Raw genomic sequence first — 70,873 nt, 5'->3', positions numbered from 1 at the left:
TCCTCAGGTTCCGGCCCCGACTCCACACAAGGTCTTAGGCCCCGGCATCGACGGGAGAGGAATCCCCAGAGGCCCCCGAGGAACTCGCATGGGGACTGGCCTTTCCTGAGGCCACCAGAGCGGGTCCCTGAGGTCCCCGTCATAAGTCGAGAGCACCTGCCGCAACTCGAGAAAATCCAGGAGGTTTTGCCCTCCAGGCGAGATGAGGCCCATTTCCGCTTAGGCTTCTCGAGGCTAATCACGTCTAACCACTGGAACTTCCAAAGGGTCCTTCACACCCTTGCTGCAACTCAAAAGTTCCCCGACATACCCGTCTCCACTCGAGAGGAAGCACGTGGGGTCCCGCACACATCCAGGGGAGCCCTGTTTCAGCCTCCTAGCTCGAGATGAGGGATCCTTTCCCTGTTTCGTAGGGAAAGAATTCCCGGCGTTCCCGTCGCATCTCAAGAGGAGGCGCTCTCCACAGGAAAGGCGAGAGGAACTCCAGGGTCGTGCCACCATTCCAAGAGTCCCCCAGATGTGTCAGTCCATTCCAGAGGAACCTGTTTTCCCTGCACTGCCTTGACGTTCAAGCCGAGGATCGACTCCCACCACGTGTGCACGTGGGACAGCCCTGTGGGAAAGCCTCGTGGGAAAGCCTCGTGGGAAAGACTCGAGGGAAAACCATAGATCCTTTGATCCACGCGGAGGACTGCGTGACACTGCTGCTACCGCTCTGGAGGAAAGCGCAAGTGCATGCCCGCATTCGAGACGAGGACTGACTCCCCTGGGGAGACTCCAGAAGTACCCCAAGATCCATGTCAGCACTGGAGAGGAATCCTCAGGTTCCGGCCCCGACTCCACACAAGGTCTTAGGCCCCTACATCGACGGGAGAGGAATCTCGAGAGGCCCCCGAGGAACTCGCATGGGGACTGGCCTTTCCTGAGGCCACCAGAGCGGGTCCCTGAGGTCCCCGTCGTAAGTCGAGAGCACCTGCCGCAACTCGAGAAAATCCAGGAGGTTTTGCCCTCCAGGCGAGATGAGGCCCATTTCCGCTGAGGCTTCTCGAGGCTAATCTCGTCTAAACACTGGAACTTCCAAAGGGTCCTTCACACCATTGCTGCAACTCAAGAAGTTCCCCGACATACCCGTCTCCACTCGAGAGGAAGCACGTGGGTCCCGCACACATCCAGGGGAGCCCCGTTTCCGCCTCCTAGCTCGAGATGAGGGATCCTTTCCCTGTTTCGTAGGGAAAGAATTCCCGGCGTTCCCGTCGCATCTCAAGAGGTGGCGCTCTCCACAGGAAAGGCGAGAGGTACTCCAGGGTCGTGACACCATTCCAAGAATCCCCCAGATGTGTCAGTCCATTCCAGAGGAACCTGTTTTCCCTGCACTGCCTTGACGTTCAAGCCGAGGATCGACTCCCACCACGTGTGCACGTGGGACAGCCCTGTGGGAAAGCCTCGTGGGAAAGCCTCGTGGGAAAGACTCGAGGGAAAACCATAGATCCTTTGATCCACGCGGCGGACTGCGTGACACTGCTGCTACCGCTCTGGAGGAAAGCGCAAGTGCATGCCCGCATTCGAGACGAGGTCTGACTCCCCTGGGGAGACTCCAGAAGTACCCCAAGATCCATGTCAGCACTGGAGAGGAATCCTCAGGTTCCGGCCCCGACTCCACACAAGGTCTTAGGCCCCGGCATCGACGGGAGAGGAATCCCGAGAGGCCCCCGAGGAACTCGCATGGGGACTGGCCTTTCCTGAGGCCACCAGAGCGGTTCCCTGAGGTCCCCGTCGTAAGTCGAGAGCACCTGCCGCAACTCGAGAAAATCCAGGAGGTTTTGCCCTCCAGGCGAGATGAGGCCCATTTCCGCTGAGGCTTCTCGAGGCTAATCTCGTCTAACCACTGGAACTTCCAAAGGGTCCTTCACACCATTGCTGCAACTCAAGAAGTTCCCCGACATACCCGTCTCCACTCGAGAGGAAGCACGTGGGTCCCGCACACATCCAGGGTAGCCCCGTTTCCGCCTCCTAGCTCGAGATGAGGGATCCTTTCCCTGTTTCGTAGGGAAAGAATTCCCGGCGTTCCCGTCGCATCTCAAGAGGAGGCGCTCTCCACAGGAAAGGCGAGAGGTACTCCAGGGTCGTGACACCATTCCAAGAGTCCCCCAGATGTGTCAGTCCATTCCAGAGGAACCTGTTTTCCCTGCACTGCCTTGACGTTCAAGCCGAGGATCGACTCCCACCACGTGTGCACGTGGGACAGCCCTGTGGGAAAGCCTCGTGGGAAAGACTCTAGGGAAAACCATAGATCCTTTGATCCAGGCGGAGGACTGCGTGACACTGCTGCTACCGCTCTGGAGGAAAGCGCAAGTTCATGCCCGCATTCGAGACGAGGACTGACTCCCCTGGGGAGACTCCAGAAGTACCCCAAGATCCATGTCAGCACTGGAGAGGAATCCTCAGGTTCCGGCCCCGACTCCACACAAGGTCTTAGGCCCCGGCATCGACGGGAGAGGAATCCCGAGAGGCCCCCGAGGAACTCGCATGGGGACTGGCCTTTCCTGAGGCCACCAGAGCGGGTCCCTGAGGTCCCCGTCGTAAGTCGAGAGCACCTGCCGCAACTCGCGAAAATCCAGGAGGTTTTGCCCTCCAGGCGAGATGAGGCCCATTTCCGCTGAGGCTTCTCGAGGCTAATCACGTCTAACCACTGGAACTTCCAAAGGGTCATTCACACCCTTGCTGCAACTCAAGAAGTTCCCCGACATACCTGTCTCCACTCGAGAGGAAGCACGTGGGTCCCGCACACATCCAGGGGAGCCCCGTTTCCGCCTCCTAGCTCGAGATGAGGGATCCTTTCCCTGTTTCGTAGGGAAAGAATTCCCGGCGTTCCCGTCGCATCTCAAGAGGAGGCGCTCTCCACAGGAATGGCGAGAGGAACTCCATAGTCGTGCCACCATTCCAAGAGTCCCCCAGATGTGTCAATCCATTCCAGAGGAACCTGTTTTCCCTGCACTGCCTTGACGTTGAAGCCGAGGATCGACTCCCACCACGTGTGCACGTGGGACAGCCCTGTGGGAAAGCCTCGTGGAAAGCCTCGTGGGAAAGAATCGAGGGAAAACCATAGATCCTTTGATCCACGCGGCAGACTGCGTGACACTGCTGCTACCGCTCTGGAGGAAAGCGCAAGTGCATGCCCGCATTCGAGACGAGGACTGACTCCCCTGGGGAGACTCCAGAAGTACCCCAAGATCCATGTCAACACAGGAGAGGAATCCTCAGGTTCCGGCCCCGACTCCACACAAGGTCTTAGGCTCCGGCATCGACGGGAGAGGAATCCCGAGATGCCCCCGAGGAACTCGCATGGGGACTGGCCTTTCCTGAGGCCACCAGAGCGGGTCCCTGAGGTCCCCGTCGTAAGTCGATATCACCTGCCGCAACTCGAGAAAATCCAGGAGGTATTGCCCTCCAGGCGAGATAGGGCCCATTTCCGCTGAGGCTTCTCGAGGCCAATCACATCTAACCACTGGAACTTCCAAAGGGTCCTTCACACCCTTGCTGCAACTCAAGAAGTTCCGCGACATACCCGTCTGCACTCGAGAGGAAGCACGTGGTGTCCCGCACACATCCAGGGGAGCCCCGTTTCCGCCTCCTAGCTCGAGATGAGGGATCCTTTCCCTGTTTCGTAGGGAAAGAATTCCCGGCGTTCCCGTCGCATCTCAAGAGGAGGCGCTCTCCACAGGAAAGGCGAGAGGAACTGCAGGGTCATGCCACCATTCCAAGAGTCCCCCAGATGTGTCAGTCCATTCCAGAGGAACCTGTTTTCCCTGCACTGCCTTGACGTTCAAGCCGAGGATCGACTCCCACCACGTGTGCACGTGGGACAGCCCTGTGGGAAAGCCTCGTGGGAAAGCCTCGTGGGAAAGACTCGAGGGAAAACCATAGATCCTTTGATCCACGCGGCGGACTGCGTGACACTGCTGCTACTGCTCTGGAGGAAAGCGCAAGTGCATGCCCGCATTCGAGACGAGGACTGACTCCCCTGCGGAGACTCCAGAAGTACCCCAAGATCCATGTCAGCACTGGAGAGGAATCCTCAGGTTCCGGCCCCGACTCCACACTAGGTCTTAGGCCCCGGCATCGACGGGAGAGGAATCCCGATAGGCCCCCGAGGAACTCGCATGGGGACTGGCCTTTCCTGAGGCCACCAGAGCGGGTCCCTGAGGTCCCCGTCGTAAGTCGAGAGCACCTGCCACAACTCGAGAAAATCCAGGAGGTTTTGCCCTCCAGGCGAGATGAGGCCCATTTCCGCTGAGGCTTCTCGAGGCCAATCACATCTAACCACTGGAACTTCCAAAAGGTCCTTCACAACCTTGCTGCAACTCAAGAAGTTCCCCGACATACCCGTCTCCAGTCGAGAGGAAGCACGTGGGGTCCCGCACACATCCAGGGGAGCCCCGTTTCCGCCTCCTAGCTCGAGATGAGGGATCCTTTCCCTGTTTCGTAGGGAAAGAATTCCCGGCGTTCCCGTCGCATCTCAAGAGGAGACGCTCTCCACAGGAAAGGCGAGACGAACTCCAGGGTCGTGACACCATTCCAAGAGTCCCCCAGATGTGTCAGTCCATTCCAGAGGAACCTGTTTTCCCTGCACTGCCTTGACGTTCAAGCCGAGGATCGACTCCCACCACGTGTGCACGTGGGACAGCCCTGTGGGAAAGCCTCGTGGGAAAGCCTCGTGGGAAAGACTCGAGGGAAAACCATAGATCTTTTAATCCACGCGGCGGAATGCGTGCCACTGCTGCTACCGCTCTGGAGGAAAGCGCAAGTGCATGCCCGCATTCGAGACGAGGACTGACTCCCCCGGGGAGACTCCAGAAGTACCCCAAGATCCATGTCAGCACTGGAGAGGAATCCTCAGTTTCCGGCCCCGACTCCACACAAGGTTTTAGGCCCCGGCATCGACGGGAGAGGAATCCCGAGAGGCCCCCGAGGAACTCACATGGGGACTGGCCTTTCCTGAGGCCACCAGAGCGGGTCCCTGAGGTCCCCGTCGTAAGTCGAGAGCACCTGCCGCAACTCGAGAAAATCCAGGAGGTTTTGCCATCCAGGCGAGATGAGGCCCATTTCCGCTGAGGCTTCTCGAGGCTAATCACGTCTAACCACTGGAACTTCCAAAGGGTCCTTCACACCCTTGCTGCAACTCAAGAAGTTCCCCGACATACCCGTCTCCACTCGAGAGGAAGCACGTGGGTCACGCACACATCCAGGGGAGCCCCCTTTCCGCCTCCTAGCTCGAGATGAGGGATCCTTTCCCTGTTTCGTAGGGAAAGAATTCCCGGCGTTCCCGTCGCATCTCAAGAGGAGGCGCTCTCCACAGGAAAGGGGAGAGGAACTCCATGGTCGTGCCACCATTCCAAGAGTCCCCCAGATGTGTCAGTCCATTCCAGAGGAACCTGTTTTTCCTGCACTGCCTTGACGTTCAAGCCGAGGATCGACTCCCACCACGTGTGCACGTGGGTCAGCCCTGTGGGAAAGCCTCGTGGAAAGCCTCGTGGGAAAGCCTCGAGGGAAAACCATAGATCCTTTGATCCACGCGGCGGACTGCGTGACACTGCTGCTACCGCTCTGGAGGAAAGCGCAAGTGCATGCCCGCATTCGAAACGAGGACTGACTCCCCTCGGGAGACTCCAGAAGTACCCCAAGATCCATGTCAGCACTGGAGAGGAATCCTCAGGTTCCGGCCCCGACTCCACACAAGGTCTTAGGCCCCGGCATCGACGGGAGAGGAATCCCGAGAGGCCCCCGAGGAACTCGCTTGGGGACTGGCCTTTCCTGAGGCCACCAGAGCGGTTCCCTGAGGTCCCCGTCGTAAGTCGAGAGCACCTGCCGCAACTCGAGAAAATCCAGGAGGTTTTGCCCTCCAGGCGAGATGAGGCCCATTTCCGTTGAGGCTTCTCGAGGCCAATCACATCTAACCACTGGAACTGCCAAAGGGACTTCACACCATTGCTGCAACTCAAGAAGTTCCCCGACATACCCGTCTGCACTCAAGAGGAAGCACGTGGTGTCCCGCACACATCCAGGGGAGCCCCGTTTCCGCCTCCTAGCTCGAGATGAGGGATCCTTTCCCTGTTTCGTAGGGAAAGAATTCCCGGTGTTCCCGTCGCATCTCAAGAGGAGGCGCTCTCCACAGGAAAGGCGAGAGGAACTCCAGGGTCGTGCCACCATTCCAAGAGTCCCCCAGATGTGTCAGTCCATTCCAGAGGAACCTGTTTTCCCTGCACTGCCTTGACGTTCAAGCCGAGGATCGACTCCCACTACGTGTGCACGTGGGAAAGCCCTGGGCGAAATCCTCGTGGGAAAGACTCGAGGGAAAACCATAGATCCTTTGATCCACGCGGCGGACTGCGTGACACTGCTGCTACAGCTCTGGAGGAAAGCGCAATGCATGCCCGCATTCGAGACGAGGACTGACTCCCCTGGGGAGACTCCAGACGTACCCCAAGATCCATGTCAGCACTGGAGAGGAATCCTCAGGTTCCGGCCCCGACTCCACACAAGGTCTTAGTCCCCGGCATCGACGGGAGAGGAATCCCGAGAGGCCCCCGAGGAACTCGCATGGGGACTGGCCTTTCCTGAGGCCACCAGAGCGGGTCCCTGAGGTTCCCGTCGTAAGTCGAGAGCACCTGCCGCAACTCGAGAAAATCCAGGAGGTTTTGCCCTCCAGGCGAGATGAGGCCCATTTCCGCTGAGGCTTCTCGAGGCCAATCACATCTATCCACTGGAACTTCCAAAGGGTCCTTCACATCATTGCTGCAACTCAAGAAGTTCCCCGACATACCCGTCTCCACTCGAGAGGAAGCACGTGGGGTCCCGCACACATCAAGGGGAGCCCCGTTTCCGCCTCCTAGCTCGAGATGAGGGATCCTTTCCCTGTTTCGTAGGGAAAGAATTCCCGGCGTTCCCGTCGCATCTCAAGAGGAGGCGCTCTCCACAGGAAAGGCGAGAGGAACTCCAGGGTCGTGCCACCATTCCAAGAGTCCCCCAGATGTGTCAGTCCATTCCAGAGGAACCAGTTTTCTCTGCACTGCCTTGACGTTCAAGCTGAGGATCGACTCCCACCACGTGTGCACGTGGGACAGCCTCGTGGGAAAGCCTCGTGGGAAAGACTCGAGGGAAAACCAAACATCCTTTGATCCACGCGGCGGACTGCGTGACACTGCTGCTACCGCTCTGGAGGAAAGCGCAAGTGCATGCCCGCATTCGAGACGAGGACTGACTCCCCTGGGGAGACTCCAGAAGTACCCCAAGATCAATGTCAGCACTGGAGAGGAATCCTCAGGTTCCGGCCCCGACTACACACAAGGTCTTAGGCCCCGGCATCGACGGGAGAGGAATCCCGAAGGGCCCCCGAGGAATTCGCATGGGGACTGGCCTTTCCTGAGGCCATCAGAGCGGGTCCCTGAGGTCCCCGTCGTAAGTCGAGAGCACCTGCCGCAACTCGAGAATATCCAGGAGGTTTTGCCCTCCAGGCGAGATGAGGCCCATTTCCGCTGAGGCTTCTCGAGGCCAATCACGTCTAACCACTGGAACTTCCAAAGGGTCCTTCACACCCTTGCTGCAACTCAAGAAGTTCCCCGACATACCCGTCTCCACTCGAGAGGAAGCACGTGGGTCCCGCACACATCCAGGGGAGCCCCGTTTCCGCCTCCTAGCTCGAGATGAGGGATCCTTTCCCTGTTTCGTAGGGAAAGAATTCCCGGCGTTCCCGTCGCATCTCAAGAGGAGGCGCTCTCCACAGGAAAGGCGAGAGGAACTCCAGGGTCGTGCCACCATTCCAAGAGTCCCCCTGATGTGCCAGTCCATTCCAGAGGAACCTGTTTTCCCTGCACTGCCTTGACGTTCAAGCCGAGGATCGACTCCCACCACGTGTGCACGTGGGACAGCCCTGTGGGAAAGCCTCGTGGGAAAGCCTCGTGGGAAAGAATCGAGGGAAAACCATAGATCCTTTGATCCACGCGGCGGACTGCGTGACACTGCTGCTTCCGCTCTGGAGGAAAGCGCAAGTGCATGCCCGCATTCGAGACGAGGACTGACTCCCCTGGGGAGACTCCAGAAGTACCCCAAGATCCATGTCAGCACTGGAGAGGAATCCTCAGGTTCCGGCCCCGACTCCACACAAGGTCTTAGGCCCCGGCATCGACGGGAGAGGAATCCCGAGAGGCCCCCGAGGAACTCGCATGGGGACTGGCCTTTCCTGAGGCCACCAGAGCGGGTCCCTGAGGTCCCCGTCGTAAGTCGAGAGCACCTGCCGCAACTCGAGAAAATCCAGGAGGTTTTGCCCTCCAGGCGAGATGAGGACCATTTCCGCTGAGGCTTCTCGAGGCCAATCACATGTAACCACTGGAACTTCCAAAGGGTCCTTCACACCCTTGCTGCAACTCAAGAAGTTCCCCGACATACCCGTCTCCACTCGAGAGGAAGCACGTGGTGTCCCACACACATCCAGGGGAGCCCCGTTTCCGCCTCCTAGCTCGAGATGAGGGATCCTTTCCCTGTTTCGTAGGGAAAGAATTCCCGGCGTTCCCGTCGCATCTCAAGAGGAGGCGCTCTCCACAGGAAAGGCGATAGGAACTCCAGGGTCGAGATACCATTCCAAGAGACCCCCAGATGTGTCAGTCCATTCCAGAGGAACCTGTTTTCCCTGCACTGCCTTGACGTTCAAGCCGAGGATCGACTCCCACCACGTGTGCACGTGGGACAGCCCTGTGGGAAAGCCTCGTGGTAAAGCCTCGTGGGAAAGACTCGAGGGAAAACCATAGATCCTTTGATCCACGCGGCGGACTGCGTGACACTGCTGCTACCGCTCTGGAGGAAAGTGCAAGTGCATGCCCGCATTCGAGACGAGGACTGACTCCCCTGGGGAGACTCCAGAAGTACCCCAAGATCCATGTCAGCACTGGAGAGGAATCCTCAGGTTCCGGCCCCGACTCCACACAAGGTCTTAGGCCCCGGCATCGACGGGAGAGGAATCCCGAGAGGCCCCCGAGGAATTCGCATGGGGACTGGCCTTTCCTGAGGCCACCAGAGCGGGTCCCTGAGGTCCCCGTCGTAAGTCGAGAGCACCTGCCGCAACTCGAGAATATCCAGGAGGTTTTGCCCTCCAGGCGAGATGAGGCCCATTTCCGCTGAGGCTTCTCGAGGCCCATCACGTCTAACCACTGGAACTTCCAAAGGGTCCTTCACACCCTTGCTGCAACTCAAGAAGTTCCCCGACATACCCGTCTCCACTCGAGAGGAAGCACGTGGGTCCCGCACACATTCAGGGGAGCCCCGTTTCCGCCTCCTAGCTCGAGATGAGGGATCCTTTCCCTGTTTCGAAGGGAAAGAATTCCCGGCGTTCCCGTCGCATCTCAAGAGGAGGCGCTCTCCACAGGAAAGGCGAGAGGAACTCCAGGGTCGTGCCACCATTCCAAGAGTCCCCCAGATGTGTCAGTCCATTCCAGAGGAACCTGTTTTCCCTGCACTGCCTTGACGTTCAAGCCGAGGATCGACTCCCACCACGTGTGCACGTGGTACAGCCCTGTGGGAAAGCCTCGTGGGAAAGCCTCGTGGGAAAGACTCGAGGGAAAACCATAGATCCTTTGATCCACGCGGCGGAGTGCGTGACACTGCTGCTACCGCTCTGGAGGAAAGCGCAAGTGTATGCCCGCATTCCAGACGAGGACTGACTTCCCTGGGGAGACTCCAGAAGTACCCCAAGATCCATGTCAGCACTGGAGAGGAATCCCAGGTTCCGGCCCCGACTACACACAAGGTCTGAGGCCCCGGCATCGACGGGAGAGGAACCCCGAGAGGCCCCCGAGGAATTCGCATGGGGACTGGCCTTTCCTGAGGACACCAGAGCGGGTCCCTGAGGTCCCCGTCGTCAGTCGAGAGCACCTGCCGCAACTCGAGAATATCCAGGAGGTTTTGCCCTCCATGCGAGATGAGACCCATTTCCGCTGAGGCTTCTCGAGGCCAATCACGTCTAACCACTGGAACTTCCAAAGGGTCCTTCACACCCTTGCTGCAACTCAAGAAGTTCCCCGACATACCCGTCTCCACTCGAGAGGAAGCACGTGGGTCCCGCACACATCCAGGGGAGCCCCGTTTCCGCCTCCTAGCTCGAGATGAGGGATCCTTTCCCTGTTTCGTAGGGAAAGAATTCCCGGCGTTCCCGTCGCATCTCAAGAGGAGGCGCTCTCCACAGGAAAGGCGAGAGGAACTCCAGGGTCGTGCCACCATTCCAAGAGTCCCCCAGATGTGCCAGTCCATTCCAGAGGACCCTGTTTTCCCTGCACTGCCTTGACGTTCAAGCCGAGGATCGACTCCCACCACGTGTGCACGTGGGACAGCCCTGTGGGAAAGCCTCGTGGGAAAGCCTCGTGGGAAAGACTCGAGGGAAAACCATAGATCCTTTGATCCACGCGGCGGACTGCGTGACACTGCTGCTACCGCTCTGGAGGAAAGCGCAAGTGCATGCCCGCATTCGAGACGAGGACTGACTCCCCTGGGGAGACTCCAGAAGTACCCCAAGATCCATGTCAGCACTGGAGAGGAATCCTCAGGTTCCGGCCCCGACTCCACACAAGGTCTTAGGCCCCGGCATCGACGGGAGAGGAATCCCGAGAGGCCCCCGAGGAAATCGCATGGGGACTGGCCTTTCCTGAGGCCACCAGAGCGGGTCCCTGAGGTCCCCGTCGTAAGTCGAGAGCACCTGCCGCAATTCGAGAGAATCCAGGAGGTTTTGCCCTCCAGGCGAGATGAGGCCCATTTCCGCTGAGGTTTCTCGAGGCTAATCACGTCTAACCACTGTAACTTCCAAAGGGTCCTTCACACCCTTGCTGCAACTCAAGAAGTTCCCCGACATACCCGTCTCCACTCGAGAGGAAGCACGTGGGTCACGCACACATCCAGGGGAGCCCCCTTTCCGCCTCCTAGCTCGAGATGAGGGATCCTTTCCCTGTTTCGTAGGGAAAGAATTCCCGGCGTTCCCGTCGCATCTCAAGAGGAGGCGCTCTCCACAGGAAAGGCGAGAGGAACTCCAGGGTCGTGCCACCATTCCAAGAGTCCTCCAGATGTGTCAGTCCATTCCAGAGGAACCTGTTTTCCCTGCACTGCCTTGACGTTCAAGCCGAGGATCCACTCCCACCACGTGTGCACGTGGGACAGCCCTGTGGGAAAGCCTCGTGGGAAAGCCTCGTGGGAAAGACTCGAGGGAAAACCAAACATCCTTTGATCCACGCGGCGGACTGCGTGACACTGCTGCTACCGCTCTGGAGGGAAGCGCAAGTGCATGCCCGCATTCGAGACGAGGACTGACTCCCCTGGGGAGACTCCAGAAGTACCCCAAGATCCATGTCAGCACTGGAGAGGAATCCTCAGGTTCCGGCCCCGACTCCACACAAGGTCTTAGGCCCCGGCATCGACGGGAGAGGAATCCCGAGAGGCCCCCGAGGAACTCGCATGGGGACTGGCCTTTCCTGAGGCCACCAGAGCGGGTCCCTGAGGTCCCCGTCGTAAGTCGAGAGCACCTGCCGCAACTCGAGAAAATCCAGGAGGTTTTGCCCTCCAGGACAGAGGAGGCCCATTTCCGCTGAGGCTCCTCGAGGCCAATCACATCTAACCACTGGAACTTCCAAAGGGTCCTTCACACCATTGCTGCAACTCAAGAAGTTCCCCGACATACCTGTCTGCACTCGAGAGGAAGCACGTGGGGTCCCGCACACATCCAGGGGAGCCCCGTTTCCGCCTCCTAGCTCGAGATGAGGGATCCTTTCCCTGTTTCGTAGGGAAAGAATTCCCGGCGTTCCCGTCGCATCTCAAGAGGAGGCGCTCTCCACAGGAAAGGCGAGAGGAACTCCAGGGTCGTGCCACCATTCCAAGAGTCCCCCAGATGAGTCAGTCCATTCCAGAGGAACCTGTTTTCCCTGCACTGCCTTGACGTTCAAGCCGAGGATCGACTCCCACCACGTGTGCACGTGGGACAGCCCTGTGGGAAAGCCTCGTGGGAAAGCCTCGTGGGAAAGTCTCGAGAGAAAACCATAGATCCTTTGATCCACGCAGCGGACTGCGTGACACTGCTGCTACCGCTCTGGAAGAAAGCGCAATGCATGCCCGCATTCGAGACGAGGACTGACTCCCCTGGGGAGACTCCAGAAGTACCCCAAGATCCATGTCAGCACTGGAGAGGAATCCTCAGGTTCCGGCCCCGACTCCACACAAGGTCTTAGGCCCCGGCATCGACGGGAGAAGAATCCCGAGAGGCCCCCGAGGAACTCGCATGGGGAATGGCCTTTCCTGAGGCCACCAGAGCGGTTCCCTGAGGTCCCCGTCGTAAGTCGAGAGCACCTGCCGCAACTCGAGAAAATCCAGGAGGTTTTGCCCTCCAGGCGAGGTGAGGCCCATTTCCGCTGAGGCTTCTCGAGGCCAATCACGTCTAACCACTGGAACTTCCAAAGGGTCCTTCACACCATTGCTGCAACTCAAGAAGTTCCCCGACATACCCGTCTCCACTCGAGAGGAAGCACGTGGGTTCCCGCACACATACAGGGGAGCCCCGTTTCCGCCTCCTAGCTCGAGATGAGGGATCCTTTCCCTGTTTCGTAGGGAAAGAATTCCCGGCGTTCCCGTCGCATCTCAAGAGGAGGCGCTCTCCACAGGAAAGGCGAGAGGAACTCCAGGGTCGTGCCACCATTCCAAGAGTCCCCCAGATGTGTCAGTCCATTCCAGAGGAACCTGTTTTCCCTGCACTGCCTTGACGTTCAAGCCGAGGATCGACTCCCACCACGTGTGCACGTGGGACAGCCCTGTGGGAAAGCCTCGTGGGAAAGCCTCGTGGGAAAGACTCGAGGGAAAACCATAGATCCTTTGATCCACGCGGCGGACTGCGTGACACTGCTGCTACCGCTCTGGAGGAAAGCGCAAGTGCATGCCCGCATTCGAGACGAGGACTGACTCCCCTGGGGAGACTCCAGAAGTACCCCAAGATCCATGTCAGCACTGGAGAGGAATCCTCAGGTTCCGGTCCCGACTCCACACAAGGTCTTAAGCCCCGGCATCGACGGGAGAGGAATGCCGAGAGGCCCCCGAGGAACTCGCATGGGGACTGGCCTTTCCTGAGGCCACCAGATCGGGTCCCTGAGGTCCCCGTCGTAAGTCGAGAGCACCTGCCGCAACTCGAGAAAATCCAGGAGGTTTTGCCCTCCAGGCGAGATGAGGCCCATTTCCGCTGAGGCTTCTCGAGGCCAATCACATCTAACCACTGGAACTTCCAAAGGGTCCTTCACACCATTGCTGCAACTCAAGAAGTTCCCCGACATACCCGTTTCCACTCGAGAGGAAGCACGTGGGGTCCCGCACACATCCAGTGGAGCCCCGTTTCCGGCTCCTAGATCGAGATGAGGGATCCTTTCCCTGTTTCGTAGGGAAAGAATTCCCGGCGTTCCCATCGCATCTCAAGAGGAGGCGCTCTCGACAGGAAAGGTGAGAGGAACTCCAGGGTCGTGCCACCATTCCAAGAGTCCCCCAGATGTGTCAGTCCATTCCAGAGGAACCTGTTTTCCCTGCACTGCGTTGACGTTCAAGCCGAGGATCGACTCCCACCACGTGTGCACGTGGGACAGCCCTGTGGGAAAGCCTCGTGGGAAAGCCTCGTGGGAAAGACACGAGGGAAAACCATAGATCCTTTGATCCACGCGGCGGACTGCGTGACACTGCTGCTACCGCTCTGGAGGAAAGCGCAAGTGCATGCCCGCATTCGAGACGAGGACTGACTCCCCTGGGGAGACTCCAGAAGTACCCCAAGATCCATGTCAGCACTGGAGAGGAATCCTCAGGTTCCGGCCCCGACTTCACACAAGGTCTTAGGCCCCGGCATCGACGGGAGAGGAATCCCGAGAGGCCCCTGAGGAACTTGCATGGGGACTGGCCTGTTCTGAGGCCACCAGAGCGGGTCCCTGAGGTCCCCGTCGTAAGTCGAGAGCACCTGCCGCAACTCGAGAAAATCCAGGAGGTTTTGCCCTCCAGGCGAGATGAGGCCCATTTCCGCTGAGGCTTCTCGAGGCCAATCACATCTAACCACTGGAACTTCCAAAGGGTCCTTCACACCATTGCTGCAACTCAAGAAGTTCCCCGACATACCCGTCTCCACTCGAGGGGAAGCACGAGGGTCCCCCACACACCCAGGGGAGCCCCGTTTCCACCTCCTAGCTCGAGATGAGGGATCCTTTCCCTGTTTCGTAGGGAAAGAATTCCCGGCGATCCCGTCGCATCTCAAGAGGAGGCGCTCTCCACAGGAAAGGCGAGAGGAACTCCAGGGTCATGCCACCATTCCAAGAGTCCCCCAGATGTGTCAGTTCATTCCAGAGGAAACTGTTTTCCCTGCACTGCCTTGACGTTCAAGCCGAGGATCGACTCCCACCACGTGTGCACGTGGGACAGCCCTGTGGGAAAGCCTCGTGGGAAAGCCTCGTGGGAAAGACTCGAGGGAAAACCATAGATCCTTTGATCCACGCGGCGGACTGCGTGACACTGCTGCTACCGCTCTGGAGGAAAGCGCAAGTGCATGCCCGCATTCGAGACGAGGACTGACGCCCCTGGGGAGACTCCAGAAGTACCCCAAGATCCATGTCAGCACTGGAGAGGAATCCTCAGATTCCGGCCCCGACTCCACACAAGGTCTTGGCCCCGGCATCGACGGGAGAGGAATCCCGAGACGCCCCCGAGGAACTCGCATGGGGACTGGCCTTTCCTGAGGCCACCAGAGCGGTTCCCTGAGGTCCCCGTCGTAAGTCGAGAGCACCTGCCGCAACTCGAGAAAATCCAGGAGGTTTTGCCCTCCAGGCGAGATGAGGCCCATTTCCGCTGAGGCTTCTCGAGGCCAATCACATCTAACCACTGGAACTTCCAAAGGGTCCTTCACACCCTTTCTGCAACTCAAGAAGTTCCCCGACATACCAGTCTGCACTCGAGAGGAAGCACGTGGGGTCCCGCACACATCCAGGGGAGCCCCGTTTCCGCCTCCTAGCTCGAGATGAGGGATCCTTTCCCTGTTTGGTAGGGAAAGAATTCCCGGCGTTCCCGTCGCAACTCAAGAGGAGGCGCTTTCCTCAGGAAAGGCGAGAGGAACTCCAGGGTCGTGCCACCATTCCAAGAGTCCCCCAGATGTGTCAGTCCATTCCAGAGGAACCTGTTTTCCCTGCACTGCCTTGACGTTCAAGCCGAGGATCGACTCCCACCACGTGTGCACGTGGGACAGCCCTGTGGGAAAGCCTCGTGGGAAAGCCTCGTGGGAAAGACTCGAAGGAAAACCATAGATCCTTTGATCCACGCGGCGGACTGCGTGACACTGCTGCTACCGCTCTGGAGGAAAGCGCAAGTGCATGCCCGCATTCGAGACGAGGACTGACTCCCCTGGGGAGACTCCAGAAGTACCCCAAGATCCATGTCAGCACTGGAGAGGAATCCTCAGGTTCCGGCCCCGACTTCACACAAGGTCTTAGGCCCCGGCATCGACGGGAGAGGAATCCCCAGAGGAACTCGCATGGGGCCTGGCCTTTCCTGAGGCCACCAGAGCGGGTCCCTGAGGTCCACGTCATAAGTCGAGAGCACCTGCCGCAACTCGAGAAAATCCAGGCGGTTTTGCCCTCCAGGCGAGATGAGGCCCATTTCCGCTGAGGCTTCTCGTGGCTAATCACATCTAACCACTGGAACTTCCAAAGGGTCCTTCACACCCTTGCTGCAACTCAAGAAGTTCCCCGACATACCCGTCTCCACTCGAGAGGAAGCACGTGGGGTCCCGCACACATCCAGGGGAGCCCCGTTTCCGCCTCCTAGCTCGAGATGAGGGATCCTTTCCCTGTTTCGTAGGGAAAGAATTCCCGGCGTTCCCGTCGCATCTCAAGAGGAGGCGCTCTCCACAGGAAAGGCGAGAGGAACTCCAGGGTCGTGCCACCATTCCAAGAGTCCCCCAGATGTGTCAGTCCATTCCAGAGGAACCTGTTTTCCCTGCACTGCCTTGACATTCAAGCCGAGGATCGAGTCCCACCACGTGTGCACGTGGGACAGCCTTGTGGGAAAGCCTCGTGGGAAAGCCTCGTGGGAAAGACTCGAGGGAAAACCATAGATCCTTTGATCCACGCGGCGGACTGCGTGACACTGTGGCTACCGCTCTGGAGGAAAGTGCAAGTGCATGCCCGCATTCGAGACGAGGACTGATTCCCCTGGGGAGACTCCCAAAGTACCCCAAGATCCATGTCAGCACTGGAGAGGAATCCTCAGGTTCCGGCCCCGACTCCACACAAGGTCTTAGGCCCCGGGATCCACGGGAGAGGAATGCCGAGAGGCCCCCGAGGAACTCGCATGGGGACTGGCCTTTCCTGAGGCCACCAGAGCGGGTCCCTGAGGTCCTCGTCGTAAGTCGAGAGCACCTGCCGCAACTCGAGAAAATCCAGGAGGTTTTGCCCTCCAGGCGAGATGAGGCCCATTTCCGCTGAGGCTTCTCGAGGCTAATCACGTCTAAATACTGGAACGTCCAACGGGTCCTTCACACCCTTGCTGCAACTCAAGAAGTTCCCCGACATACCCGTCTCCACTCGAGAGGAAGCACGTGGGGCCCCGCACACATCCAGGGGAGCCCCGTTTCCGCCTCCTAGCTCGAGATGAGGGATCCTTTCCTGTTTCGTAGGGAAAGAATTCCCGGCGTTCCCGTCGCATCTCAAGAGGAGGCGCTCTCCACAGGAAAGTTGAGAGGAACTCCAGGGTCGTGCCACCATTCCAAGAGTCCCCCAGATGTGTCAGTCCATTCCAGAGGAACCTGTTTTCCCTGCACTGCCTTGACGTTCAAGCCAAGGATCGACTCCCACCACGTGTGCACGTGGGACAGCCCTGTGGGAAAGCCTCGTGGGAAAGACTCGAGGGAAAACCATAGATCCTTTGATCCACGCGGCGGACTGCGTGACACTGCTGCTACCGCTATGGAGGAAAGCGCAAGTGCATGCCCGCATTCGAGACGAGGACTGACTCCCCTGGGGAGACTCCAGAAGTACCCCAAGTTCCATGTCAGCACTGGAGAGGAATCCTCAGTTTCCGGCCCCGACTACACACAAGGTCTTAGGCCCCGGCATCCACGGGAGAGGAATCCCGAGAGGCCCCCGAGGAACTCGCATGGGGACTGGCCTTTCCTGAGGCCACCAGAGCGGGTCCCTGTGGTCCTCGTCGTAAGTCGAGAGCACCTGCCGCAACTCGAGAAAATCCAGGAGGTTTTGCCCTCCAGGCGAGATGAGGCCCATTTCCGCTGAGTCTTCTCGAGGCTAATCACATCTAACCACTGGAACGTCCAAAGGGTCCTTCACACCCTTGCTGCAACTCAAGAAGTTCCCCGACATACCCGTCTCCACTCGAGAGGAAGCACGTGGGGTCCCGCACACATCCAGGGGAGCACCGTTTCCGCCTCCTAGCTCGAGATGAGGGATCCTTTCCCTGTTTCTTAGGGAAAGAATTCCCGGCGTTCCCGTCGCATCTCAAGAGGAGGCGCTCTCCACAGGAAAGGCGAGAGGAACTCCAGGGTCGTGCCACCATTCCAAGAGTCCCCCAGATGTGTCAGTCCATTCCAGAGGAACCTGTTTTCCCTGCACTGCCTTGACGTTCAAGCCGAGGATCGACTCCCACCACGTGTGCACGTGGGACAGCCCTGAGGGAAAGCCTCGTGGGAAAGCCTCGTGGGAAAGACTCGAAGGAAAACCATAGATCCTTTGATCCACGCGGCGGACTGCGTGACACTGCTGCTACCGCTCTGGAGGAAAGCGCAAGTGCATGCCCGCATTCGAAACGAGGACTGACTCCCCTGGGGAGACTCCAGAAGTACCCCAAGATCCATGTCAGCACTGGAGAGGAATCCTCAGGTTCCGGCCCCGACTCCACACAAGGTCTTAGGCCCCGGCATCGACGGGAGAGGAATCCCGAGAGGCCCCCGAGGAACTCGCATGGGGACTGGCCTTTCCTGAGGCCACCAGAGCGGGTCCCGGAGGTCCCCGTCGTAAGTCGAGAGCACCTGCCGCAACTCGAGAAAATCCAGGAGGTTTTGCCCTCCAGGCGAGATGAGGCCCATTTCCGCTGAGGCTTCTCGAGGCTAATCACGTCTAACCACTGGAATTTCCAAAGGGTCCTTCACACCCTTGCTGCAACTCAAGAAGTTCCCCGACATACCCGTCTCCACTCGAGAGGAAGCACGTGGGGTCCCGCACACATCCAGGGCAGCCCCGTTTCCGCCTCCTAGCTCGAGATGAGGGATCCTTTCCCTGTTTTGTAGGGAAAGAATTCCAGGCGTTCCCGTCGCATCTCAAGAGGAGGCGCTCTCCACAGGAAAGGCGAGAGGAACTCCAGGGTCGTGGCACCATTCCAAGAGACGCCCAGATGTGTCAGTCCATTCCAGAGGAACCTGTTTTCCCTGCACTGCCTTGACCTTCAAGCCGAGGATCCACTCCCACCACGTGTGCACGTGGGACAGCCCTGTGGGAAAGCCTCGTGGGAAAGCCTCGTGGGAAAGACTCGAGGGAAAACCATAGATCCTTTGATCCACGCGGTGGACTGCGTGACACTGCTGCTACCGCTCTGGAGGAAAGCGCAAGTGCATGCCCGCATACGAGACGAGGACTGACTCCCCTGGGGAGACTCCAGAAGTACCCCAAGATCCATGTCAGCACTGGAGAGGAATCCTCAGGTTCCGGCCCCGACTCCACACAAGGTCTTAGGCCCCTCATGGACGGGAGAGGAATCCCGAGAGGCCCCCGAGGAACTCGCATGGGGACTGGCCTTTCCTGAGGCCACCAGAGCGGGTCCCTGAGGTCCCCATCGTAAGTCGAGAGCACCTGCCGCAACTCGAGAAAATCCAGGAGGATTTGCCCTCCAGGCGAGATGAGGCCCATTTCCGCTGAGGCTTCTCGAGGCTAATCACATCTAACCACTGGAACTTCCATAGGGTCCTTCACACCCTTGCTGCAACTCAAGCTGTTCCGTGACATACCCGTCTCCACTCGAGAGGAAGCACGTGGGGTCCCGCCCACATCCAGGGGAGCCCCGTTTCCGCCTCCCAGCTCGAGATGAGGGATCCTTTCCCTGTTTCGTAGGGAAAGAATTCCCGGCGTTCCCGTCGCATCTCAAGAGGAGGCGCTCTCCACAGGAAAGGCGAGAGGAACTCCAGGGTCGTGCCACCATTCCAAGAGTCCCCCAGATGTGTCAGTCCATTCCAGAGGAACCTGTTTTCCCTGCACTGCCTTGACGTTCAAGCCGAGGATCCACTCCCACCACGTGTTCAGGTGGGACAGCCCTGCGGGAAAGCCTCGTGGGAAAGCCTCGTGGGAAAGACTCGAGGGAAAACCATAGATCCTTTGATCCACGCGGCGGACTGCGTGACACTGCTGCTACCGCTCTGGAGGAAAGCGCAAGTGCATGCCCGCATTCGAGACGAGGACTGACTCCCCTGGGGAGACTCCAGAAGTACCGCAAGATCCATGTCAGCACTGGAGATGAATCCTCAGGTTCCGGCCCCGACTGCACACAAGGTCTTAGGCCCCGGCATCGACGGGAGAGGAATGCCGAGAGGCCCCCGAGGAACTCGCATGGGGACTGGCCTTTCCTGAGGCCACCAGAGCGGGTCCCTGAGGTCCCCGTCGTAAGTCGAGAGCACCTGCCGCAACTCGAGAAAATCCAGGAGGTTTTGCCCTCCAGGCGAGATGAGGCCCATTTCCGCTGAGGCTTCTGGAGCCTAATCACGTCTAACCACTGGAACTTCCAAAGGGTCCTTCACACCCTTGCTGCAACTCAAGAAGTTCCCCGACATACCCGTCTCCACTCGAGAGGAAGCACGTGGGGTCCGGCACACATCCAGGGGAGCCCCGTTTCCGCCTCCTAGCTCGAGATGAGGGATCCTTTCCCTGTTTCGTAGGGAAAGAATTCCCGGCGTTCCCGTCGCATCTCAAGAGGAGGCGCTCTCCACAGGAAAGGCGAGAGGAACTCCAGGGTCGTGCCACCATTCCAAGAGTCCCCCAGATGTGTCAGTCCATTCCAGAGGAACCTGTTTTCCCTGCACTGCCTTGACGTTCAAGCCGAGGATCCACTCCCACCACGTGTGCACGTGGGACAGCCCTGTGGGAAAGCCTCGTGGGAAAGCCTCGTGGGAAAGACACGAGGGAAAACCATAGATCCTTTGATCCATTGGGCGGACTGCGTGACACCGCTGCTACCGCTCTGGAGGAAAGCGCAAGTGCATGCCCGCATTCGAGACGAGGACTGACTCCCCTGGGGAGACTCCAGAAGTACCCCAAGATCCATGTCAGCACTGGAGAGGAATCCTCAGGTTCCGGCCCCGACTCCACACAAGGTCTTAGGCTCCGGCATCGACGGGAGAGGAATCCCGAGAGGCCCCCGAGGAACTCGCATGGGGACTGGCCTTTCCTGAGGCCACCAGAGCGGGTCCCTGTGGTCCCCGTCGTAAGTCGAGAGCACCTGCCACAACTCGAGAAAATCCAGGAGGTTTTGCCCTCCAGGCGAGATGAGGCCCATTTCCGCTGAGGCTTCTCGAGGCTAATCACGTCTAACCACTGGAACTTCCAAAGGGTCCTTCACACCCTTGCTGCAACTCAAGAAGTTCCCCGACATACACGTCTCCACTCGAGAGGAAGCACGTGGGGTCCCGCACACATCCAGGGGAGCCCCGTTTCCGCCTCCTAGCTCGAGATGAGGGATCCTTTCCCTGTTTCGTAGGGAAAGAATTCCCGGCGTTCCCGTCGCATCTCAAGAGGATGCGCTCTCCACAGGAAAGGCGAGAGGAACTCCAGGGTCGTGCCACCATTCCAAGAGTCCCCCAGATGTGTCAGTCCATTCCAGAGGAACCTGTTTTCCCTGCACTGCCTTGACGTTGAAGCCGAGGATCGACTCCCACCACGTGTGCACATGGGACAGCCCTGCGGGAAAGCCTCGTGGGAAAGCCTCGTGGGAAAGACTCGAGGGAAAACCATAGATCCTTTGATCCACGCGGCGGACTGCGTGACACTGCTGCTACCGCTCTGGAGGAAAGCGCAAGTGCATGCCCGCATTCGAGACAAGGACTGACTCCCCTGGGGAGACTCCAGAAGTGCCCCAAGATCCATGTCAGCACTGGAGAGGAATCCTCAGGTTCCGGCCCCGACTCCACACAAGGTCTTAGGCCCCGGCATCGACGGGAGAGGAATGCCGAGAGGCCCCCGAGGAACTCGCATAGGGACTGGCCTTTCCTGAGGCCACCAGAGCGGGTCCCTGAGGTCCCCGTCGTAAGTCGAGAGCACCTGCCGCAACTCGAGAAAATCCAGGAGGTTTTGCCCTCCAGGCGAGATGAGGCCCATTTCCGCTGAGGCTTCTCGAGGCTAATCACGTCTAACCACTGGAACTTCCAAAGGGTCCTTCACACCCTTGCTGCATCTCAAGAAGTTCCCCGACATACCCGTCTCCACTCGAGAGGAAGCACGTGGGGTCCCGCACACATCCAGGGGAGCCCCGTTTCCGCCTCCTAGCTCGAGATGAGGGATCCTTTCCCTGTTTCGTAGGGAAAGAATTCCCGGCGTTCCCGTCGCATCTCAAGAGGAGGCGCTCTCCACAGGAAAGGCGAGAGGAACTCCAGGGTCGTGCCACCATTCCAAGAGTCCCCCAGATGTGTCAGTCCATTCCAGAGGAACCTGTTTTCCCTGCACTGCCTTGACGTTCAAGCCGAGGATCGACTCCCACCACATGTGCACGTGGGACAGCCCTGTGGGAAAGCCTCGTGGGAAAGCCTCGTGGGAAAGACTCGAGAGAAAACCATAGATCCTTTGATCCACGCGGCGGACTGCGTGACACTGCTGCTACCGCTCTGGAGGAAAGCGCAAGTGCATGCCCGCATTCGAGACGAGGACTGACTCCCCTGGGGAGACTCCAGAAGTACCCCAAGATCCATGTCAGCACTGGAGAGGAATCCTCAGGTTCCGGCCCCGACTCCACACAAGGTCTTAGGCCCCGGCATCGACGGGAGAGGAATGCCGAGAGGCCCCCGAGGAACTCGCATGGGGACTGGCCTTTCCTGAGGCCACCAGAGCGGGTCCCTGAGGTCCCCGTCGTAAGTCGAGAGCACCTGCCGCAACTCGAGAAAATCCAGGAGGTTTTGCCCTCCAGGCGAGATGAGGTCCATTTCCGCTGAGGCTTCTCGAGGCCAATCACATCTAACCACTGGAAATTCCAAAGGGTCCTTCACACCCTTGCTGCAACTCAAGAAGTTCCCCGACATACCGTCTCCACTCGAGACGAAGCACGTGGGTCCCGCACACATCCAGGGGAGCCCCGTTTCCGCCTCCTAGCTCGAGATGAGGGATCCTTTCCCTGTTTCGTAGGGAAAGAATTCCCGGCGTTCCCGTCGCATCTCAAGAGGAGGCGCTCTCCACAGGAAAGGCGAGAGGAACTCCAGGGTCGTGCCACCATTCCAAGAGTCCCCCAGATGTGTCAGTCCATTCCAGAGGAACCTGTTTTCCCTGCACTGCCTTGCCGTTCAAGCCGAGGATCCACTCCCACCACCTGTGTACGTGGGACAGCCCTGCGGGAAAGCCTCGTGGGAAAGCCTCGTGGGAAAGACTCGAGGGAAAAACATAGATCCTTTGATCCACGCGGAGGACTGCGTGACACTGCTGCTACCGCTCTGGAGGAAAGCGCAAGTGCATGCCCGCATTCGAGACAAGGACTGACTCCCCTGGGGAGACTCCAGAAGTACCCCAAGATCCATGTCAGCACTGCAGAGGAATCCTCAGGTTCCGGCCCCGACTCTACACAAGGTCTTAGGCCCCGGCATCGACGGGAGAGGAATCCCGAGAGGCCCCCGAGGAACTCGCATGGGGACTGGCCTTTCCTGAGGCCACCAGAGCGGGTCCCTGAGGTCCCCGTCGTAAGTCGAGAGCACCTGCCGCAACTCGAGAAAATCCAGGAGGTTTTGCCCTCCAGGCGAGATGAGGACCATTTCCGCTGAGGCTTCTCGAGGCCAATCACATGTAACCACTGGAACTTCCAAAGGGTCCTTCACACCCTTGCTGCAACTCAAGAAGTTCCCCGACATACCCGTCTCCACTCGAGAGGAAGCACGTGGTGTCCCACACACATCCAGGGGAGCCCCGTTTCCGCCTCCTAGCTCGAGATGAGGGATCCTTTCCCTGTTTCGTAGGGAAAGAATTCCCGGCGTTCCCGTCGCATCTCAAGAGGAGGCGCTCTCCACAGGAAAGGCGATAGGAACTCCAGGGTCGAGATACCATTCCAAGAGACCCCCAGATGTGTCAGTCCATTCCAGAGGAACCTGTTTTCCCTGCACTGCCTTGACGTTCAAGCCGAGGATCGACTCCCACCACGTGTTCACGTGGGACAGCCCTGTGGGAAAGCCTCGTGGTAAAGCCTCGTGGGAAAGACTCGAGGGAAAACCATAGATCCTTTGATCCACGCGGCGGACTGCGTGACACTGCTGCTACCGCTCTGGAGGAAAGTGCAAGTGCATGCCCGCATTCGAGACGAGGACTGACTCCCCTGGGGAGACTCCAGAATTACCCCAAGATCCATGTCAGCACTGGAGAGGAATCCTCAGGTTCCGGCCCCGACTCCACACAAGGTCTTAGGCCCCGGCATCGACGGGAGAGGAATCCCGAGAGGCCCCCGAGGAATTCGCATGGGGACTGGCCTTTCCTGAGGCCACCAGAGCGGGTCCCTGAGGTCCCGGTCGTAAGTCGAGAGCACCTGCCGCAACTCGAGAATATCCAGGAGGTTTTGCCCTCCAGGCGAGATGAGGCCCATTTCCGCTGAGGCTTCTCGAGGCCCATCACGTCTAACCACTGGAACTTCCAAAGGGTCCTTCACACCCTTGCTGCAACTCAAGAAGTTCCCCGACATACCCGTCTCCACTCGAGAGGAAGCACGTGGGTCCCGCACACATTCAGGGGAGCCCCGTTTCCGCCTCCTAGCTCGAGATGAGGGATCCTTTCCCTGTTTCGAAGGGAAAGAATTCCCGGCGTTCCCGTCGCATCTCAAGAGGAGGCGCTCTCCACAGGAAAGGCGAGAGGAACTCCAGGGTCGTGCCACCATTCCAAGAGTCCCCCAGATGTGTCAGTCCATTCCAGAGGAACCTGTTTTCCCTGCACTGCCTTGACGTTCAAGCCGAGGATCGACTCCCACCACGTGTTCACGTGGTACAGCCCTGTGGGAAAGCCTCGTGGGAAAGCCTCGTGGGAAAGACTCGAGGGAAAACCATAGATCCTTTGATCCACGCGGCGGAGTGCGTGACACTGCTGCTACCGCTCTGGAGGAAAGCGCAAGTGTATGCCCGCATTCGAGACGAGGACTGACTCCCCTGGGGAGACTCCAGAAGTACCCCAAGATCCATGTCAGCACTGGAGAGGAATCCTCAGGTTCCGGCCCCGACTACACACAAGGTCTGAGGCCCCGGCATCGACGGGAGAGGAACCCCGAGAGGCCCCCGAGGAATTCGCATGGGGACTGGCCTTTCCTGAGGCCACCAGAGCGGGTCCCTGAGGTCCCCGTCGTAAGTCGAGAGCACCTGCCGCAACTCGAGAATATCCAGGAGGTTTTGCCCTCCATGCGAGATGAGACCCATTTCCGCTGAGGCTTCTCGAGGCCAATCACGTCTAACCACTGGAACTTCCAAAGGGTCCTTCACACCCTTGCTGCAACTCAAGAAGTTCCCCGACATACCGTCTCCACTCGAGAGGAAGCACGTGGGTCCCGCACACATCCAGGGGAGCCCCGTTTCCGCCTCCTAGCTCGAGATGAGGGATTCTTTCCCTGTTTCGTAGGGAAAGAATTCCCGGCGTTCCCGTCGCATCTCAAGAGGAGGCGCTCTCCACAGGAAAGGCGAGAGGAACTCCAGGGTCGTGCCACCATTCCAAGAGTCCCCCAGATGTGTCAGTCCATTCCAGAGGAACCTGTTTTCCCTGCACTGCCTTGACGTTCAAGCCGAGGATCGACTCCCACCACGTGTGCACGTGGGACAGCCCTGTGGGAAAGCCTCGTGGGAAAGCCTCGTGGGAAAGACTCGAGGGAAAACCATAGATCCTTTGATCCACGCGGCGGACTGCGTGACACTGCTGCTACCGCTCTGGAGGAAAGCGCAAGTGCATGCCCGCATTCGAGACGAGGACTGACTCCCCTGGGGAGACTCCAGAAGTACCCCAAGATCCATGTCAGCACTGGAGAGGAATCCTCAGGTTCCGGCCCCGACTCCACACAAGGTCTTAGGCCCCGGCATCGACGGGACAGGAATCCCGCGAGGCCCCCGAGGAACTCGCATGGGGACTGGCCTTTCCTGAGGCCACCAGAGCGGGTCCCTGAGGTCCCCGTCGTAAGTCGAGAGCACCTGCCGCAACTCGAGAAAATCCAGGAGGTTTTGCCCTCCAGGCGAGATGAGGCCCATTTCCGCTGAGGCTTCTCGAGGCCAATCACATCTAACCACTGGAACTTCCAAAGGGTCCATCACACCATTGCTGCAACTCAAGAAGTTCCCCGACATACCCGTCTCCACTCGAGAGGAAGCACGTGGGGTCCCGCACACATCCAGGGGAGCCCCGTTTACGCCTCCTAGATCGAGATGAGGGATCCTTTCCCTGTTTCGTAGGGAAAGAATTCCCGGGGTTCCCGTCGCATCTCAAGAGTAGGCGCTCTCCACAGGAAAGGAGAGAGGAACTCCAGGGTCGTGCCACCATTCCAAGAGTCCCCCAGATGTGTCAGTCCATTCCAGAGGAACCTGTTTTCCCTGCACTGCCTTGACGTTCAAGCCGAGGATCGACTCGACCACGTGTGCACGTGGGACAGCCCTGTGGGAAAGCCTCGTGGGAAAGCTTCGTGGGAAAGACTCGAGGGAAAACCTTAGATCCTTTGATCCACGCGGCGGACTGCGTGACACTGCTGCTACCGCTCTGGAGGAAAGCGCAAGTGCATGCCCGCATTCGAGACGAGGACTGACTCCCCTGGGGAGACTCCAGAAGTACCCCAAGATCCATGTCAGCACTGGAGAGGAATCCTCAGGTTCCGGCCCCGACTCCACACAAGGTCTTGGCCCCGGCATCGACGGGAGAGGAATCCCGAGACGCCCCCGAGGAACCCGCATGGGGACTGGCCTTTCCTGAGGCCACCAGAGCGGTTCCCTGAGGTCCCCGTCGTAAGTCGAGAGCACCTGCCGCAACTCGAGAAAATCCAGGAGGTTTTGCCCTCCAGGCGAGATGAGGCCCATTTCCGCTGAGGCTTCTCGAGGCCAATCACGTCTAACCACTGGAACTTCCAAAGGGTCCTTCACACCCTTGCTGCAACTCAAGAAGTTCCCCGACATACCCGTCTGCACTCGAGAGGAAGCACGTGGGGTCCCGCACACCTCCAGGGGAGCCCCGTTTCCGCCTCCTAGCTCGAGATGAGGGATCCTTTCCCTGTTTCGTAGGGAAAGAATTCCCGGCGTTCCCGTCGCATCTCAAGAGGAGGCGCTCTCCACAGGAAAGGCGAGAGGAACTCCAGGGTCGTGCCACCATTCCAAGAGTCCCCCAGATGTGTCAGTCCATTCCAGAGGAACCTGTTTTCCCTGCACTGCCTTGACGTTCAAGCCGAGGATCGACTCCCACCACGTGTGCACGTGGGACAGCCCTGTGGGAAAGCCTCGTGGGAAAGCCTCGTGGGAAAGACTCGAGGGAAAACCATAGATCCTTTGATCCACGCGGCGAACTGCGTGACACTGCTGCTACCGCTCTGGAGGAAAGCGCAAGTGCATGCCCGCATTCGAGACGAGGACTGACTCCCCTGGGGAGACTCCAGAAGTACCCCAAGATCCATGTCAGCACTGGAGAGGAATCCTCACGTTCCGGTCCCGACTCCACACAAGGTCTTAAGCCCCGGCATCGACGGGAGAGGAATCCCGAGAGGCCCCCGAGGAACTCGCATGGGGACTGGCCTTTCCTGAGGCCACCAGATCGGGTCCCTGAGGTCCCCGTCGTAAGTCGAGAGCACCTGCCGCAACTCGAGAAAATCCAGGAGGTTTTGCCCTCCAGGCGAGATGAGGCCCATTTCCGCTGAGGCTTCTCGAGGCCAATCACATCTAACCACTGGAACTTCCAAAGGGTCCTTCACACCATTGCTGTAACTCAAGAAGTTCCCCGACATACCCGTCTCCACTCGAGAGGAAGCACGTGGGGTCTCGCACACATCCAGTGGAGCCCCGTTTCCGCCTCCTAGATCGAGATGAGGGATCCTTTCCCTGTTTCGTAGGGAAAGAATTCCCGGCGTTCCCATCGCATCTCAAGAGGAGGCGCTCTCGACAGGAAAGGCGAGAGGAACTCCAGGGTCGTGCCACCATTCCAAGAGTCCCCCAGATGTGTCAGTCCATTCCAGAGGAACCTGTTTTCCCTGCACTGCGTTGACGTTCAAGCCGAGGATCGACTCCCAACACGTGTGCACGTGGGACAGCCCTGTGGGAAAGCCTCGTGGGAAAGCCTCGTGGGAAAGACTCGAGGGAAAACCATAGATCCTTTGATCCACGCGGCGGACTGCGTGACACTGCTGCTACCGCTCTGGAGGAAAGCGCAAGTGCATGCCCGCATTCGAGACGAGGACTGACTCCCCTGGGGAGACTCCAGAAGTACCCCAAGATCCATGTCAGCACTGGAGAGGAATCCTCAGGTTCCGGCCCCGACTCCACACAAGGTCTTAGGCCCCGGCATCGACGGGAGAGGAATCCCGAGAGGCCCCTGAGGAACTTGCATGGGGACTGGCCTGTTCTGAGGCCACCAGAGCGGGTCCCTGAGGTCCCCGTCGTAAGTCGAGAGCACCTGCCGCAACTCGAGAAAATCCAGGAGGTTTTGCCCTCCAGGCGAGATGAGGCCCATTTCCGTTGAGGCTTCTCGAGGCCAATCACATCTAACCACTGGAACTTCCAAAGGGTCCTTCACACCATTGCTGCAACTCAAGAAGTTCCCCGACATACCCGTCTCCACTCGAGGGGAAGCACGAGGGTCCCCCACACATCCAGGGGAGCCCCGTTTCCACCTCCTAGCTCGAGATGAGGGATCCTTTCCCTGTTTCGTAGGGAAAGAATTCCCGGCGTTACCGTCGCATCTCAAGAGGAGGCGCTCTCCACAGGAAAGGCGAGAGGAACTACAGGGTCGTGCCACCATTCCAAGAGTCACCCAGATGTGCCAGTCCATTCCAGAGGAACCTTTTTTCCCAGCACTGCCTTGACGTTCAAGCCGAGGATGGACTCCCACCACGTGTGCACGTGGGACAGCCCTGTGGGAAAGCCTCGTGGGAAAGCCTCGTGGGAAAGACTCGAGGGAAAACCATAGATCCTTTGATCCACGCGGCGGACTGCGTGACACTGCTGCTACCGCTCTGGGGAAAGCGCAAGTGCATGCCCGCATTCGAGACGAGGACTGACTCCCCTGGGGAGACTCCAGAAGTACCCCAAGATCCATGTCAGCACTGGAGAGGAATCCTCAGGTTCCGGCCCCGACTCCACACAAGGTCTTAGGCCCCGGCATCGACGGGAGAGGAATGCCGAGAGGCCCCCGAGGAACTCGCATGGGGACTGGCCTGTCCTGAGGCCACCAGAGCGGGTCCCTGAGGTCCCCGTCGTAAGTCGCTAGCACCTGCAGCAACTCGAGAAAATCCAGGAGGTTTAGCCCTCCAGGAGAGATGAGGCCCATTTCCGCTGAGGCTTCTCGAGGCCAATCACATCTAACCACTGGAACTTCCAAAGGGTCCTTCACACCCTTTCTGCAACTCAAGAAGTTCCCCGACATACCAGTCTGCACTCGAGAGGAAGCACGTGGGGTCCCGCACACATCCAGGGGAGCCCCGTTTCCGCCTCCTAGCTCGAGATGAGGGATCCTTTCCCTGTTTGGTAGGGAAAGAATTCCCGGCGTTCCCGTCGCATCTCAAGAGGAGGCGCTCTCCTCAGGAAAGGCGAGAGGAACTCCAGGGTCGTGCCACCATTCCAAGAGTGCCCCAGATGTGTCAGTCCATTCCAGAGGAACCTGTTTTCCCTGCACTGCCTTGACGTTCAAGCCGAGGATCGACTCCCACCACGTGTGCACGTGGGACAGCCCTGTGGGAAAGCCTCGTGGGAAAGCCTCGTGGGAAAGACTCGAGGGAAAACCATAGATCCTTTGATCCACGCGGCGGACTGCGTGACACTGCTGCTACCGCTCTGGAGGAAAGCGCAAGTGCATGCCCGCATTCGAGACGAGGACTGACTCCCCTGGGGAGACTCCAGAAGTACCCCAAGATCCATGTCAGCACTGGAGAGGAATCCTCAGGTTCCGGCCCCGACTCCACACAAGGTCTTGGCCCCGGCATCGACGGGAGAGGAATCCCGAGACGCCCCCGAGGAACTCGCATGGGGACTGGCCTTTCCTGAGGCCACCAGAGCGTGTCCCTGAGGTCCCTGTCGTAAGTCGAGAGCACCTGCCGCAACTCGAGAAAATCCAGGAGGTTTTGCCCTCCAGGCGAGATGAGGCCCATTTCCACTGAGGCTTCTCGAGGCTAATCACGTTTAACCACTGGAACTTCCAAAGGGTCCTTCACACCCTTGCTGCAGCTCAAGAAGTTCCCCGACATACCCGTCTCCACTCGAGAGGAAGCACGTGGGTCCCGCACACATCCAGGGGAGCCCCCTTTCGCCTCCTAGCTCGAGATGAGGGATCCTTTCCCTGTTTCGTAGGGAAAGAATTCCCGGCGTTCCCGTCGCATCTCAAGAGGAGGCGCTCTCCACAGGAAAGGGGAGAGGAACTCCAGGGTCGTGCCACCATTCCTAGAGTCCCCCAGATGTGTCAGTCCATTCCAGAGGAACCTGTTTTCCCTGCACTGCCTTGACGTTCAAGCCAAGGATCGACTCCCACCACGTGTGCACGTGGGACAGCCCTGTGGGAAAGCCTCGTGGGAAAGCCTCGTGGGAAAGACTCGAGGGAAAACCATAGATCCTTTGATCCACGCGGCGGGCTCCGTGACACTGCTGCTACGGCTCTGGAGGAAAGCGCAAGTGCATGCCCGCATTCGAGACGAGGACTGACTCCCCTGGGGAGACTCCAGAAGTACCCCAAGATCCATGTCAGCACTGGAGAGGAATCCTCAGGTTCCGGCCCCGACTCCACACAAGGACTTAGGCCCCGGCATCGACGGGAGAGGGATCCCGAGAGGCCCCCGAGGAACTCGCATGGGGACTGGCTTATCCTGAGGCCACCAGAGCGGGTCCCTGAGGTCCCCGTCATAAGTCGAGATCACCTGCCGCAACTCGAGAAAATCCAGGATGTTTTGCCCTCCAGGCGAGATGAGGCTCATTTCCGCAGAGGTTTTCGTGGCTAATCACGTCTAAACACTGGAACTTCCAAAGGGTCCTTCACACCCTTGCTGCAACTCAAGAAGTTCCCCGACATACCCGTCTCCACTCGAAAGGAAGCACGTGGGGTCCCGCACACATCCAGGGGAGCCCCGTTTCCGCCTCCTAGCTCGATATGAGGGATCCATTCCCTGTTTCGTAGAGAAAGAATTCCCGGCGTTCCCGTCGCATCTCAAGAGGAGGCGCTCTCCACAGGAAAGGCGAGAGGAACTCCAGGGTCGTGCCACCATTCCAAGAGTCCCCCAGATGTGTCAGTCCATTCCAGAGGAACCTGTTTTCCCTGCACTGCCTTGACGTTCAAGCCGAGGATCGACTCCCACCACGTGTGCACGTGGGACAGCCCTGAGGGAAAGCCTCGTGGGAAAGCCTCGTGGGAAAGCCTCGAGGGAAAACCATAGATCCTTTGATCCATTGGGCGGACTGCGTGACACTGCTGCTACCGCTCTGGAGGAAAGCGCAAGTGCATGCCCGCATTCGAGACGAGGACTGACTCCCCTGGGGAGACTCCAGAAGTACCCCAAGATCCATGTCAGCACTGGAGAGGAATCCTCAGGTTCCGGCCCCGACTCCACACAAGGTCTTAGGCCCCGGCATCGACGGGAGAGGAATCCCCAGAGGAACTCGCATGGGGACTGGCCTTTCCTGAGGCCACCAGAGCGGGTTCCTGAGGTCCTCGTCATAAGTCGAGAGCACCTGCCGCAACTCGAGAAAATCCAGGCGGTTTTGCCCTCCAGGCGAGATGAGGCCCATTTCCGCTGAGGCTTCTCGTGGCTAATCACATCTAACCACTGGAACTTCCAAAGGGTCCTTCACACCCTTGCTGCAACTCAAGAAGTTCCCCGACATACCCGTCTCCACTCGAGAGGAAGCACGTGGGGTCCCGCACACATCCAGGGGAGCCCCGTTTCCGCCTCCTAGCTCGAGATGAGGGATCCTTTCCCTGTTTCGTAGGGAAAGAATTCCCGGCGTTCCCGTCGCATCTCAAGAGGAGGCGCTCTCCACAGGAAAGGCGAGAGGAACTCCAGGGTCGTGCCACCATTCCAAGAGTCCCCCAGATGTGTCAGTCCATTCCAGAGGAACCTGTTTTCCCTGCACTGCCTTGACATTCAAGCCGAGGATCGAGTCCCACCACGTGTGCACGTGGGACAGCCTTGTGGGAAAGCCTCGTGGGAAAGCCTCGTGGGAAAGACTCGAGGGAAAACCATAGATCCTTTGATCCACGCGGCGGACTGCGTGACACTGTGGCTACCGCTCTGGAGGAAAGTGCAAGTGCATGCCCGCATTCGAGACGAGGACTGATTCCCCTTGGAGACTCCCAAAGTACCCCAAGATCCATGTCAGCACTGGAGAGGAATCCTCAGGTTCCGGCCCCGACTCCACACAAGGTCTTAGGCCCCGGGATCCACGGGAGAGGAATGCCGAGAGGCCCCCGAGGAACTCGCATGGGGACTGGCCTTTCCTGAGGCCACCAGAGCGGGTCCCTGAGGTCCTCGTCGTAATTCGAGAGCACCTGCCGCAACTCGAGAAAATCCAGGAGGTTTTGCCCTCCAGGCGAGATGAGGCCCATTTCCGCTGAGGCTTCTCGAGGCTAATCACGTCTAAATACTGGAACGTCCAACGGGTCCTTCACACCCTTGCTGCAACTCAAGAAGTTCCCCGACATACCCGTCTCCACTCGAGAGGAAGCACGTGGGGCCCCGCACACATCCAGGGGAGACCCGTTTCCGCCTCCTAGCTCGAGATGAGGGATCCTTTCCCTGTTTCGTAGGGAAAGAATTCCCGGCGTTCCCGTCGCATCTCAAGAGGAGGCGCTCTCCACAGGAAAGTTGAGAGGAACTCCAGGGTCGTGCCACCATTCCAAGAGTCCCCCAGATGTGTCAGTCCATTCCAGGGGAACCTGTTTTCCCTGCACTGCCTTGACGTTCAAGCCGAGGATCGACTCCCACCACGTGTGCACGTGGGACAGCCCTGTGGGAAAGCCTCGTGGGAAAGCCTCGTGGGAAAGACTCGAGGGAAAACCATAGATCCTTTGATCCATGCGGCGAACTGCGTGACACTGCTGCTACCGCTCTGGAGGAAAGCGCAAGTGCATGCCCGCATTCGAGACGAGGACTGACTCCCCTGGGGAGACTCCAGAAGTACCCCAAGATCCATGTCAGCACTGGAGAGGAATCCTCAGGTTCCGGTCCCGACTCCACACAAGGTCTTAAGCCCCGGCATCGACGGGAGAGGAATCCCGAGAGGCCCCCGAGGAACTCGCATGGGGACTGGCCTTTCCTGAGGCCACCAGATCGGGTCCCTGAGGTCCCCGTCGTAAGTCGAGAGCACCTGCCGCAACTCGAGAAAATCCAGGAGGTTTTGCCCTCCAGGCGAGATGAGGCCCATTTCCGCTGAGGCTTCTCGAGGCCAATCACATCTAACCACTGGAACTTCCAAAGGGTCCTTCACACCATTGCTGCAACTCAAGAAGTTCCCCGACATACCCGTCTCCACTCGAGAGGAAGCACGTGGGGTCCCGCACACATCCAGTGGAGCCCCGTTTCCGCCTCCTAGATCGAGATGAGGGATCCTTTCCCTGTTTCGTAGGGAAAGAATTCCCGGCGTTCCCATCGCATCTCAAGAGGAGGCGCTCTCGACAGGAAAGGCGAGAGGAACTCCAGGGTCGTGCCACCATTCCAAGAGTCCCCCAGATGTGTCAGTCCATTCCAGAGGAACCTGTTTTCCCTGCACTGCGTTGACGTTCAAGCCGAGGATCGACTCCCACCACGTGTGCACGTGGGACAGCCCTGTGGGAAAGCCTCGTGGGAAAGCCTCGTGGGAAAGACTCGAGGGAAAACCATAGATCCTTTGATCCACGCGGCGGACTGCGTGACACTGCTGCTACCGCTCTGGGGAAAGCGCAAGTGCATGCCCGCATTCGAGACGAGGACTGACTCCCCTGGGGAGACTCCAGAAGTACCCCAAGATCCATGTCAGCACTGGAGAGGAATCCTCAGGTTCCGGCCCCGACTCCACACAAGGTCTTAGGCACCGGCATCGACGGGAGAGGAATGCCGAGAGGCCCCCGAGGAACTCGCATGGGGACTGGCCTGTCCTGAGGCCACCAGAGCGGGTCCCTGAGGTCCCCGTCGTAAGTCGCTAGCACCTGCAGCAACTCGAGAAAATCCAGGAGGTTTTGCCCTCCAGGAGAGATGAGGCCCATTTCCGCTGAGGCTTCTCGAGGCCAATCACATCTAACCACTGGAACTTCCAAAGGGTCCTTCACACCCTTTCTGCAACTCAAGAAGTTCCCCGACATACCAGTCTGCACTCGAGAGGAAGCACGTGGGGTCCCGCACACATCCAGGGGAGCCCCGTTTCCGCCTCCTAGCTCGAGATGAGGGATCCTTTCCCTGTTTGGTAGGGAAAGAATTCCCGGCGTTCCCGTCGCATCTCAAGAGGAGGCGCTCTCCTCAGGAAAGGCGAGAGGAACTCCAGGGTCGTGCCACCATTCCAAGAGTCCCCCAGATGTGTCAGTCCATTCCAGAGGAACCTGTTTTCCCTGCACTGCCTTGACGTTCAAGCCGAGGATCGACTCCCACCACGTGTGCACGTGGGACAGCCCTGTGGGAAAGCCTCGTGGGAAAGCCTCGTGGGAAAGACTCGAGGGAAAACCATAGATCCTTTGATCCACGCGGCGGACTGCGTGACACTGCTGCTACCGCTCTGGAGGAAAGCGCAAGTGCATGCCCGCATTCGAGACGAGGACTGACTCCCCTGGGGAGACTCCAGAAGTACCCCAAGATCCATGTCAGCACTGGAGAGGAATCCTCAGGTTCCGGCCCCGACTCCACACAAGGTCTTGGCCCCGGCATCGACGGGAGAGGAATCCCGAGACGCCCCCGAGGAACTCGCATGGGGACTGGCCTTTCCTGAGGCCACCAGAGCGTGTCCCTGAGGTCCTCGTCGTAAGTCGAGAGCACCTGCCGCAACTCGAGAAAATCCAGGAGGTTTTGCCCTCCAGGCGAGATGAGGCCCATTTCCACTGAGGCTTCTCGAGGCTAATCACGTTTAACCACTGGAACTTCCAAAGGGTCCTTCACACCCTTGCTGCAGCTCAAGAAGTTCCCCGACATACCCGTCTCCACTCGAGAGGAAGCACGTGGGTTCCGCACACATCCAGGGGAGCCCCCTTTCGCCTCCTAGCTCGAGATGAGGGATCCTTTCCCTGTTTCGTAGGGAAAGAATTCCCGGCGTTCCCGTCGCATCTCAAGAGGAGGCGCTCTCCACAGGAAAGGGGAGAGGAACTCCAGGGTCGTGCCACCATTCCAAGAGACCCCCAGATGTGTCAGTCCATTCCAGAGGAACCTGTTTTCCCTGCACTGCCTTGACGTTCAAGCCAAGGATCGACTCCCACCACGTGTGCACGTGGGACAGCCCTGTGGGAAAGCCTCGTGGGAAAGCCTCGTGGGAAAGACTCGAGGGAAAACCATAGATCCTTTGATCCACGCGGCGGGCTCCGTGACACTGCTGCTACGGCTCTGGAGGAAAGCGCAAGTGCATGCCCGCATTCGAGACGAGGACTGACTCCCTTGGGGAGACTCCAGAAGTACCCCAAGATCCATGTCAGCACTGGAGAGGAATCCTCAGGTTCCGGCCCCGACTCCACACAAGGAGTTAGGCCCCGGCATCGACGGGAGAGGGATCCCGAGAGGCCCCCGAGGAACTCGCATGGGGACTGGCTTATCCTGAGGCCACCAGAGCGGGTCCCTGAGGTCCCCGTCATAAGTCGAGATCACCTGCCGCAACTCGAGAAAATCCAGGATGTTTTGCCCTCCAGGCGAGATGAGGCTCATTTCCGCAGAGGTTTTCGTGGCTAATCACGTCTAAACACTGGAACTTCCAAAGGGTCCTTCACACCCTTGCTGCAACTCAAGAAGTTCTCCGACATACCCGTCTCCACTCGAAAGGAAGCACGTGGGGTCCCGCACACATCCAGGGGAGCCCCGTTTCCGCCTCCTACCTCGATATGAGGGATCCATTCCCTGTTTCGTAGAGAAAGAATTCCCGGCGTTCCCGTCGCATCTCAAGAGGAGGCGCTCTCCACAGGAAAGGCGAGAGGAACTCCAGGGTCGTGCCACCATTCCAAGAGTCCCCCAGATGTGTCAGTCCATTCCAGAGGAACCTGTTTTCCCTGCACTGCCTTGACGTTCAAGCCGAGGATCGACTCCCAACACGTGTGCACGTGGGACAGCCCTGAGGGAAAGCCTCGTGGGAAAGCCTCGTGGGAAAGCCTCGAGGGAAAACCATAGATCCTTTGATCCATTGGGCGGACTGCGTGACACTGCTGCTACCGCTCTGGAGGAAAGCGCAAGTGCATGCCCGCATTCGAGACGAGGACTGACTCCCCTGGGGAGACTCCAGAAGTACCCCAAGATCCATGTCAGCACTGGAGAGGAATCCTCAGGTTCCGGCCCCGACTTCACACAAGGTCTTAGGCCCCGGCATCGACGGGAGAGGAATCCCCAGAGGAACTCGCATGGGGACTGGCCTTTCCTGAGGCCACCAGAGCGGGTCCCGGAGGTCCCCGTCGTAAGTCGAGAGCACCTGCCGCAACTCGAGAAAATCCAGGAGGTTTTGCCCTCCAGGCGAGATGAGGCCCATTTCCGCTGAGGCTTCTCGAGGCTAATCACGTCTAACCACTGGAATTTCCAAAGGGTCCTTCACACCCTTGCTGCAACTCAAGAAGTTCCCCGACATACCCGTCTCCACTCGAGAGGAAGCACGTGGGGTCCCGCACACATCCAGGGCAGCCCCGTTTCCGCCTCCTAGCTCGAGATGAGGGATCCTTTCCCTGTTTTGTAGGGAAAGAATTCCAGGCGTTCCCGTCGCATCTCAAGAGGAGGCGCACTCCACAGGAAAGGCGAGAGGAACTCCAGGGTCGTGGCACCATTCCAAGAGACGCCCAGATGTGTCAGTCCATTCCAGAGGAACCTGTTTTCCCTGCACTGCCTTGACCTTCAAGCCGAGGATCCACTCCCACCACGTGTGCACGTGGGACAGCCCTGTGGGAAAGCCTCGTGGGAAAGCCTCGTGGGAAAGACTCGAGGGAAAACCATAGATCCTTTGATCCACGCGGTGGACTGCGTGACACTGCTGCTACCGCTCTGGAGGAAAGCGCAAGTGCATGCCCGCATACGAGACGAGGACTGACTCCCCTGGGGAGACTCCAGAAGTACCCCAAGATCCATGTCAGCACTGGAGAGGAATCCTCAGGTTCTGGCCCCGACTCCTCACAAGGTCTTAGGCCCCTCATCGACGGGAGAGGAATCCCGAGAGGCCCCCGAGGAACTCGCATGGGGACTGGCCTTTCCTGAGGCCACCAGAGCGGGTCCCTGAGGTCCCCGTCGTAAGTCGAGAGCACCTACCGCAACTCGAGAAAATCCAGGAGGATTTGCCCTCCAGGCGAGATGAGGCCCATTTCCGCTGAGGCTTCTCGAGGCTAATCACATCTAACCACTGGAACTTCCATAGGGTCCTTCACACCCTTGCTGCAACTCAAGCTGTTCCGTGACATACCCGTCTCCACTCGAGAGGAAGCACGTGGGGTCCCGCCCACATCCAGGGGAGCCCCGTTTCCGCCTCCTAGCTCGAGATGAGGGATCCTTTCCCTGTTTCGTAGGGAAAGAATTCCCGGCGTTCCGATCGCAAGTCAAGAGGTGGCGCTCTCCACAGGAAAGGAGAGAGGAACTCCAGGCTCGTGGCACCATTCCAAGAGACCCCCAGATGTGTCAGTCCATTCCAGAGGAACCTGTTTTCCCTGCACTGCCTTGACGTTCAAGCCGAGGATCGACTCCCACCACGTGTGCACGTGGGACAGACCTGTGGGAAAGCCTCGTGGGAAAGCCTCGTGGGAAAGACTCGAGGGAAAACCATAGATCCTTTGATCCACGCGGCGGACTGCGTGACACTGCTGCTACCGCTCTGGAGGAAAGCGCAAGTGCATGCCCGCATTCGAGACGAGGACTGACTCCCCTGGGGAGACTCCAGAAGTACCCCAAGATCCATGTCAGCACTGGAGAGGAATCCTCAGGTTCCAGCCCCGACTCCACACAAGGTCTTAGGCCCCGGCATGGACGGGAGAGGAATCCCGAGAGGCCCCCGAGGAACTCGCATGGGGACTGGCCTTTCCTGAGGCCACCAGAGCGGGTCCCTGAGGTCCCCGTCGTAAGTCGAGAGCACCTGCCGCAACTCGAGAAAATCCAGGAGGTTTTGCCCTCCAGGCGAGATGAGGCCCATTTCCGCTGAGGCTTCTGGAGCCTAATCACGTCTAACCACTGGAACTTCCAAAGGGTCCTTCATACCCTTGCTGCAAATCAAGAAGTTCCCCGACATACCCGTCTCCACTCGAGAGGAAGCACGTGGGGTCCCGCACACATCCAGGGGAGCCCCGTTTCCGCCTCCTAGCTCGAGATGAGGGATCCTTTCCCTGTTTCGTAGGGAAAGAATTCCCGGCGTTCCCGTCGCATCTCAAGAGGAGGCGCTCTCCACAGGAAAGGCGAGAGGAACTCCAGGGTCGTGCCACCATTCCAAGAGTCCCCCAGATGTGTCAGTCCATTCCAGAGGAACCTGTTTTCCCTGCACTGCCTTGACGTTCAAGCCGAGGATCCACTCCCACCACGTGTGCAGGTGGGACAGCCCTGCGGGAAAGCCTCGTGGGAAAGCCTCGTGGGAAAGACTCGAGGGAAAACCATTGATCCTTTGATCCACGCGGCGGACTGCGTGACACTGCTGCTACCGCTCTGGAGGAAAGCGCAAGTGCATGCCCGCATTCGAGACGAGGACTGACTCCCCTGGGGAGACTCCAGAAGTACCCCAAGATCCATGTCAGCACTGGAGAGGAATCCTCAGGTTCCGGCCCCGACTCCACGCAAGGTCTTAGGCACCGGCATCGATGGGAGAGGAATGCCGAGATGCCCCCGAGGAACTCGCATGGGGACTGGCCTTTCCTGAGGCCACCAGAGCGGGTCCCTGAGGTCCCCGTCGTAAGTCGAGAGCACCTGCCGCAACTCGAGAAAATCCAGGAGGTTTTGCCCTCCAGGCGAGATGAGGCCCATTTCCGCTGAGGCTTCTGGAGCCTAATCACGTCTAACCACTGGAACTTCCAAAGGGTCCTTCACACCCTTGCTGCAACTCAAGAAGTTCCCCGACATACCCGTCTCCACTCGAGAGGAAGCACGTGGGGTCCCGCACACATCCAGGGGAGCCCCGTTTCCGCCTCCTAGCTCGAGATGAGGGATCCTTTCCCTGTTTCGTAGGGAAAGAATTCCCGGCGTTCCCGTCGCATCTCAAGAGGAGGCGCTCTCCACAGGAAAGGCGAGAGGAACTCCAGGGTCGTGCCACCATTCCAAGAGTCCCCCAGATGTGTCAGTCCATTCCAGAGGAACCTGTTTTCCCTGCACTGCCTTGACGTTCAAGCCGAGGATCGACTCCCACCACGTGTGCACGTGGGACAGCCCTGTGGGAAAGCCTCGTGGGAAAGCCTCGTGGGAAAGACACGAGGGAAAACCATAGATCCTTTGATCCACGCGGCGGACTGCGTGACACTGCTGCTACCGCTCTGGAGGAAAGCGCAAGTGCATGCCCGCATTCGAGACGAGGACTGACTCCCCTGGGGAGACTCCAGAAGTACCCCAAGATCCATGTCAACACTGGAGAGGAATCCTCAGGTTCCGGCCCCGACTCCACACAAGGTCTTAGGCTCTGGCATCGACGGGAGAGGAATCCCGAAAGGCCCCCGAGGAACTCGCATGGGGACTGGCCTTTCCTGAGGCCACCAGAGTGGGTCCCTGTGGTCCCCTTCGTAAGTCGAGAGCACCTGCCGCAACTCGAGAAAATCCAGGAGGTTTTGCCCTCCAGGCGAGATGAGGCCCATTTCCGCTGAGGCTTCTCGAGGCTAATCACGTCTAACCACTGGAACTTCCAAAGTGTCCTTCACACCCTTGCTGCAACTCAAGAAGTTCCGCGACATACCCGTCTCCACTCGAGAGGAAGCACGTGGGGTCCCGCACACATGCAGGGGAGCCCCGTTTCCGCCTCCTAGCTCGAGATGAGGGATCCTTTCCCTGTTTCGTAGGGAAAGAATTCCCGGCGTTCCCGTCGCATCTCAAGAGGAGGCGCTCTCCACAGGAAAGGCGAGAGGAACTCCAGGGTCGTGCCACCATTCCAAGAGTCCCCCAGATGTGTCAGTCCATTCCAGAGGAACCTGTTTTCCCTGCACTGCCTTGACGTTCAAGCCGAGGATCCACTCCCACCACGTGTGCACGTGGGACAGCCCTGTGGGAAAGCCTCGTGGGAAAGCCTCGTGCGAAAGACTCGAGAGAAAACCATAGATCCTTTGATCCACGCGGCGGACTGCGTGACACTGGTGCTACCGCTCTGGAGGAAAGCGCAAGTGCATGCCCGCATTCGAGACGAGGACTGACTCCCATGGGGAGACTCCAGAAGTACCCCAAGATCCATGTCAGCACTGGAGAGCAATACTCAGGTTCCGGCCTCGACTCCACACAAGGTCTTAGGCGCCGGCATCGACGGGAGAGGAATGCCGAGAGGCCCCCGAGGAACTCGCATGGGGACTGGCCTTTCCTGAGGCCACCAGAGCGGGTCCCTGAGGTCCCCGTCGTAAGTCGAGAGCACCTGCCGCAACTCGAGAAAATCCAGGAGGTTTTGCCCTCCAGGCGAGATGAGGGCCATTTCCGCTGAGGCTTCTCGAGGCCAATCACATCTAACCACTGGAACGTCCAAAGGGTCCTTCACACCCTTGCTGCAACTCAAGAAGTTCCCCGACATACCCGTCTCCACTCGAGAGGAAGCACGTGGGGTCCCGCACACATCCAGGGGAGCCCCGTTTCCGCCTCCTAGCTCGAGATGAGGGATCCTTTCCCTGTTTCGTAGGGAAAGAATTCACGGCGTTCCCGTCGCATCCTAAGAGGATGCGCTCTCCACAGGAAAGGCGAGAGGAACTCCAGGGTCGTGCCACCATTCCAAGAGTCCCCCAGATGTGTCAGTCCATTCCAGAGGAACCTGTTTTCCCTGCACTGCCTTGACGTTCACGCCGAGGATCGACTCCCACCACGTGTGCACGTGGGACAGCCCTGCGGGAAAGCCTCGTGGGAAAGCCTCGTGGGAAAGACTCGAGGGAAAACCATAGATCCTTTGATCCATTGGGCGGACTGCGTGACACTGCTGCTACCGCTCTGGAGGAAAGCGCAAGTGCATGCCCGCATTCGAGACGAGGACTGACTCCCCTGGGGAGACTCCAGAAGTACCCCAAGATCCATGTCAGCACTGGAGAGGAATCCTCAGGTTCCGGCCCCGACTCCACACAAGGTCTTAGGCTCCGGCATCGACGGGAGAGGAATCCCGAGAGGCCCCCGAGGAACTCGCATGGGGACTGGCCTTTCCTGAGGCCACCAGAGCGGGTCCCTGTGGTCCCCGTCGTAAGTCGAGAGCACCTGCCGCAACTCGAGAAAATCCAGGAGGTTTTGCCCTCCAGCGAGATGAGGCCCATTTCCGCTGAGGCTTCTCGAGGCTAATCACGTCTAACCACTGGAACTTCCAAAGGGTCCTTCACACCCTTGCTGCAACTCAAGAAGTTCCCCGACATACAAGTCTCCACTCGAGAGGAAGCACGTGGGGTCCCGCACACATCCAGGGGAGCCCCGTTTCCGCCTCCTAGCTCGAGATGAGGGATCCTTTCCCTGTTTCGTAGGGAAAGAATTCCCGGCGTTCCCGTCGCATCTCAAGAGGATGCGCTCTCCACAGGAAAGGCGAGAGGAACTCCAGGGTCGTGCCACCATTCCAAGAGTCCCCCAGATGTGTCAGTCCATTCCAGAGGAACCTGTTTTCCCTGCACTGCCTTGACGTTGAAGCCGAGGATCGACTCCCACCACGTGTGCACATGGGACAGCCCTGCGGGAAAGCCTCGTGGGAAATCCTCGTGGGAAAGACTCGAGGGAAAACCATAGATCCTTTGATCCACGCGGTGGACTGCGTGACACTGCTGCTACCGCTCTGGAGGAAAGCGCAAGTGCATGCCCGCATTCAAGACGAGGACTGACTCCCCTGGGGAGACTCCAGAAGTACCCCAAGATCCATGTCAGCACTGGAGAGGAATCCTCAGGTTCCGGCCCCGACTGCACACAAGGTCTTAGGCCCCGGCATCGACAGGAGAGGAATGCAGAGAGGCCCCCGAGGAACTCGCATGGGGACTGGCCTTTCCTGAGGCCACCAGAGCGGGTCCCTGAGGTCCCCGTCGTAAGTCGAGAGCACCTGCCGCAACTCGAGAAAATCCAGGAGGTTTTGCCCTCCAGGCGATATGAGGCCCATTTCCGCTGAGGCTTCTCGAGGATAATCACGTCTAACCACTGGAACTTCCAAAGGGTCCTTCACACCCTTGCTGCAACTCAAGAATTTCCCCGACATACCCGTCTCCACTCGAGAGGAAGCACGTGGGGTCCCGCACACATCCAGGGGAGCCCCGTTTCCGCCTCTTAGCTCGAGATGAGGGATCCTTTCCCTGTTTCGTAGGGAAAGAATTCCCGGCGTTCCCGTCGCATCTCAAGAGGAGGCGCTCTCCACAGGAAAGGCGAGAGGAACTCCAGGGTCGTGCCACCATTCCAAGAGTCCCCCAGATGTGTCAGTCCATTCCAGAGGAACCTGTTTTCCCTTCACTGCCTTGACGTTCAAGTCGAGGATCCACTCCCACCACGTGTGCACGTGGGACAGCCCTGTGGGAAAGCCTCGTGGGAAAGCCTCGTGGGAAAGACTCGAGGGAAAACCATAGATCCTTTGATCCACGCGGCGGACTGCGTGACACTGCTGCTACCGCTCTGGAGGAAAGGGCAAGTGCATGCCCGCATTCGAGACGAGGACTGACTCCCCTGGGGAGACTCCAGAAGTACCCCAAGATCCATGTCAGCACTGGAGAGGAATCCTCAGGTTCCGGCCCCGACTCCACACAAGGTCTTAGGCCCCGGGATCGACGGGAGAGGAATCCCTAGACGCCCCCGAGGAACTCGCATGGGGACTGGCCTTTCCTGAGGCCAACAGAGCGGGTCCCTGAGGTCCCCGTCGTAAGTCGAGAGCACCTGCTGCAACTCGAGAAAATCCAGGAGGTTTTGCCCTCCAGGCGAGATGAGGCCCATTTTCTGCTGAGGCTTCTCGAGGCTAATCACGTCTAACCACTGGAACTTCCAAAGGGTCCTTCACACCCTTGCTGCAACTCAAGAAGTTCCCCGACATACCCGTCTCCACTCGAGAGGAAGCACGTGGGGTCCCGCACACATCCAGGGGAGCCCCGTTTCCGCCTCCTAGCTCGAGATTAGGGATCCTTTCCCTGTTTCGTAGGGAAAGAATTCCCGGCGTTCCCGTCGCATCTCAAGAGGAGGCGCTCTCCACAGGAAAGGCGAGAGGAACTCCAGGGTCGTGCCACCATTCCAAGAGTCCCCCAGATGTGTCAGTCCATTCCAGAGGAACCTGTTTTCCCTTCACTGCCTTGACGTTCACGCCGAGGATCCACTCCCACAACGTGTGCACGTGGGACAGCCCTGTGGGAAAGCCTCGTGGGAAAGCCTCGTGGGAAAGACTCGAGGGAAAACCATAGATCCTTTGATCCACGCGGCGGACTGCGTGACACTGCTGCTACCGCTCTGGAGGAAAGCGCAAGTGCATGCCCGCATTCGAGACGAGGACTGACTCCCCTGGGGAGACTCCAGAAGTACCCCAAGATCCATGTCAGCACTGGAGAGGAATCCTCAGGTTCCGGCCCCGACTCCACACAAGGTCTTAGGCCCCGGCATCGACGGGAGAGGAATCCCGAGAGGCCCCCGAGGAACTCCATGGGGACTGGCCTTTCCTGAGGCCACCAGAGCGGGTCCCTGAGGTCCCCGTCGTAAGTCGAGAGCACCTGCCGCAACTCGAGAAAATCCAGGAGGTTTTGCTCTCCAGGCGAGATGAGGCCCATTTCCGCTGAGGCTTCTCGAGGCTAATCACGTCTAAGCACGGGAACTTCCAAAGGGTTCTTCACACCCTTGCTGCAACTCAAGAAGTTCCCCGACATACCCGTCTCCACTCGAGAGGAAGCACGTGGGGTCCCGCACACATCCAGGGGAGCCCCGTTTCCGCCTCCTAGCTCGAGATGAGGGATCCTTTCCCTGTTTCGTAGGGAAAGAATTCCCGGCGTTCCCGTCGCATCTCAAGAGGAGGCGCTCTCCACAGGAAAGGCGAGAGGAACTCCAGGGTCGTGCCACCATTCCAAGAGTCCCCCAGATGTGTCAGTCCATTCCAGAGGAACCTGTTTTCCCTGCACTGCCTTGACGTTCAAGCCGAGGATCCACTCCCACCACGTGTGCACGTGGGACAGCCCTGTGGGAAAGCCTCGTGGGAAAGACTCGAGAGAAAACCATAGATCCTTTGATCCACGCGGCGGACTGCGTGACACTGCTGCTACCGCTCTGGAGGAAAGCGCAAGTGCATGCCGCATTCGAGACGAGGACTGACTCCCCTGGGGAGACTCCAGAAGTACCCCAAGATCCATGTCAGCACTGGAGAGGAATCCTCAGGTTCCGGCCCCGACTCCACACAAGGTCTTAGGCCCCGGCATCGACGGGAGAGGAATGCCGAGAGGCCCCCGAGGAACTCGCATGGGGACTGGCCTTTCCTGAGGCCACCAGAGCGGGTCCCTGAGGTCCCCGTCGTAAGTCGAGAGCACCTGCCGCAACTCGAGAAAATCCAGGAGGTTTTGCCCTCCAGGCGAGATGAGGTCCATTTCCGCTGAGGCTTCTCGAGGCCAATCACATCTAACCACTGGAAATTCCAAAGGGTCCTTCACACCCTTGCTGTAACTCAAGAAGTTCCCCGACATACCGTCTCCACTCGAGACGAAGCACGTGGGTCCCGCACACATCCAGGGGAGCCCCGTTTCCGCCTCCTAGCTCGAGATGAGGGATCCTTTCCCTGTTTCGTAGGGAAAGAATTCCCGGCGTTCCCGTCGCATCTCAAAAGGAGGCGCTCTCCACAGGAAAGGCGAGAGGAACTCCAGGGTCGTGCCACCATTCCACGAGTCCCCCAGATGTGTCAGTCCATTCCAGAGGAACCTGTTATCCCTGCACTGCCTTGCCGTTCAAGCCGAGGATCCACTCCCACCACCTGTGTACGTGGGACAGCCCTGCGGGAAAGCCTCGTGGGAAAGCCTCGTGGGAAAGACTCGAGGGAAAACCATAGATCCTTTGATCCATTGGGCGGACTGCGTGACACTGCTGCTACCGCTCTGGAGAAAAGCGCAAGTGCATGCCCGCATTTGAGACGAGGACTGACTCCCCTGGGGAGACTCCAGAAGTACCCCAAGATCCATGTCAGCACTGGAGAGGAATCCTCAGGTTCCGGCCCCGACTCCACACAAGGTCTTAGGCCCCGGCATCGACGGGAGAGGAATCCCGAGAGGCCCCCGAGGAACTCGCATGGGGACTGGCCTTTCCTGAGGCCACCAGAGCGGGTCCCTGAGGTCCCCGTCGTAAGTCGAGAGCACCTGCCGCAACTCGAGAAAATCCAGGAGGTTTTGCCCTCCAGGCGAGATGAGGCCCATTTCCGCTGAGGCTTCTCGAGGCTAATCACGTCTAACCACTGGAACTTCCAAAGGGTCCTTCACACCCTTGCTGCAACTCAAGAAGTTCCCCGACATACCCGTCTCCACTCGAGAGGAAGCACGTGGGGTCCCGCACACATCCAGGGGAGCCCCGTTTCCGCCTCCTAGCTCGAGATGAGGGATCCTTTCCCTGTTTCGTAGGGAAAGAATTCCCGGCGTTCCCGTCGCATCTCAAGAGGAGGCGCTCTCCACAGGAAAGGCGAGAGGAACTCCAGGGTCGTGCCACCATTCCAAGAGTCCCCCAGATGTGTCAGTCCATTCCAGAGGAACCTGTTTTCCCTGCACTGCCTTGACCTTCAAGCCGAGGATCCACTCCCACCACGTGTGCACGTGGGACAGCCCTGTGGGAAAGCCTCGTGGGAAAGCCTCGTGGGAAAGACACGAGGGAAAACCATAGATCCTTTGATCCATTGGGTGGACTGCGTGACACTGCTGCTACCGCTCTGGAGGAAAGCGCAAGTGCATGCCCGCATTCGAGACGAGGACTGACTCCCCTGGGGAGACTCTAGAAGTACCCCAAGATCCATGTCAGCACTGGAGAGCAATCCTCAGGTTCCGGCCCCGACTCCACACAAGGTCTGAGGCCCCGGCATCGACGGGAGAGGAATGCCGAGAGGCCCCCGAGGAACTCGCATGGGGACTGGCCTTTCCTGAGGCCACCAGAGCGGGTCCCTGTGGTCCCCGTCGTAAGTCGAGAGCACCTGCCGCAACTCGAGAAAATCCAGGAGGTTTTGCCCTCCAGGCGAGATGAGGCCCATTTCCGCTGAGGCTTCTCGAGGCTAATCACGTCTAACCACTGGAACTTCCAAAGGGTCCTTCACACCCTTGCTGCAACTCAAGAAGTTCCCCGACATACCCGTCTCCACTCGAGAGGAAGCACGTGGGGTCCCGCACACATCCAGGGGAGCCCCGTTTCCGCCTCCTAGCTCGAGATGAGGGATCCTTTCCCTGTTTTGTAGGGAAAGATTTCCCGGCGTTCCCGTCGCATCTCAAGAGGATGCGCTCTCCACAGGAAAGGCGAGAGGAACTCCAGGGTCGTGCCACCATTCCAAGAGTCCCCCAGATGTGTCAGTCCATTCCAGAGGAACCTGTTTTCCCTGCACTGCCTTGACGTTGAAGCCGAGGATCGACTCCCACCACGTGTGCACATGGGACAGCCCTGCGGGAAAGCCTCGTGGGAAATCCTCGTGGGAAAGACTCGAGGGAAAACCATAGATCCTTTGATCCACGCGGTGGACTGCGTGACACTGCTGCTACCGCTCTGGAGGAAAGCACAAGTGCATGCCCGCATTCGAGACGAGGACTGACTCCCCTGGGGAGACTCCAGAAGTACCCCAAGATCCATGTCAGCACTGGAGAGGAATCCTCAGGTTCCGGCCCCGACTGCACACAAGGTCTTAGGCCCCGGCATCGACGGGAGAGGAATGCAGAGAGGCCCCCGAGGAACTCGCATGGGGACTGGCCTTTCCTGAGGCCACCAGAGCGGGTCCCTGAGGTCCCCGTCGTAAGTCGAGAGCACCTGCCGCAACTCGAGAAAATCCAGGAGGTTTTGCCCTCCAGGCGAGATGAGGCCCATTTCCGCTGAGGCTTCTCGAGGATAATCACGTCTAACCACTGGAACTTCCAAACGGTCCTTCACACCCTTGCTGCAACTCAAGAATTTCCCCGACATACCCGTCTCCACTCGAGAGGAAGCACGTGGGGTCCCGCACACATCCAGGGGAGCCCCGTTTCCGCCTCTTAGCTCGAGATGAGGGATCCTTTCCCTGTTTCGTAGGGAAAGAATTCCCGGCGTTCCCGTCGCATCTCAAGAGGAGGCGCTCTCCACAGGAAAGGCGAGAGGAACTCCAGGGTCGTGCCACCATTCCAAGAGTCCCCCAGATGTGTCAGTCCATTCCAGAGGAACCTGTTTTCCCTTCACTGCCTTGACGTTCAAGTCGAGGATCCACTCCCACCACGTGTGCACGTGGGACAGCCCTGTGGGAAAGCCTCGTGGGAAAGCCTCGTGGGAAAGACTCGAGGGAAAACCATAGATCCTTTGATCCACGCGGCGGACTGCGTGACACTGCTGCTACTGCTCTGGAGGAAAGCGCAAGTGCATGCCCGCATTCGAGACGAGGACTGACTCCCCTGGGGAGACTCCAGAAGTACCCCAAGATCCATGTCAGCACTGGAGAGGAATCCTCAGGTTCCGTCCCCGACTCCACACAAGGTCTTAGTCCCCGGGATCGACGGGAGAGGAATCCCTAGACGCCCCCGAGGAACTCGCATGGGGACTGGCCTTTCCTGAGGCCACCAGAGCGGGTCCCTGAGGTCCCCGTCGTAAGTCGAGAGCACCTGCTGCAACTCGAGAAAATCCAGGAGGTTTTGCCCTCCAGGCGAGATGAGGCCCATTTCTGCTGAGGCTTCTCGAGGCTAATCACGTCTAACCACTGGAACTTCCAAAGGGTCCTTCACACCCTTGCTGCAACTCAAGAAGTTCCCCGACATACCCGTCTCCACTCGAGAGGAAGCACGTGGGGTCCCGCACACATCCAGGGGAGCCCCGTTTCCGCCTCCTAGCTCGAGATGAGGGATCCTTTCCCTGTTTCGTAGGGAAAGAATTCCCGGCGTTCCCGTCGCATCTCAAGAGGAGGCGCTCTCCACAGGAAAGGCGAGAGGAACTCCAGGGTCGTGCCACCATTCCAAGAGTCCCCCAGATGTGTCAGTCCATTCCAGAGGAACCTGTTTTCCCTGCACTGCCTTGACGTTCAAGCCGAGGATCCACTCCCACCACCTGTGCACGTGGGACAGCCCTGTGGGAAAGCCTCGTGGGAAAGCCTCGTGGGAAAGACTCGAGGGAAAACCATAGATCCTTTGATCCACGCGGCGGACTGCGTGACACTGCTGCTACCGCTCTGGAGGAAAGCGCAAGTGCATGCCCGCATTCGAGACGAGGACTGACTCCCCTGGGGAGACTCCAGAAGTACCCCAAGATCCATGTCAGCACTGGAGAGGAATCCTCAGGTTCCGGCCCCGACTCCACACAAGGTCTTAGGCCCCGGCATCGACGGGAGAGGAATCCCGAGAGGCCCCCGAGGAACTCCATGGGGACTGGCCTTATCTGAGGCCACCAGAGCGGGTCCCTGAGGTCCCCGTCGTAAGTCGAGAGCACCTGCCGCAACTCGAGAAAATCCAGGAGGTTTTGCCCTCCAGGCGAGATGAGGCCCATTTCCGCTGAGGCTTCTCGAGGCTAATCACGTCTAACCACTGGAACTTCCAAAGGGTCCTTCACACCCTTGCTGCAACTCAAGAAGTTCCCCGACATACCCGTCTCCACTCGAGAGGAAGCACGTGGGGTCCCGCACACATCCAGGGGAGCCCCGTTTCCGCCTCCTAGCTCGAGATGAGGGATCCTTTCCCTGTTTCGTAGGGAAAGAATTCCCGGCGTTCCCGTCGCATCTCAAGAGGAGGCGCTCTCCACATGAAAGGCGAGAGGAACTCCAGGGTCGTGCCACCATTCCAAGAGTCCCCCAGATGTGTCAGTCCATTCCAGAGGAACCTGTTATCCCTGCACTGCCTTGACCTTCAAGCCGAGGATCGACTCCCAAAACCTGTGCACGTGGGACAGCCCTGCGGGAAAGCCTCGTGGGAAAGCCTCGTGGGAAAGACTCGAGGGAAAACCATAGATCCTTTGATCCACGCGGCGGACTGCGTGACACTGCTGCTACCGCTCTGGAGGAAAGCGCAAGTGCATGCCCGCATTCGAGACAAGGACTGACTCCCCTGGGGAGACTCCAGAAGTACCCCAAGATCCATGTCAGCACTGGAGAGGAATCCTCAGGTTCCGGCCCCGACTCCACACAAGGTCTTAGGCCCCGGCATCGACGGGAGAGGAATGCCGAGAGGCCCCCGAGGAACTCGCATGGGGACTGGCCTTTCCTGAGGCCACCAGAGCGGGTCCCTGAGGTCCCCGTCGTAAGTCGAGAGCACCTGCCGCAACTCGAGAAAATCCAGGAGGTTTTGCCCTCCAGGCGAGATGAGGCCCATTTCCGCTGAGGCTTCTCGAGGCTAATCACGTCTAACCACTGGAACTTCTAAAGGGTCCTTCACACCCTTGCTGCATCTCAAGAAGTTCCCCGACATACCCGTCTCCACTCGAGAGGAAGCACGTGGGGTCCCGCACACATCCAGGGGAGCCCCGTTTCCGCCTCCTAGCTCGAGATGAGGGATCCTTTCCCTGTTTCGTAGGGAAAGAATTCCCGGCGTTCCCGTCGCATCTCAAGAGGAGGCGCTCTCCACAGGAAAGGCGAGAGGAAATCCAGGGTCGTGCCACCATTCCAAGAGTCCCCCAGATGTGTCAGTCCATTCCAGAGGAACCTGTTTTCCCTGCACTGCCTTGACGTTCAAGCCGAGGATCGACTCCCACCACGTGTGCACGTGGGACAGCCCTGTGGGAAAGCCTCGTGGGAAAGCCTCGTGGGAAAGACTCGAGAGAAAACCATAGATCCTTTGATCCACGCGGCGGACTGCGTGACACTGCTGCTACCGCTCTGGAGGAAAGCGCAAGTGCATGCCCGCATTCGAGACGAGGACTGACTCCCCTGGGGAGACTCCAGAAGTACCCCAAGATCCATGTCAGCACTGGAGAGCAATCCTCAGGTTCCGGCCCCGACTCCACACAAGGTCTGAGGCCCCGGCATCGACGGGAGAGGAATGCCGAGAGGCCCCCGAGGAACTCGCATGGGGACTGGCCTTTCCTGAGGCCACCAGAGCGGGTCCCTGAGGTCCCCGTCGTAAGTCGAGAGCACCTGCCGCAACTCGAGAAAATCCAGGAGGTTTTGCCCTCCAGGCGAGATGAGGCCCATTTCCGCTGAGGCTTCTCGAGGCTAATCACGTCTAACCACTGGAACTTCCAAAGGGTCCTTCACACCCTTGCTGCATCTCAAGAAGTTCCCCGACATACCCGTCTCCACTCGAGAGGAAGCACGTGGGGTCCCGCACACATCCAGGGGAGCCCCGTTTCCGCCTCCTAGCTCGAGATGAGGGATCCTTTCCCTGTTTCGTAGGGAAAGAATTCCCGGCGTTCCCGTCGCATCTCAAGAGGAGGCGCTCTCCACAGGAAAGGCGAGAGGAACTCCAGGGTCGTGCCACCATTCCAAGAGTCCCCCAGATGTGTCAGTCCATTCCAGAGGAACCTGTTTTCCCTGCACTGCCTTGACCTTCAAGCCGAGGATCCACTCCCACCACGTGTGCACGTGGGACAGGCCTGTGGGAAAGCCTCGTGGGAAAGCCTCGTGGGAAAGACACGAGGGAAAACCATAGATCCTTTGATCCATTGGGCGGACTGCGTGACACTGCTGCTACCGCTCTGGAGGAAAGCGCAAGTGCATGCCCGCATTCGAGACGAGGACTGACTCCCCTGGGGAGACTCCAGAAGTACCCCAAGATCCATGTCAGCACTGGAGAGGAATCCTCAGGTTCCGGCCCCGACTCCACACAAGGTCTTAGGCTCTGGCATCGACGGGAGAGGAATCCCGAGAGGCCCCCGAGGAACTCGCATGGGGACTGGCCTTTCCTGAGGCCACCAGAGCGGGTCCCTGTGGTCCCCGTCGTAAGTCGAGAGCACCTGCCGCAACTCGAGAAAATCCAGGAGGTTTTGCCCTCCAGGCGAGATGAGGCCCATTTCCGCTGAGGCTTCTCGAGGCTAATCACGTCTAACCACTGGAACTTCCAAAGGGTCCTTCACACCCTTGCTGCAACTCAAGAAGTTCCCCGACATACCCGTCTCCACTCGAGAGGAAGCACGTGGGGTCCCGCACACATCCAGGGGAGCCCCGTTTCCGCCTCCTAGCTCGAGATGAGGGATCCTTTCCCTGTTTTGTAGGGAAAGATTTCCCGGCGTTCCCGTCGCATCTCAAGAGGATGCGCTCTCCACAGGAAAGGCGAGAGGAACTCCAGGGTCGTGCCACCATTCCAAGAGTCCCCCAGATGTGTCAGTCCATTCCAGAGGAACCTGTTTTCCCTGCACTGCCTTGACGTTGAAGCCGAGGATCGACTCCCACCACGTGTGCACATGGGACAGCCCTGCGGGAAAGCCTCGTGGGAAATCCTCGTGGGAAAGACTCGAGGGAAAACCATAGATCCTTTGATCCACGCGGTGGACTGCGTGACACTGCTGCTACCGCTCTGGAGGAAAGCACAAGTGCATGCCCGCATTCGAGACGAGGACTGACTCCCCTGGGGAGACTCCAGAAGTACCCCAAGATCCATGTCAGCACTGGAGAGGAATCCTCAGGTTCCGGCCCCGACTGCACACAAGGTCTTAGGCCCCGGCATCGACGGGAGAGCAATGCAGAGAGGCCCCCGAGGAACTCGCATGGGGACTGGCCTTTCCTGAGGCCACCAGAGCGGGTCCCTGAGGTCCCCGTCGTAAGTCGAGAGCACCTGCCGCAACTCGAGAAAATCCAGGAGGTTTTGCCCTCCAGGCGAGATGAGGCCCATTTCCGCTGAGGCTTCTCGAGGATAATCACGTCTAACCACTGGAACTTCCAAAGGGTCCTTCACACCCTTGCTGCAACTCAAGAATTTCCCCGACATACCCGTCTCCACTCGAGAGGAAGCACGTGGGGTCCCGCACACATCCAGGGGAGCCCCGTTTCCGCCTCTTAGCTCGAGATGAGGGATCCTTTCCCTGTTTCGTAGGGAAAGAATTCCCGGCGTTCCCGTCGCATCTCAAGAGGAGGCGCTCTCCACAGGAAAGGCGAGAGGAACTCCAGGGTCGTGCCACCATTCCAAGAGTCCCCCAGATGTGTCAGTCCATTCCAGAGGAACCTGTTTTCCCTGCACTGCCTTGACGTTCAAGCCGAGGATCGACTCCCACCACGTGTGCACGTGGGACAGCCCTGTGGGAAAGCCTCGTGGGAAAGCCTCGTGGGAAAGACTCGAGGGAAAACCATAGATCCTTTGATCCACGCGGCGGACTGCGTGACACTGCTGCTACTGCTCTGGAGGAAAGCGCAAGTGCATGCCCGCATTCGAGACGAGGACTGACTCCCCTGGGGAGACTCCAGAAGTACCCCAAGATCCATGTCAGCACTGGAGAGGAATCCTCAGGTTCCGTCCCCGACTCCACACAAGGTCTTAGTCCCCGGGATCGACGGGAGAGGAATCCCTAGACGCCCCCGAGGAACTCGCATGGGGACTGGCCTTTCCTGAGGCCACCAGAGCGGGTCCCTGAGGTCCCCGTCGTAAGTCGAGAGCACCTGCTGCAACTCGAGAAAATCCAGGAGGTTTTGCCCTCCAGGCGAGATGAGGCCCATTTCTGCTGAGGCTTCTCGAGGCTAATCACGTCTAACCACTGGAACTTCCAAAGGGTCCTTCACACCCTTGCTGCAACTCAAGAAGTTCCCCGACATACCCGTCTCCACTCGAGAGGAAGCACGTGGGGTCCCGCACACATCCAGGGGAGCCCCGTTTCCGCCTCCTAGCTCGAGATGAGGGATCCTTTCCCTGTTTCGTAGGGAAAGAATTCCCGGCGTTCCCGTCGCATCTCAAGAGGAGGCGCTCTCCACAGGAAAGGCGAGAGGAACTCCAGGGTCGTGCCACCATTCCAAGAGTCCCCCAGATGTGTCAGTCCATTCCAGAGGAACCTGTTTTCCCTGCACTGCCTTGACGTTCAAGCCGAGGATCCACTCCCACCACCTGTGCACGTGGGACAGCCCTGTGGGAAAGCCTCGTGGGAAAGCCTCGTGGGAAAGACTCGAGGGAAAACCATAGATCCTTTGATCCACGCGGCGGACTGCGTGACACTGCTGCTACCGCTCTGGAGGAAAGCGCAAGTGCATGCCCGCATTCGAGACGAGGACTGACTCCCCTGGGGAGACTCCAGAAGTACCCCAAGATCCATGTCAGCACTGGAGAGGAATCCTCAGGTTCCGGCCCCGACTCCACACAAGGTCTTAGGCCCCGGCATCGACGGGAGAGGAATCCCGAGAGGCCCCCGAGGAACTCCATGGGGACTGGCCTTATCTGAGGCCACCAGAGCGGGTCCCTGAGGTCCCCGTCGTAAGTCGAGAGCACCTGCCGCAACTCGAGAAAATCCAGGAGGTTTTGCCCTCCAGGCGAGATGAGGCCCATTTCCGCTGAGGCTTCTCGAGGCTAATCACGTCTAACCACTGGAACTTCCAAAGGGTCCTTCACACCCTTGCTGCAACTCAAGAAGTTCCCCGACATACCCGTCTCCACTCGAGAGGAAGCACGTGGGGTCCCGCACACATCCAGGGGAGCCCCGTTTCCGCCTCCTAGCTCGAGATGAGGGATCCTTTCCCTGTTTCGTAGGGAAAGAATTCCCGGCGTTCCCGTCGCATCTCAAGAGGAGGCGCTCTCCACATGAAAGGCGAGAGGAACTCCAGGGTCGTGCCACCATTCCAAGAGTCCCCCAGATGTGTCAGTCCATTCCAGAGGAACCTGTTATCCCTGCACTGCCTTGACGTTCAAGCCGAGGATCGACTCCCAAAACCTGTGCACGTGGGACAGCCCTGCGGGAAAGCCTCGTGGGAAAGCCTCGTGGGAAAGACTCGAGGGAAAACCATAGATCCTTTGATCCACGCGGCGGACTGCGTGACACTGCTGCTACCGCTCTGGAGGAAAGCGCAAGTGCATGCCCGCATTCGAGACAAGGACTGACTCCCCTGGGGAGACTCCAGAAGTACCCCAAGATCCATGTCAGCACTGGAGAGGAATCCTCAGGTTCCGGCCCCGACTCCACACAAGGTCTTAGGCCCCGGCATCGACGGGAGAGGAATGCCGAGAGGCCCCCGAGGAACTCGCATGGGGACTGGTCTTTCCTGAGGCCACCAGAGCGGGTCCCTGAGGTCCCCGTCGTAAGTCGAGAGCACCTGCCGCAACTCGAGAAAATCCAGGAGGTTTTGCCCTCCAGGCGAGATGAGGCCCATTTCCGCTGAGGCTTCTCGAGGCTAATCACGTCTAACCACTGGAACTTCTAAAGGGTCCTTCACACCCTTGCTGCATCTCAAGAAGTTCCCCGACATACCCGTCTCCACTCGAGAGGAAGCACGTGGGGTCCCGCACACATCCAGGGGAGCCCCGTTTCCGCCTCCTAGCTCGAGATGAGGGATCCTTTCCCTGTTTCGTAGGGAAAGAATTCCCGGCGTTCCCGTCGCATCTCAAGAGGAGGCGCTCTCCACAGGAAAGGCGAGAGGAACTCCAGGGTCGTGCCACCATTCCAAGAGTCCCCCAGATGTGTCAGTCCATTCCAGAGGAACCTGTTTTCCCTGCACTGCCTTGACGTTCAAGCCGAGGATCGACTCCCACCACGTGTGCACGTGGGACAGCCCTGTGGGAAAGCCTCGTGGGAAAGCCTCGTGGGAAAGACTCGAGAGAAAACCATAGATCCTTTGATCCACGCGGCGGACTGCGTGACACTGCTGCTACCGCTCTGGAGGAAAGCGCAAGTGCATGCCCGCATTCGAGACGAGGACTGACTCCCCTGGGGAGACTCCAGAAGTACCCCAAGATCCATGTCAGCACTGGAGAGCAATCCTCAGGTTCCGGCCCCGACTCCACACAAGGTCTGAGGCCCCGGCATCGACGGGAGAGGAATGCCGAGAGGCCCCCGAGGAACTCGCATGGGGACTGGCCTTTCCTGAGGCCACCAGAGCGGGTCCCTGAGGTCCCCGTCGTAAGTCGAGAGCACCTGCCGCAACTCGAGAAAATCCAGGAGGTTTTGCCCTCCAGGCGAGATGAGGCCCATTTCCGCTGAGGCTTCTCGAGGCTAATCACGTCTAACCACTGGAACTTCCAAAGGGTCCTTCACACCCTTGCTGCATCTCAAGAAGTTCCCCGACATACCCGTCTCCACTCGAGAGGAAGCACGTGGGGTCCCGCACACATCCAGGGGAGCCCCGTTTCCGCCTCCTAGCTCGAGATGAGGGATCCTTTCCCTGTTTTGTAGGGAAAGATTTCCCGGCGTTCCCGTCGCATCTCAAGAGGAGGCGCTCTCCACAGGAAAGGCGAGAGGAACTCCAGGATCGTGCCACCATTCCAAGAGTCCCCCAGATGTGTCAGTCCATTCCAGAGGAACCTGTTTTCCCTGCACTGCCTTGACGTTCAAGCCGAGGATCGACTCCCACCACGTGTGCACGTGGGACAGCCCTGTGGGAAAGCCTCGTGGGAAAGCCTCGTGGGAAAGACTCGAGAGAAAACCATAGATCCTTTGATCCACGCGGCGGACTGCGTGACACTGCTGCTACCGCTCTGGAGGAAAGCGCAAGTGCATGCCCGCATTCGAGACGAGGACTGACTCCCCTGGGGAGACTCCAGAAGTACCCCAAGATCCATGTCAGCACTGGAGAGGAATCCTCAGGTTCCGGCCCCGACTCCACACAAGGTCTTAGGCCCCGGCATCGACGGGAGAGGAATCCCGAGAGGCCCCCGAGGAACTCGCATGGGGACTAGCCTTTCCTGAGGCCACCAGAGCGGGTCCCTGAGGTCCCCGTCGTAAGTCGAGAGCACCTGCCGCAACTCGAGAAAATCCAGGAGGTTTTGCCCTCCAGGCGAGATGAGGCCCATGTCCGCTGAGGCTTCTCGAGGCGAATCACGTCTATCCACTGGAACTTCCAAAGGGTCCTTCACACCCTTGCTGCAACTCAAGAAGTTCCCCGACATACCCGTCTCCACTCGAGAGGAAGCACGTGGGGTCCCGCACACATCCAGCGGAGCCCCGTTTCCGCCTCCTAGCTCGAGATGAGGGATCCTTTCCCTGTTTCGTAGGGAAAGAATTCCCGGCGTTCCCGTCGCATCTCAAGAGGAGGCGCTCTCCACAGGAAAGGCGAGAGGAACTCCAGGGTCGTGCCACCATTCCAGGAGTCCCCCAAATGTGTCAGTCCATTCCAGAGGAACCTGTTTTCCCTGCACTGCCTTGACGTTCAAGCCGAGGATCGACTCCCACCACGTGTGCACGTGGGACAGCCCTGTGGGAAAGCCTCGTGGGAAAGCCTCGTGGGAAAGACTCGAGGGAAAACCATAGATCCTTTGATCCACGCGGCGGACTGCGTGACACTGCTGCTACCGCTCTGGAGGAAAGCGCAAGTGCATGCCCGCATTCGAGACGAGGACTGACTCCCCTGGGGAGACTCCAGAAGTACCCCAAGATCCATGTCAGCACTGGAGAGGAATCCTCAGGTTCCGGCCCCGACTCCACACAAGGTCTTAGGCCCCGGCATCGACGGGAGAGGAATCCCGAGAGGCTCCCTAGGAACTCGCATGGGGACTGGCCTTTCCTGAGGCCACCAGAGCGGGTCCCTGAGGTCCCCGTCGTAAGTCGAGAGCACCTGCCGCAACTCGAGAAAATCCAGGAGGTTTTGCCCTCCAGGCGAGATGAGGCCCATTTCCGCTGAGGCTTCTCGAGGCTAATCACGTCTAACCACTGGAACTTCCAAAGGGTCCTTCACACCCTAGCTGCAACTCAAGATGTTCCCCGACATACCCGTCTCCACTCGAGAGGAAGCACGTGGGGTCCCGCACACATCCAGGGGAGCCCCGTTTCCGCCTCCTAGCTCGAGATGAGGGATCCTTTCCCTTTTTCGTAGGTAAAGAATTCCCGGCGTTACCGTCGCATCTCAAGAGGAGGCGCTCTCCACAGGAAAGGCGAGAGGAACTCCAGGGTCGTGCCACCATTCCAAGAGTCCCCCAGATGTGTCAGTCCATTCCAGAGGAACCTGTTTTCCCTTCACTGCCTTGACGTTCAATCCGAGGATAGACTCCCACCACGTGTGCACGTTGGACAGCCCTGTGGGAAAGCCTCGTGGGAAAGCCTCGAGGGAAAGACTCGAGGGAAAACCATATATCCTTTGATCCACGCGGCGGACTGCGTGACACTGCTGCTACCGCTCTGGAGGAAAGCGCAAGTGCATGCCCGCATTCGAGACGAGGACTGACTCCCCTGAGGAGACTCCAGAAGTACCCCAAGATCCAATTCAGCACTGGAGAGGAATCCTCAGGTTCCGGCCCCGACTCCACACAAGGTCTTAGGCCCCGGCAACGACAGGAGAGGAATCCCGAGAGGCCCCCGAGGAACTCGCATGGGGACTGGCCTTTCCTGAGGCCACCAGAGCGGGTCCCTGAGGTCCCCGTCGTAAGTCGAGAGCACCTGCCGCAACTCGAGAAAATCCAGGAGGTTTTGCCCTCCAGGCGAGATGAGGCCCATTTCCGCTGAGGCTTCTCGAGGCTAATCACGTCTAACCACTGGAACTTCCAAAGGATCCTTCACACCCTTGCTGCAACTCAAGAAGTTCCCCGACATACCCGTCTCCACTCGAGAGGAAGCACGTGGGGTCCCGCACACATCCAGGGGAGCCACGTTTCCGCCTCCTAGCTCGAGATGAGGGATCCTTTCCCTGTTTCGTAGGGAAAGAATTCCCGGCGTTCCCGTCGCAACTCAAGAGGAGGCGCTCTCCACAGGAAAGGCGAGAGGAACTCCAGGGTCGTGCCACCATTCCAAGAGTCCCCCAGATGTGTCAGTCCATTCCAGAGGAACTTGTTTTCCCTGCACTGCCTTGACGTTCAAGCCGAGGATCCACTCCCACCACGTGTGCACGTGGGACAGCCCTGTGGGAAAGCCTCGTGGGAAAGCCTCGTGGGAAAGACTCGAGGGAAAACCATAGATCCTTTGATCCACGCGGCGGACTGCGTGACACTGCTGCTACCGCTCTGGAGGAAAGCGCAAGTGCATGCCCGCATTCGAGACGAGGACTGACTCCCCTGGGGAGACTCCAGAAGTACCCCAAGATCCATGTCAGCACTGGAGAGGAATCCTCAGGTTCCGGCCCCGGCTCCACACAAGGTCTTAGGCCCCGGCATCGATGGGACAGTAATCCCGAGAGGCCCCCGAGGAACTCGCATGGGGACTGGCATTTCCTGAGGTCACCAGAGCGGGACCCCGAGGTCCCCGTCGTAAGTCGAGAGCACATGCCGCAACTCGAGAAAATCCAGGAGGTTTTGCCCTCCAGGCGAGATGAGGCCCATTTCCGCTGAGGCTTCTCGAGGCTAATCACATCTAACCACTGGAACTTCCAAAGGGTCCTTCACACCCTTGCTGCAACTCAAGAAGTTCCCCTACATACCCGTCTCCACTCGAGAGGAAGCACGAGGGGTCCCGCACACATCCAGGGGAGCCCCGTTTCCGCCTCCTAGCTCGAGATGAGGGATCCTTTCCCTGTTTCTTAGGGAAAGAATTCCCGGCGTTCCCGTCGCATCTCAAGAGGAGGCGCTCTCCACAGGAGAGGCGAGAGGAACTCCAGGGTCGTGCCACCATTCCAAGAGACGCCCAGATGGGTCAGTCCATTCCAGAGGAACCTGTTTTCCCTGCACTGCCTTGACGTTCAAGCCGAGGATCGACTCCCACCACCTGTGCACGTGGGACAGCCCTGTGGGAAAGCCTCGTGTGAAAGCCTCGTGGGAAAGACTCGAGGGAAAACCATAGATCCTTTGATCCACGCGGCGGACTGCGTGACACTGCTGCTACCGCTCTGGAGGAAAGCGCAATGCATGCCCGCATTCGAGACGAGGACTGACTCCCCTGGGGAGACTCCAGAAGTACCCCAAGATCCATGTCAGCACTGGAGAGGAATCCTCAGGTTCCGGCCCCGACTCCACACAAGGTCTTAGGCCCCGGCATCGACGGGAGAGGAATCCCGAGAGGCCCCCGAGGAACTCGCATGGGGACTGGCTTTTCCTGAGGCCACCAGAGCGGGTCCCTGAGGTCCCCGTCGTAAGTCGAGAGCACTTGCCGCAACTCGAGAAAATCCAGGAGGTTTTGCCCTCCAGGCGAGATGAGGCCCATTTCCGCTGAGGCTTCTCGAGGCTAATCACGTCTAACCACTGGAACTTCCAAAGGGTACTTCACACCCTTGTTGCAACTCAAGAAGTTCCCCGACATACCCGTCTCCACTCGAGGGGAAGCACGTGGGGTCCCCCACACATCCAGGGGAGCCCCGATTCCACCTCCTAGCTCGAGATGAGGGATCCTTTCCCTGTTTCGTAGGGAAAGAATTCCCGGCGTTCCCGTCGCATCTCAAGAGGAGGCGCTCTCCACAGGAAAGGCGAGAGGAACTCCAGGGTCTTGCAACCATTCCAAGAGTCCCCCAGATGTGTCAGTCCATTCCAGTGGAACCTGTTTTCCCTGCACTGCCTTGACGTTCAAGCCGAGGATCGACTCCCACCACGTGTGCACGTGGGACAGCCCTGTGGGAAAGCCTCGTGGGAAAGCCTCGTGGGAAAGACTCGAGGGAAAACCATAGATCCTTTGATCCACGCGGCGGACTGCGTGACACTGCTGCTACCGCTCTGGAGGAAAGCGCAAGTGCATGCCCGCATTCGAGACGAGGACTGACTCCCCTGGGGAGACTCCAGAAGTAGCCCAAGATCCATGTCAGCACTGGAGAGGAATCCTCAGGTTCCGGCCCCGACTCCACACAAGGTCTTAGGCCCCGGCATCGACGGGAGAGGAATCCAGAGAGGCCCCCGAGGAACTCGCATCGGGACTGGCCTTTCCTGAGGCCACCAGAGCGGGTCCCTGAGGTCCCCGTCGTAAGTCGAGAGCACCTGCCGCAACTCGAAAAAATCCACGAGGTTTTGCCCTCCAGGCGAGATGAGGCCCATTTCCGCTGAGGCTTCTCGAGGCCAATCACATCTAACCACTGGAGCTTCCAAAGGGTCCTTCACACCATTGCTGCAACTCAAGAAGTTCCCCGACATACCCGTCTCTACTCGAGAGGAAGCACGTGCGGTCCCGCACACATCCAGGGGAGCCCCGTTTCCGCCTCCTAGCTCGAGATGAGGGATCCTTTCCCTGTTTCGTAGGGAAAGAATTCCCGGCGTTCCCGTCGCATCTCAAGAGGAGGCGCTCTCCACAGGAAAGGCGAGAGGAACTCCAGGGTCATGCCACCATTCCAAGAGTCCCCCAGATGTGTCAGTCCATTCCAGAGGAACCTGTTTTCCCTGCACTGCCTTGACGTTCAAGCCGAGGATCGACTCCCACCACGTGTGCACGTGGGACAGCCCTGTGGGAAAGCCTCGTGGGAAAGCCTCGTGGGAAAGACTCGAGGGAAAACCATAGATCCTTTGATCCACGCGGCGGACTGCGTGACACTGCTGCTACCGCTCTGGAGGAAAGCGCAAGTGCATGCCCGCATTCGAGACGAGGACTGACTCCCCTGGAGAGACTCCAGAAGTACCCCAAGATCCATGTCAGCACTGGAGAGGAATCCTCAGGTTCCGGCCCCGACTCCACACAAGGTCTTAGGCCCCGGCATCGACGGGAGAGGAATCCCGAGACGCCCCCGAGGAACTCGCATGGGGACTGGCCTTTCCTGAGGCCACCAGAGCGGGTCCCTGAGGTACCTGTCGTAAGTCGAGAGCACCTGCCGCAACTCGAGAAAATCCAGGAGGTTTTGCCCTCCAGGCGAGATGAGGCCCATTTCCGCTGAGGCTTCTCGACGCCAATCACATCTAACCACTGGAACTTCCAAAGGGTCCTTCACACCATTGCTGCAACTCAAGAAGTTCCCCGACATACCCGTCTGCACTCGAGAGGAAGCACGTGGGGTCCCGCACACATCCAGGGGAGCCCCGTTTCCGCCTCCTAGCTCGAGATGAGGGATCCTTTCCCTGTTTCGTAGGGAAAGAATTCCCGGCGTTCCCGTCGCATCTCAAGAGGAGGCGCTCTCCACAGGAAAGGCGAGAGGAACTCCAGGGTCGTGCCACCATTCCAAGAGTCCCCCAGATGTGTCAGTCCATTCCAGAGGAATCTGTTTTCCCTGCACTGCCTTGACGTTCAAGCCGAGGATCGACTCCCACCACGTGTGCACGTGGGACAGCCCTGTGGGAAAGCCTCGTGGGAAAGCCTCGTGGAAAAGACTCGAGGGAAAACCATAGATCCTTTGATCCATTCGGCGGACTACGTGACACTGCTGCTACCGCTCTGGAGGAAAGCGCAGGTGCATGCCCGCATTCGAGACGAAGACTGACTCCCCTGGGGAGACTCCAGAAGTACCCCAAGATCCATGTAAGCACTGGAGAGGAATCCTCAGGTTCCGGCCCCGACTCCACACAAGGTCTTAGGCCCCGGCATCGACGGGAGAGGGATCCCGAGAGGCCCCCGAGGAACTCGCATGGGGACTGGCTTTTCCTGAGGCCACCAGAGCGGGTCCCTGAGGTCCCCGTCGTAAGTCGAGATCACCTGCCGCAACTCGAGAAAATCCAGGATGTTTTGCCCTCCAGGCGAGATGAGGCTCATTTCCGCAGAGGTTTTCGAGGCTAATCACGTCTAAACACTAGAACTTCCAAAGGGTCCTTCACACCCTTGCTGCAACTCAAGAAGTTCCCCGACATACCCGTCTCCACTCGAAAGGAAGCACGTGGGGTCCCGCAGACATCCAGGGGAGCCCCGTTTCCGCCTCCTAGCTCGAGATGAGGGATCCTTTCCCTGTTTCGTAGAGAAAAAATTCCCGGCGTTCCCGTCGCATCTCAAGAGGAGGCGCTCTCCACAGGAAAGGCGAGAGGAACTGAAAGGTCGTGCCACCATTCCAAAAGTCCCCCAGATGTGTCAGTCCATTCCAGAGGAACCTGTTTTCCCTGCACTGCCTTGACGTTCAAGCCGAGGATCGACTCCCACCACGTGTGCACGTGGGACAGCCCTGAGGGAAAGCCTCGTGGGAAAGCCTCGTGGGAAAGCCTCGAGGGAAAACCATAGATCCTTTGATCCATTGGGCGGACTGCGTGACACTGCTGCTACCGCTCTGGAGGAAAGCGCAAGTGCATGCCCGCATTCGAGACGAGGACTGACTCCCCTGGGGAGACTCCAGAAGTACCCCAAGATCCATGTCAGCACTGGAGAGGAATCCTCAGGTTCCGGCCCCGACTTCACACAAGGTCTTAGGCCCCGGCATCGACGGGAGAGGAATCCCCAGAGGAACTCGCATGGGGACTGGCCTTTCCTGAGGCCACCAGAGCGGGTCCCTGAGGTCCTCGTCGTAAGTCGAGAGCACCTGCCGCAACTCGAGAAAATCCAGGCGGTTTTGCCCTCCAGGCGAGATGAAGCCCATTTCCGCTGAGGCTTCTCGAGGCCAATCACATCTAACCACTGGAACTTCCAAAGGGTCCTTCACACCCTTGCTGCAACTCAAGAAGTTCCCCGACATACCCGTCTGCACTCGAGAGGAAGCACGTGGGGTCCGGCACACATCCAGGGGAGCCCCTTTTCCGCCTCCTAGCTCGAGATGAGGGATCATTTCCTGTTTCGTAGGGAAAGAATTCCCGGCGTTCCCGTCGCATCTCAAGAGGAGGCGCTCTCCACAGCAAAGGCGAGAGGAACTCCAGGGTCGTGCCACCATTCCAAGAGTCCCCCAGATGTGTCAGTCCATTCCAGAGGAATCTGTTTTCCCTGCACTGCCTTGACGTTCAAGCCGAGGATCGACTATCACCACGTGTGCACGTGGGACAGCCCTGTGGGAAAGCCTCGTGGGAAAGCCTCGTGGGAAAGACTCGAGGGAAAACCATAGATCCTTTGATCCACGCGGCGGACTGCGTGACACTGCTGCTACCGCTCTGGAGGAAAGCGCAAGTGCATGCCCGCATTCGAGACGAGGACTGACTCCCCTGGGGAGACTCCAGAAGTACCCCAAGATCCATGTCAGCACTGGAGAGGAATCCTCAGGTTCCAGCCCCGACTACACACAAGGTCTTAGGCCCCGGCATCGACGGGAGAGGAATCCCGAGAGGCCCCCGAGGAACTCGCATGGGGACTGGCCTTTCCTGAGGCCACCAGAGCGTGTCCCTGAGATCCCCGTCGTAAGTCGAGAGCACCTGCCGCAAATCGAGAAAATCCAGGAGGTTTTGCCCTCCAGGCGAGATGAGGCCCATTTCCGCTGAGGCTTCTCGAGGCTAATCACGTCTAACCACTGGAACTTCCAAAGGGTCCTTCACACCCTTGCTGCAACTCAAGAAGGTCCCCGACATACCCGTCTCCACTCGAGAGGAAGCACGTGGGGTCCCGCACACATCCAGGGGAGCCCCGTTTCCGCCTCCTAGCTCGAGATGAGGGATCCTTTCCCTGTTTCGTAGGGAAAGAATTCCCGGCGTTCCCATGGCATCTCAAGAGGAGGCGCTCTCCACAGGAAAGGCGAGAGGAACTGAAGGGTCGTGCCACCATTCCAAGAGTCCCCCAGATGTGTCAGTCCATTCCAGAGGAACCTCTTTTCCCTGCACTGCCTTGACGTTCAAGCCAAGGATCGACTCCCATCACGTGTGCACGTGGGACACCCTTTGGGAAAGCCGCGTGGGAAAGACTCGAGGGAAAACCATAGATCCTTTGATCCACGCGGCGGACTGCGTGACACTGCTGCTACCCCTATGGAGGAAAGCGCAAGTGCATGCCCGCATTCGAGACGAGGACTGACTCCCCTGGGGAGACTCCAGAAGTACCCCAAGATCCATGTCAGCACTGGAGAGGAATCCTCAGGTTCCGGCCCCGACTCCACACAAGGTCTTAGGCACCGGCATCGATGGGAGAGGAATCCCCAGAGGCCCCCGAGGAACTCGCATGGGGACTGGCCTTTCCTGAGGCCACCAGAGCGGGTCCCTGAGGTCCCCGTCGTAAGTCGAGAGCACCTGCCGCAACTCGAGAAAATCCAGGAGGTTTTGCCCTCCAGGCGAGATGAGGCCCATTTCCGCTGAGTCTTCTCGAGGCTAATCACATCTAACCACTGGAACGTCCAAAGGGTCCTTCACACCCTTGCTGCAACTCAAGAAGTTCCCCGACATACCCGTCTCCACTCGAGAGGAAGCACGTGGGCTCCCGCACACATCCAGGGGAGCCCCGTTTCCGCCTCCTAGCTCGAGATGAGGGATCCTTTCCCTGTTTCGTAGGGAAAGAATTCCCGGCGTTCCCGTCGCATCTCAAGAGGAGGCGCTCTCCACAGGAAAGGCGAGAGGAACTCCAGGGTCGTGCCACCATTCCAAGAGTCCCCCAGATGTGTCAGTCCATTCCAGAGGAACCTGTTTTCCCTGCACTGCCTTGACGTTCAAGCCGAGGATTGACTCCCACCACGTGTGCACGGGGAACAGCCCTGAGGGAAAGCCTCGTGGGAAAGCCTCGTGGGAAAGACTCGAGGGAAAACCATAGATCCTTTGATCCACGCGGCGGACTGCGTGACACTGCTGCTACCGCTCTGGAGGAAAGCGCAAGTGCATGCCCGCATTCGACACGAGGACTGACTCCCCTGGGGAGACTCCAGAAGTACCCTAAGATCCATGTCAGCACTGGAGAGGAATCCTCAGGTTCCGGCCCCGACTCCACACAAGGTCTTAGGCCCCGGCATCGACGGGAGAGGAATGCCGAGAGGCCCCCGAGGAACTCGCATGGGGACTGGCCTTTCCTGAGGCCATCAGAGCGGGTCCCTGAGGTCCCCGTCGTAAGTCGAGAGCACCTGTCGCAACTCGAGAAAATCCAGGAGGTTTTGCCCTCCAGGCGAGATGAGGCCCATTTCCGCTGAGGCTTCTCGAGGCCAATCACGTCTAACCACTGGAACTTCCAAAGGGTCCTTCACACCCTTGCTGCAACTCAAGAAGTTCCGCGACATACCCGTCTCCACTCGAGAGGAAGCACGTGGTGTCCCGCAAACATCCAGGGGAGCCCCGTTTCCGCCTCCTAGCTCGAGATGAGGGATCCTTTCCCTGTTTCGTAGGGAATGAATTCCCGGCGTTCCCGTCGCATCTCAAGAGGAGGCGCTCTCCACAGGAAAGGCGAGAGGAACTCCAGGGTCGTGCCACCATTCCAAGAGTCCCCCAGATGTGTCAGTCCATTCCAGAGGAAAGTGTTTTCCCTGCACCACCGTGACGTTCAAGCCGAGGATCGAGTCCCACCACGTGTGAACGTGGGAAAGCCCTGTGGAAAGCCTCGTGGGAAAGCCTCGTGGGAAAGACTCGAGGGGAAACCATAGATCCTTTGATCCACGCGGCAGACTGCGTGACACTTCTGCTACCGCTCTGGAGGAAAGCGCAAGTGCATGCCCCCATTCGAGACGAGGACTGACTCCCCTGGGGAGACTCCAGAAGTACCCCAAGTTCCATGTCAGCACTGGAGAGGAATCCTCAGTTTCCGGCCCCGACTCCACACAAGGTCTTAGGCCCCGGCATCGACGGGAGAGTAATCCCGAGAGGCCCCCGAGGAACTCGCATGGGGACTGGCCTTTCCTGAGGCCACCAGAGCGGGTCCCTGAGGTCCCCGTCGTAAGTCGAGAGCACCTGCCGCAACTCGAGAAAATCCAGGAGGTTTTGCCCTCCAGCCGAGATGAGGCCCATTTCCGCTGAGGCTTCTCGAGGCCAATCACGTCTAACCACTGGAACTTCCAAAGGGTCCTTCACACCCTTGCTGCAACTCAAGCAGTTCCGCGACATACCCGTCTCCACTCGAGAGGAAGCACGTGGTGTCCCGCAAACATCCAGGGGAGCCCCGTTTCCGCCTCCTAGCTCGAGATGAGGGATCCTTTCCCTGTTTCGTAGGGAACGAATTCCCGGCGTTCCCGTCGCATCTCAAGAGGAGGCGCTCTCCACAGGAAAGGCGAGAGGAACTCCAGGGTCGTGCCACCATTCCAAGAGTCCCCCAGATGTGTCAGTCCATTCCAGAGGAACCTGTTTTCCCTGCACTGCCTTGACGTTCAAGCCGAGGATCGACTCCCACCACGTGTGCACGTGTGACAGCCCTGTGGGAAAGCCTCGTGGGAAAGCCTCGTGGGAAAGACTCGAGGGAAAACCATAGATCCTTTGATCCACGCGGCGGACTGCGTGACACTGCTGCTACCGCTCTGGAGGAAAGCGCAAGTGCATGCCCGCATTCGAGACGAGGACTGACTCCCCTGGGGAGACTCCAGAAGTACCCCAAGATCCATGTCAGCACTGGAGAGGAATCCTCAGGTTCCGGCCCTGACTCCACACAAGGTCTTAGGCCCCGGCATCGACGGGAGAGGAATGCCGAGAGGCCCCCGAGGAACTCGCATGGGGACTGGCCTTTCCTGAGGCCACCAGAGCGGGTCCCTGAGGTCCCCGTCGTAAGTCGAGGGCACCTGCCGCAACTCGAGAAATTCCAGGAGGTTTTGCCCTCCAGGCGAGATGAGGCCCATTTCCGCTGAGGCTTATCGAGGCCAATCACATCTAACCACTGGAAATTCCAAAGGGTCCTTCACACCCTTGCTGCAACTCAAGAAGTTCCCCGACATACCCGTCTCCACTCGAGAGGAAGCACGTGGGGTCCCGCACACATCCAGGGGAGCCACGTTTCCGCCTCCTAGCTCGAGATGAGGGATCCTTTCCCTGTTTCGTAGGGAAAGAATTCCCGGCGTTCCCGTCGCAACTCAAGAGAAGGCGCTCTCCACAGGAAAGGCGAGAGGAACTCCAGGGTCGTGCCACCATTCCAAGAGTCCCCCAGATGTGTCAGTCCATTCCAGAGGAACTTGTTTTCCCTGCACTGCCTTGACGTTCAAGCCGAGGATCCACTCCCACCACGTGTGCACGTGGGACAGCCCTGTGGGAAAGCTTCGTGGGAAAGCCTCGTGGGAAAGACTCGAGGGAAAACCATAGATCCTTTGATCCACGCGGCGGACTGCGTGACACTGCTGCTACCGCTCTGGAGGAAAGCGCAAGTGCATGCCCGCATTCGAGACGAGGACTGACTCCCCTGGGGAGACTCCAGAAGTACCCCAAGATCCATGTCAGCACTGGAGAGGAATCCTCAGGTTCCGGCCCCGACTCAACACAAGGTCTTAGGCCCCGGCATCGATGGGAGAGTAATCCCGAGAGGCCCCCGAGGAACTCGCATGGGGACTGGCATTTCCTGAGGTCACCAGAGCGGGACCCCGAGGTCCCCGTCGTAAGTCGCGAGCACATGCCGCAACTCGAGAAAATCCAGGAGGTTTTGCCCTCCAGGCGAGATGAGGCCCATTTCCGCTGAGGCTTCTCGAGGCTAATCACATCTAACCACTGGAACTTCCAAAGGGTCCTTCACACCCTTGCTGCAACTCAAGAAGTTCCCCTACATACCCGTCTCCACTCGAGAGGAAGCACGAGGGGTCCCGCACACATCCAGGGGAGCCCCGTTTCCGCCTCCTAGCTCGAGATGAGGGATCCTTTCCCTGTTTCTTAGGGAAAGAATTCCCGGCGTTCCCGTCGCATCTCAAGAGGAGGCGCTCTCCACAGGAGAGGCGAGAGGAACTCCAGGGTCGTGCCACCATTCCAAGAGACGCCCAGATGGGTCAGTCCATTCCAGAGGAACCTGTTTTCCCTGCACTGCCTTGACGTTCAAGCCGAGGATCGACTCCCACCACCTGTGCACGTGGGACAGCCCTGTGGGAAAGCCTCGTGGGAAAGCCTCGTGGGAAAGACTCGAGGGAAAACCATAGATCCTTTGATCCACGCGGCGGACTGCGTGACACTGCTGCTACCGCTCTGGAGGAAAGCGCAAGTGCATGCCCGCATTCGAGACGAGGACTGACTCCCCTGGGGAGACTCCAGAAGTACCCCAAGATCCATGTCAGCACTGGAGAGGAATCCTCAGGTTCCGGCCCCGACTCCACACAAGGTCTTAGGCCCCGGCATCGACGGGAGAGGAATCCCGAGAGGCCCCCGAGGAACTCGCATGGGGACTGGCTTTTCCTGAGGCCACCAGAGCGGGTCCCTGAGGTCCCCGTCGTAAGTCGAGAGCACTTGCCGCAACTCGAGAAAATCCAGGAGGTTTTGCCCTCCAGGCGAGATGAGGCCCATTTCCGCTGAGGCTTCTCGAGGCTAATCACGTCTAACCACTGGAACTTCCAAAGGGTACTTCACACCCTTGTTGCAACTCAAGAAGTTCCCCGACATACCCGTCTCCACTCGAGAGAAAGCACGTGGGGTCCGGCACACATCCAGGGGAGCCCCGTTTCCGCGTCCTAGCTCGAGATGAGGGATCCTTTCCCTGTTTCGTAGGAAAGAATTCCCGGCGTTCCCGTCGCATCTCAAGAGGAGGCGCTCTCCACAGGAAAGGCGAGAGGAACTCCAGGGTCGTGCCACCATTCCAAGAGTCCCCCAGATGTGTCAGTCCATTCCAGAGGAACCTGTTTTCCCTGCACTGCCTTGACGTTCAGGCCGAGGATCCACTCCCACCACGTGTGCACGTGGGACAGCCCTGTGGGAAAGCCTCGTGGGAAAGCCTCGTGGGAAAGACTCGAGGGAAAACCATAGATCCTTTGATCCACGCGGCGGACTGCGTGACACTGCTGCTACTGCTCTGGAGGAAAGCGCAAGTGCATGCCCGCATTCGAGACGAGGACTGACTCCCCTGGGGACACTCCAGAAGTACCCCAAGATCCATGTCAGCACTGGAGAGGAATCCTCAGGTTCCGGCCCCGACTCCACACAAGGTCTTAGGCCCCGGCATCGATGGGAGAGGAATCCCGAGAGGCCCCCGAGGAACTCGCATGGGGACTGGCATTTCCTGAGGTCACCAGAGCGGGACGCCGAGGTCCCCGTCGTAATTCGAGAGCACATGCCGCAACTCGAGAAAATCCAGGAGGTTTTGCCCTCCAGGCGAGATGAGGCCCATTTCCGCTGAGGCTTCTCGAGGCTAATCACATCTAACCACTGGAACTTCCAAAGGGTCCTTCACACCCTTGCTGCAACTCAAGAAGTTCCCCTACATACCCGTCTCCACTCGAGAGGAAGCACGTGGGGTCCCGCACACATCCAGGGGAGCCCCGTTTCCGCCTCCTAGCTCGAGATGAGGGATCCTTTCCCTGTTTCTTAGGGAAAGAATTCCCGGCGTTCCCGTCGCATCTCAAGAGGAGGCGCTCTCCACAGGAAAGGCGAGAGGAACTCCAGGGTCGTGCCACCATTCCAAGAGTCCCCCAGATGTGTCAGTCCATTCCAGAGGAACCTGTTTTCCCTGCACTGCCTTGACGTTCAAGCCGAGGATCGACTCCCACCACGTGTGCACGTGGGACAGCCCTGTGGGAAAGCCTCGTGGGAAAGACTCGAGGGAAAACCATAGATCCTTTGATCCACGCGGCGGACTGCGTGACACTGCTGCTACCGCTCTGGAGGAAAGCGCAAGTGCATGCCCGCATTCGAGACGAGGACTGACTCCCCTGGGGAGACTCCAGAAGTACCCCAAGATCCATGTCAGCACTGGAGAGGAATCCTCAGGTTCCGGCCCCGACTCCACACAAGGTCTTACGCCCCGGCATCGAAGGGAGAGGAATCCCGAGAGGCCCCCGAGGAACTCGCATGGGGACTGGCCTTTCCTGAGGCCACCAGAGCGGGTCCCTGAGGTCCCCGTCGTAAGTCGAGAGCACCTGCCGCAACTCGAGAAAATCCAGGAGGTTTTGCCCTCCAGGCGAGATGAGGCCCATTTCCGCTGAGGCTTCTCGAGGCCAATCACATCTAACCACTGGAACTTCCAAAGGGTCCTTCACACCCTTGCTGCAACTCAAGAAGTTCCCCGACATACCAGTCTGCACTCGAGAGGAAGCACGTGGGGTCCCGCACACATCCAGGGGAGCCCCGTTTCCGCCTCCTAGCTCGAGATGAGGGATCCTTTCCCTGTTTCGTAGGGAAAGAATTCCCGGCGTTCCCGTCGCATCTCAAGAGGAGGCGCTCTCCACAGGAAAGGCGAGAGGAACTCCAGGGTCGTGCCACCATTCCAAGAGTCCCCCAGATGTGTCAGTCCATTCCAGAGGAACCTGTTTTCCCTGCACTGCCTTGACGTTCAAGCCGAGGATCGACTCCCACCACGTGTGCACGTGGGACAGCCCTGTGGGAAAGCCTCGTGGGAAAGCCTCGTCTGAAAGACTCGAGGGAAAACTATACATCCTTTGATCCACGCGGCGGACTGCGTGACACTGCTGCTACCGCTCTGGAGGAAAGCGCAAGTGCATGCCCGCATTCGAGACGAGGACTGACTCCCCTGGGGAGACTCCAGAAGTACCCCAAGATCCATGTCAGCACTGGAGAGGAATCATCAGGTTCCGGCCCCGACTCCACACAAGGTCTTAGACCCCGGCATCGACGGGAGAGGTATCCCGAGAGGCCCCCGAGGAACTCGCATGGGGACTGGCCTTTCCTGAGGCCACCAGAGCGGTTCCCTGAGGTCCCCGTCGTAAGTCGAGAGCACCTGCCGCAACTCGAGAAAATCCAGGAGGTTTTGCCCTCCAGGCGAGATGAGGCCCATTTCCGCTGAGGCTTCTCGAGGCCAATCACATCTAACCACTGGAACTTCCAAAGGGTCCTTCACACCCTTGCTGCAACTCAAGAAGTTCCCCGACATACCCGTCTCCACTCGAGTGGAAGCACGTGGTGTCTCGCACACATCCAGGTGTGCCCCGTTTCGCCTCCTAGCTCGAGATGAGTGATCCTTTCCCTGTTTCGTAGGGAAAGAATTCCCGGCGTTCCTGTCGCATCTCAAGAGGAGGCGCTCTCCACAGGAAAGGGGAGAGGAACTCCAGGGTCGTGCCACAATTCCAAGAGTCCCCCAGATGTGTCAGTCCATTCCAGAAGAACCAGTTTTCCCTGCACTGCCTTGACGTTCAAGCCGAGGATGGACTCCCACCACGTGTGCACGTGGGACAGCCCTGTGGGAAAGCCTCGTGGGAAAGCCTCGTGGGAAAGACTCGAGGGAAAACCATAGATCCTTTGATCCTCGCGGCGGACTGCGTGACACT

This window comes from Ovis canadensis, chromosome 24, assembly GCF_042477335.2.
Source record: "Ovis canadensis isolate MfBH-ARS-UI-01 breed Bighorn chromosome 24, ARS-UI_OviCan_v2, whole genome shotgun sequence".
Classification (NCBI taxonomy): Eukaryota; Metazoa; Chordata; class Mammalia; order Artiodactyla; family Bovidae; genus Ovis; species Ovis canadensis.
The sequence above is the reverse complement of the archived record's forward strand: the minus strand, read 5'-3'. Positions refer to the sequence as shown.